At 44.3% G+C, this 72,089-nt stretch overlaps 1 long non-coding RNA gene across 1 annotated transcript; it reads left to right on the top strand.

Annotated features, from left to right (window-relative positions):
* The first annotated feature begins 22,028 nt into the window (after positions 1 to 22,028).
* Positions 22,029 to 45,942, top strand: LOC115086113. Its single transcript, XR_003855083.1, has 3 exons — positions 22,029 to 22,141; positions 31,526 to 31,622; positions 44,462 to 45,942. It is a non-coding gene; the product is annotated as an uncharacterized LOC115086113 (long non-coding RNA).
* Positions 45,943 to 72,089: the final 26,147 nt, after the last annotated feature.

Raw genomic sequence — 72,089 nt, 5'->3', positions numbered from 1 at the left:
CACCGCTTCTTGATTGACTCCGGCCCTGACTCCAGCTTGCTCTACGATGCCTCTGCTGTCTACATCCTGGACTTGGGCCTTTTCAGGCTTCGGTCTTTTCTTGCTCAGGCGCCCCCTGTCTGACTTTGATTCCTTTGGCGCCCGGATCTCCGGGACTCCACCTCATCCAGTACAGACTTTACACAATGTTAGGTTCCATATTAAGTGTTATATCTCAGGAAAAGATTCTGGGCGTCATCAAGATCAATACTTTGAAATCCTTGGCTCAGTCTGCAATGGTGGTCAAAAAAGCAAGCAGGTATTAGGAAGTAATTTATTAGGAAAGGAATGGAGAATAAAACAGTTTGTCATAATGCCTCTGTATTGTACCATGGTAAATCTACATCTAGAATACTTTGTGCAGTTCTAGTTACTACATCTCAAAAATCATAGCTGAATTAGAAAAGAGAAAGGCAACCAAAATAATAAAGGGGATGGAACAGCTACCCTATGAGGAAAAGCTAACGAGATTAGGGCTGTTTAGCTTGGAGAAGAGACAGTTGAAGGGGTATAGGATAAAGGTCTATAAAATCATGAGTGGAATAGAACCAGTAAATGTAAAATCGGTTATTTTCTCTTTCAAATAATCTAAAAAACTAGGGGACACTCCATGATGTTAATAAGTAGCACATATAAACAAATTCTTTTCCACTCAATGCACAATTAATTTCTGTAGAAAAGCCACTACTTATCCCTTGGCGTTAGCAGCTTGGGATCAATCTACCATGTGGGATCCTGACATGTATTTGTAACTATTGGAAACAAGATACTGATGGACCCTTGGTCTGACCTAGTATGGTAATTTTTAAGCTCTTGACAAAAAATAACCACAAAAAAAAAAAAAAAACTAAACTGAAAATTATGTGGTTGCATATCCCTAGTGTGAGGTATGCTAAACCAAGCATGTGAGAGAGAAGGTGTAAATTTGTCTATGAAAGGGAAGATAACCCACTCAAAGTAACTTTTACACAAGAAGCTTTAAGCAGTGCTTAAAATTAGGTGGTGTGCACATTTTTCTATGTGTGTTATGTGATAAAGCAAATGAAAAGTGTTTGTTTTGTTACCTTTACTAGATTTTTTTTTTTAAGTAACAGTTGTCAGAATTGATCTCACAAGAAGTAGCAGGAGCCGCAAAGGTGTGGCAGCACTCGGAGCTCTGACTTTCTCCAGCTTTGAGCAGGAATAATACATTTGGACTTGAAGGTTTCAAGTGATAAATAAAAGACATGCATTTTGTGGCCAGGTCTGAGACAAAATGTGGAGAGCATTAATAGAATATTGAGGTGTCTTCTTCTCCTCCTCCTGCATTCTTGGACTCTCTTAATTTGACGAGTACCATATAATTTATGTTATAGTCAGATATTTCTAAATATCTGCTTTCCAGGCCATTTCTATTCAAAGTTTTTCCCTGCTATTCAGCCTCCAGGGGCCAAAAAATGTATTGATTTGAATCAATCTCTCATTACTTAACTCAAAGTACAGAAACAAGATTATAGCTCATAAAAGGCAAATAAAAGTAGCAACAACATATTCTGAAATTGTAAATCTATTTGTAAGGTTTTGGGGTTTTTTTTATAATGTATCGTCATGGTGAAAAATTACAGCCTTGTACCTGGCAATTAAATAGCCTTTCCCTTCTTGTCTTATAGTAAATCTTTGCTGTGTGCCCTGCAGAAAGAAAGAATTGAATGTTCTGTTTTCATCAGGTGGAATGAAAGAAACTGCATATAAAATAATGAAGTATCACAATACAGCTGGCACAAATGAATCGTCAACTGATTTTCGCTTTTATAAAATGTATCATATTTTTGGCAACAGAGCTTACAATTTTACATGAACAAGTTATTTTAAACAGCGAAGTACCATCCACAGTGATTTCCATGCAGTCCTGACAGGTGATACATTTTAATAAATCCTATGTTGCGTCCGTCGGTCGCAGATGGCTGCGACTGCTCTGCCTCACCTGTATTCTACCCTTTTCCTCCTCCCTTGGAAGGATGGATGCCTCCGCTGCTGGGTGCCGAAACCCTCGGCGTTTCCGAGACAGCATGGGTGTCCCCGTCTGCCATGCTTCTTCCTGAGGTCTCCTAGGGCACAAGCGCGCATGCTGCCTACGTTTTTAAATACATCATGGCAGGAACCTCGGGGGTGGCCCCACCACATGACGTCATTACCTCTGGGTATTTAAACCTCCGCTCCGCTCCAATTCAATGAGTTAGCAAGGACTTCGGTTTTGCTACTCTGAACACTTCTAAGCTGCATGCTTGGATTCCTCACTACCCTCTGGGGTATCTCACTCCTACGGAAGCTCTGGGTACACGCTCCTCGGGGGCCTCTCGCTTCTACCTGCCCTTTGGGGTTCAACTGCCTAACCGAAGGAAGTTTATCAGCACTGTCGCTCTGTGAATATCACTACGCTCCGGCTCTTCCTATTCTACCCTTCAGATTCATGGCCTATCCCGCGCTGCGGAACACTACCGGACCTTTGCTACATCTGGGTGAGACCATCTACTACAGAGACTGTCTGAGCTTACTGTGATATCACTGGACTACAGTACTGTCCATTCCTTGGGCAAGATTCAACCTTATCAACAGCAGTATAATAAAGCTTTCTTTCCTCAGTGTCTGCTTACTAAGGGCCTGATTTTAAAAAGCATTTACTCGAGTAAAACAGGGTTTTACTCAAGTAAATGCACTTTACTTGAGTAAGTGGGCTTTTGAAAATTGCTATAATATATGCCATTGAATTGTCCATAGGATTTACTTGTGTAAGTGCACTTTACTCCAGTAAATGGCTTTTGAAAATTGCTACAATAGTAGTTACATTTACATGTGTAACTCCTTTTGAAAATTACCCCCTAAGAGTCTAGCCAATCGTTGTGGTTCCCCATGTGGCCCCTCCCCGTGGGAGGAGTCATTGCCACTTTGACCAAGAGTCCACAAATATGCCACAAACCCAACATCCTAAATCCTAAAAATATCAATTCTAAAATTATTGAGCAGAATTGGACCCCAAGACAAATCCGAGTCAACTCTATTTTCCACTACCTTCTGCTGACTGTCACGCAACTTGTTTCTAACCCAGTTTAACATTGTAGAAACCATCTTTCATTTGCTCAACTTATTTCTGAGTCTACTTTATGGAATAATGTCAAAATCCTTAATGAAGTCATTCACTCCAGATCTACAATTTAGTCACCCAGAAGTCGATGCAATAAAACGTGTGCAGAAAAGGTGCTGCAACTGAGTGCCCATTTTCCTAATGCACACGCAGCCATGTCCCCTATGCACCCAATGCAGTATTCAAATGATATTGCAATTGGAGTGGTGTAAAAAAGGGCATGCTGAGGGAGAAATGTGCATTTCTGGCACTCAAATTGCATTGGGTGTCTAAATTGTGTGCTTGTAACAAAAGTGTGCTTCTTTTTTGTTATATTGCTGAAGTTTGTAGTTTTGCGATTTTAATGTTGGAAAATGCATTATGAAAGCCATGCTTTCACCTCCACGTGGTGCTGGGAGCCTGCAGGCTGTATAAAGGGTGCAGAGAGGCAAAGCCTTAGTAAATCAGGCCCTTAGAATACCTTTTCCTCATGCTATACATTTAGAAATCCTTCAGGTTTGCTAAGACATTTTTAAAACCAGCCTGAAATCCAATTCATGGACCTTGATAAACAGGTAAAACGAAAACACCGTTCAGCCACATGGGAGCTGCCAGGTTCTAATCTAGAAAGTTCATTTTGTCGTGGGCATGTCGCCTTCAAGGGAAAAGTGGAATTTTCGTTTTTTATGAAATTCCCTCTCCAATGTATGAAGGAGTACATGAGAATTTGTTTCTATCAGCAAACAGCAGACCATTCTCTCATCTCTCTTTTCGTGTTTATTGTAAGAAATCTGACTGACTGCCTCTCAAAGGTTGCTAATTAGAACATGCACTACGGCCTGGCCACAATATTTTCTGAAATTTGCACTCTGCAAAAAATGTATCTCACAGTGTTTTTAACACTTTAAGTACTGGCTCTTGAAGTGCTTATTAAATTAGTTACAAGAAAACCAAAGTGAAGAAAAAATATATATTGTTTGCTGTAAAATATATATACATTGACTTGATCAGGAAATCCAGCAAAATGGTAAATTCAGTCTTTATTTTCTAGAATCAGGTTAGATTAAACCTAAGTTAATTTATTTGCTGTAAAATATGTTTATTTCCTGGAAGGGAAACAATGAATTAACATAGCAGTGGCAAGAAGCAGTTCTATGTTCCCATCATAAGTTTATACAATACTGGTATGCCAGGATGATACAAAGGAGGACAGATTTATCACAACACAGAGGACCAATTTTTTTTAAATTGTTTTATGAGCTCTTCACTGTGAGTAAACTTTATGCCACCTCCAGATCTGGAGTTAAATTTTCCGTGTTAAAAAATGTGCGTTGGGCACGCAGCCTTTGGACGAATTTCACTGCATCGCTAATAGCTAATGTCTTCATTTCTATGGAATTTACATGTGGGCACCATCAATATATGCTTGCTAGGACACAAATTGTAGTTTTATTAATCTCCTTGCTGCATTGGTAGTTATTATTGCACACATAAAACATGCCCTCAACCATGGGTAAAGCCATGCGCTCAGTCTTATGATTATTGGTGTTTGGGTGGATCCTTGGAAACTGTGGCAGCTGATCACGCCCATGGGTGGCAGTTCCATGAGGGCCATGGTGTCAGGCTAGACTCTGGACACATAAACACAGATTGAATCTTTATTTAAACAGTTTTGGAAACCACCAGAGGTGGCAGTAGTGAGTAGTAGATGTTGAGCCCGGCTGGGCGAGTATCCCACAGGACGCTGGAATAGCGGATCCTCTGCTCGGCTGTGCTGTAGTGGAAAGAGACTGAGAGTTATGAGTACACAGTGAGAAATACAAAGAATCCCAGGTAGAATAGGAGAAGCTCTGAGACAGGGAAAGCAGTAGGGATGTGAATCGTTTTTTGACGATTTAAAATATCGTCCGATATTTTTTAAATTGTCATTAATCATTAAAGAGTGCTATACAATAGAAATTCCACCGATTTATCGTGAAAAAATCGTTAATCGGGTTAGTGCACAATAACGGGAGTTAGGACACAACCTAAAAACCCACCCGACCCTTTAAAACTGCTCCCTTAGCCTCCACCACCCTCTCGACCCCCCCAAAAACGTTTTAAAATTACCTGGTGGTCCAGTGGGGGTCCTGGGAGCGTTCTCTCGTGCTCGGGCTGTCGGCCGATAAACAAAAAACCCACCCCGACCCTTTAAAACCGCTCCATTAGCCTCCACCACCCTCCCGACCCCTCCAAAAATGTTTTTAAATTACCTGGTGGTCCAGTGGGCCCCGGGAGCGATATCCTGCTCTCATTTCTTTTTTTATCGGCTGCGCCAGCTGTCCAATGCTTCTACCATGTGACAGGGGCCGGCCAATGGCACGGTTACCCTGCACATGGTAAGGACAAAAGGCCATCGGCGCCATTTTTATTAGTGGCAGCCGATGGCCCAAGAGCGGGAGATCGCTCCCGGGGCCCACTGGACCACCAGGTAATTTTAAAACATTTTTGGGGGGGTCAGGAGGGTGGTGGAGGCTAAGGGAGTGGTTTTAAAGGGTCGGGGTGGGTTTTTTGTTTATCGGATCAGGCGCAGCCGATAAAAAAAAAAACAATCGGGCCGGACAAAAAAAATGCATGATTTGAATCGGAACTGAAACCGAACCGATTCTGGTTCCGATTCACATCTCTAGAAAGCAGGCCCTCGAGGAGCGAGTACCTGATCCCTTAGAGCAGAGAGACTCAGTGGTATTGTACTCACAAAGCGGTTCCGCTAGATGAGAGGTCTGGCACTGGAACAGAGGGCAGGCTCTCGAAGAGTGAGTACCTGGTTCCAGGGAAGCAGTACTGTGGAATAGATGGTAGTTGTACTCACAGATGGAAACTGTTAGTGAAGCCTTCCAAGTAGAAATGATTTGTAGATGCAGGCAGTGACTCAGGGAACATGGGCCCTCGAGGAGCGAATACCGGTTTCCTGATAGCACCTGAAAGAAGCAGAAGAGGCCCCTGAGGTTAGGACTTTACAGCTTGGAGAAGAGATGGCTGAGGGGGGATATGATAGAGGTGTTTAAAATCATGAGAGGTCTAGAACGGGTAGATGTGAATCGGTTATTTACTCTTTCGGATAGTAGAAAGACTAGGGGGCACTCCATGAAGTTAGCATGTGGCACATTTAAAACTAATCGGAGAAAGTTCTTTTTCACTCAATGCACAATTAAACTCTGGAATTTGTTGCCAGAGGATGTGGTTAGTGCAGTTAGTATAGCTGTGTTTAAAAAAGGATTGGATAAGTTCTTGGAGGAGAAGTCCATTACCTGCTATTAATTAAGTTGACTTAGAAAATAGCCACTGCTATTACTAGCAACATGGAATAGACTTAGTTTTTGGGTACTTGCCAGTTTCTTGTGGCCTGGATTGGCTGCTGTTGGAAACAGGATGCTGGGCTTGATGGCTCTTGGTCTGACCCAGTATGGCATGTTCTTATGTTCTTACCCCATTAGCAGTAAGAGTTCCAGAAAACACTGGAATGGCAGAGTAGATTTGGTACAGAGAGCGAATCCCATCCGTTGTAATCTGAGTTGTTGCTAACTCGATTAGCTAGCAAAAGAGGTAGGCTTAAATATCCGGGCAGCATGATGTCATCTCAGGGGGACGTCCCTGAGGTTCACGCCAATGAGGAAATAAAGATGAGGGCGGCGTGTGCGCGTGCCCCTATGGTACCTTGGAGGAGCATGGAGTGAAGCAGCACCAAAGCCGGTCCAGGAACGCCAGAGAGGTCAGCAGACAGACGCCGTGGCAGCCAGTAGTCCGAGGTGAGCGGGAGGAGCCGCAAGAAGAGTGAGGTAGGCGGGGCGAAGCAGTCGCAGAGCGACGGTCACAACACTCAGCTGGATGCACCTTATTGCATCAGCCTCTCAATTAATAAAATTCATCAGATTTGTTTGCTTTCCTTTGCTTTAGTAGTGTTTTCACTAATTTAAATATCACGGAGGTCAGATTAATTGGCATATGATTTATCAACATCTTCTCTTTTTCCATTTTTATGAAGTGGGACAACATCTGCCTTTCCCAACTTCTCTCCCCTCCTATCTCCAATGAATCTTTAAACAGAACTGCCAGGTAAACAGCTGGAGCCTCTCTAAATTTAAGTAAAGCTTTTCTTTAGCTGGGATTGCTGTCCCTGCTACAAAAGAATCTTGGTTCACCTCAGACTCAGCGGGCTCTGACAAATTCCATCTCGGTGCTGATTTGTTCAGAATGAGTGGCACTTCAGACTTCTATTTTGAGCTTGGGTGACATCTTTCCACAGTCTTCAGACTATACTAAGCACGGTGATACAATAACAATAAATTACAACATCATTCTGAAACAAAAATGATCACATCATATACAGTATAATGATAATACAAAAAAATAATTATAATATAAGTAGCAAAAAAAACTGCTTGGCATTGCTCAGGTTGTCTGGTTCTTTTATTTTGTTAAGTAACTAAAAGAAAGCATATAGACACTTAGGGAATCTCTCTATAAACTACATTGACAGTATATTAAAAGCCTTTTGTTGCCAGACTGTACTAGAAAGCGCTAAATAGCAATTGTTAGAGAGGAAGATTAAAAAGCAGCAATTCCATTACGGATCTCTGGGGCACTGCACTATTTACCATCCTCCACTGACAGAACTGACCAGTTAGTCTTAATCTCTGTTTCCTGTCTTTAACCAGTTCACAATCCATAGCAGTGGAATAGCCACAGATGGGTAATGGTCCACCCACTTAGGACTCAAGCTCACGCAATCAGGGCTGCCTGAAACATGAGAAAGAAGCTTGCAGAATGGCCACAGTGGTTCCCATCCATCAGCAGCCAAAGAGAGAGAGGGCTGCCACAGGATCCCATTCCGTGGTGGCCAATGAAGGAGAGAGCCACCACTAACTCCATCCTGCAGCAGCTAAAGAAGTTGGCAGTGCCTGAAGAAGATGCCTTGTGTGTGTGTGTGTGTATCCATGAATGGGAGCCTATACGTGTGGGTATGTGAGTGTAGGAGCTTGTGTGGGGGAGGGATCCAGTGTGCATGGATGTGTGGGTGTGCCTTCCTATGCCTATGTGTGGGAGCCTGAGAGACAGGGCTTTGCAGACAGAGCATATTTGTGAAAAATACCTGACATTATTTGGGTTGTCTGGTTCACAACTGATGTACATTTTCAAAACCAAGCAAAAGTGGAAAAGATACATATTCTTTCAATGTATTAACAAATTAAGAGAAGAGCCTGAGTGTGTAAGAGAGAAAGAGAATGAGAGAACCTATGTGTGTGTATGTGTGTGTGTGTGTGTGTGTGTGTGTGCATGCCTGACAGACAGGGCTTAGCAAACAGAACATATTGTCTTTGCACACTGCACTGGAGACTAAGAAGAGGAACACTGAAACCAGGAATCAGGAATAGGAAGCAAAGCAGGAAAGCTGGAAGCAAGGCAGGGATCAGGAAAGCAGACAACTCTCACTCATGAATAATCAGGACCCATTGCTGAGGCGAAATGATGTTAGCAAGGCAAGGTATATATATCCACCATGGCTGATGTCATCATTGTGGGCCGTGGGGAACTTTCCCACCGTTGGCCCTTTAAATGTGCTGCAGAGGCCATGCGCACTTAGGGAGCCAGGCGTGGAGCTCAGTGGTGGTGGCTTGTGAGGACGCGGCATGAGTGAGCCTCTGCCACGGAGGGAGGCGTTGGTGGCGGGAGGCGACGGAGGAAGCAGGAACGGGCCTCCTGCCCGCCCAGGTGAGCAGACCCGGTCGCAGTCTCACACAAACTTTCAGCTAGGTATATTCTTTACCCTTATGCTTCATCATGATAAGAACATAAGAACTGCCATACTGAGGCAGACCAAGGGTCCATCAAGTCTAGTATCTTGTTTCCAACAGTAGCCAATAAAGGTCACAAGTGCCATGGTAATCCAAGGAAATATATTGTGAAAGTCCTAGTCCTGACACTTTCTACCTGTTCTAACTCCCTTTACATCCAATTAATTACTTGTTGTTTACCCTGGATTTTCAAAGCTATTCCACTGTAATGTGAACACCACTATAACTTACTCAATTGCAATTTATTTGTCTTTAGATTGATTGTAATCCACCTTGAAGCCATTCATTGTAAAAGGCAGAATATCAAATGTCTATAAATAAATTAATAGAATGGATATGCATATGTCAGAATGCTATCAGCTATCTTGCATCCTCTGGCCTGGAACCACCTTTAATATAAAAAAATGGACTGGGGTACTTTATCTTTTCCTGCATACTAGGAAATGGTCCTCAAGACCATGACAATATCTTGTTTTGTAAATAAGATGTTTCATTCTTGTGGGAAGCATGACTATGTATGGTCTTTTTTTAATGTTTAAATACCAACCACTTTCAAGACTCTTCTTCCTCTTAGTCATGGTCATTTGTCTTCATAGGAAGGACATCCATATTCTGTATGTGCCATATTGAAATTCCTGTTGAAGTTGAGTGGTTGGGATGGTGATGCTGAAGGTCTTGGAAATGGGTAGATGACAGTAGCATCAGATTGGGTTTATTCATTATTTATCATTAGAGCCTTTCCATTCTAAGCAAGGGTTGCTATTTAAGGCTGCTACTATTGCTACCTATTTTTCCAAAATTTGTCAATATACTACTACTGCTGTGCTCTCTATGTAACGAGTAAAGCAATATTACTGTCAGAGTATCAATATCTTACTCTGTGTCTTATAGCAATCTAAATATCTTTCTTGCCTTCATCCACAACAGATTAGAGAAAGAAAAAAAATCAACAAACTGTTTTGTGTGATTTGAGTTCTTTCTATGGTACACTGCTGACTTGAAGAAGGAAAGTTTATCCAAGTGAAACACGTTTTAGTACACGCAGTCATGATATGAGACTACAAAGCCATAGACAAAGGAGTAAGGAAGTATTTCTTTAAAAAAATAGTGTAAGATACACAGAAAAGCCTCCCAGTGGAAGTGATTGTGACACAAATGATAGTAAAATTCAAGAAGGAACAGATCAAACACAGAGAAACCTTGTCCTCACCAGTGTGAAAATGAGAGTAAAGTCAGAGACCAAGTATGGTCTGTGGTAGTGCAATAGGTAGGGAAAATGGACAGACATGAGCATGGTGGTATTTATTTGAAATATATGAAACCCCCCTCCCCCATGTGGAATGCACTGGATTAAAGGAGGTCACACAATTGCCAGGGCGGCTTCTCCTCTCACAGATTTTCCATACCAACCACTGGGAATGCTGGGGTTCATCTGGTAGCACAGTCTTATTCACGTAATCACACCCCAGCTCTCTCACTTTCACTGGTTGATCAATATTTAGAATAGAATAGTTATCTTTATTTATTTATGTATTTAAAAAGTTTTTATATACCGCGAAATGGTCAGGGTCTGACCGTCTAGGCAGTTTACAATAAAACATACATAATTAAACAGCATGCTTGAATAAATCATGAAGAATGGTGTTCAACTGTAATTCACTTTAACTTAAAAAGAAGAATTCAAGCTAGGACTGCAGAAATCATGAACAACAAAATAAAAATCATAACAGCAAAAGCAGCGGGCTTTTTGTCCATAGTACTTCCTTAATTCATTCTTCTTTCTCTAAACCAGTTTCCAAAATCCTTTCCCCATGGAGAGTGGAAAAGGTCTCTTCAGCAACCAGCATAAGACAAGTGGTGGGATGGAAAAATCTCCTTGCTCCAATAATTAGATGTCTCCAAATATTCTTCAAAATTTCTTACAAACTCAGCAGCCTTGATCCACTGTTTACTGGATGTGGGTTAAAACAGCCAACTTCTAATTCTTACACAAAGTGATACAACTCTTACTACAAAACTGGTCTCAAAAATCTCCACATTACTATTTTGACTCCCAGGGTCTATGTTTTGCTGTTTACTGGATGCAATGTGGTTTTTGTACGGAGGTTTCTTGTAAGGATAACCGATTTGCAGTTATCCTTTTTCCCCCTCCGTCTATTATTCTTTTATTATTTTTAAAGATATTTCTGAAAATAATCACTTTTTTACTTTTCTTTTTTTTATTTTTCTTAAAAAATGGACAAGCAAGGAAGGCGTCGCTCACTTGATACATGGCACACTAAAAAGCAATATGGATACTGTGAACCCAGTATAGGACACAGTAAATTCTCCCGCAGTCCCTGAAGCAGGCACGAAGTGCCAAAACATGGCCTATGTCGGACGAGCAGCTCCGTACCCATAAGCATCAATAAAGGCGGCGACCTTGATAAGTATAAAACACAAATTAAAGTGGGTCGGTGAAGCAGCCGGGGAGAAGGGATTTTAAGAAAAATAAAAAAAAGAAAAGTAAAAAAGTGATTATTTTCAGAAATATCTTTAAAAATAATAAAAGAATAATAGACGGAGGGGGAAAAAAGGATAACTGCAAATCGGTTATCCTTACAAGAAACCTCCGTACAAAAACCACCAGGCAAGGTTTCCCTTGAAAAAGTGGAAGTTGGCGAATTGATTAAAAAGGGAAAGAGGTTGGTTAGTGATCAGTGTTTACTGGATGCAGGCAAAAAAAACCAAAACAAAAAACACCAGATCGCATCCAGTTTTTCTAGAGAGGGGGTAACTAGCCCTCCTAGCAGAGTCCTTGGGAAAACACATCTCCAAATTTTTTCAACAAACTTCTTCCAAAAACTCCCAACTCCTAGATACCTCTGGATCAATCCAGAGAGCAGAAAGACCCTTTGCACATGCTCAGGGGGCAATTTATACCCCTAAAAACTAATCCCCAAAATAAGAACGACAAAGGGAGTTCAGAGGACCCCAAAACTGCAAAATCCCTTCTATAGAGGGGAAAACATGAATGAAATTAGTGGCAGAGGCAATTCCCTGCTACATAGGAAGGGCAATATTCAATGTCCTTATGGTGGATTTAAATAAGCATTTTACTCATGGAAATGGTGGGTTCAGAATTTTGCCTCCTCTCCCCTCTGCGAGTAAAAGCATGTGTGTTTTTTCAGATCGAGTAAATTTTATTAGTCAAACTTGCACATATTTCTGAATAAAAAAAAATTACCCACAAAGAATATGAGTGCAAATCTTTGTGGGTAATTTTTTGTTGAGCAGTGATGAAAACAAAAGCACTTGTATGTAGTGGGGCGGATTTTAAAAGGGTTACTTGCGTAAATCCTCTGGATTTACGTGCGCAACTGCTCCTGCGCGCGCCGAGCCTATTTTGCACAGGCCCGGCGACGCGCACAATGCCACGGGATTGAGGGGGGGGATTGAGGTAGGGCTGGGGGACAGTTAGATAGGGGAAAGGAGGAGAAGGTGGGGGGAGGGGGGCAAAGGAAAGTTCCCTCCGAGGCCGCTCTGATTTCGGAGCGGCCTCAGAGGGAACGGGGAAAGCCATCGGGGCTCCCCTAGGGCTCGGCACGCACAAGGTGCACTAGTGTGCACCCCCTTGCACGCGCTGACCCCGGATTTTATAACATGCTCGTGGCTGCACGCACATGTTATAAAATCGGGCGTACATTTGTGCGCACCGGGTAGCGTGCACAAATGTAGGCCGCGCGCATAGGTTTAAAAATCCGGCCCAGTGTACTTTGGCTGTGATTCTGGTGCAAAACCGGTGGGTAAAAAGTACCCGCAGTGTGTTTGCACCGAGATGCCCAGTTTTCATTATTTACTTGTGAATGTTTGTGCATTTGATTAGTTTTCATTTCTTCTAATACTTCTGCCTTAAGTTTTTCTTTTAAAAGTTATTTTGTCAGTAAGCATTACAAGAATAAAATGAAGCTGTTAATTTGAATCGTTATACTTTCTACTTTGCTTCTATATTATCTAATATCCACTAATGTGTCTTGACATTTTATAATCTAAAGTAAACTAGCTATAGCCAGACAGCACAGCAAAAATATTTGTTTGAGTCTGGCTCTTACTTGTAATATTTATCAATTCCTTTAATATCCAGATAGACATCTTGCTGAGATGAAAGAATATTTTAGCAGCTGAGTGTCTCATATTTATTACTTCATTAACTATGCGACTATTGTTTTTAACTAAATAGTGCAGAGGTGGCCTATTCTGGTCCTCAAGAGTCACAAACAGGCCTGGTGTTCAGGATATCCATTGTGAATATGTATGAGATAGATTTGCATGCACTGCCTCCATTGTATGCCAATCTGTTTCATGTATATTCATTGTGGATATCCTGAAAACCAGACCCGTTTGTGTCTCCTAAGAGCTGGAGATGACCACCACTGAACTAGTATAATATGATATTCAGTAAAATCATGCTGTATTTATATTCATATATATATATATATATATATATATATATGTTTCTCTAATATTTCCTTCAGGAGTGATGAATCCTGCCGTCTCTAGATTTTATACATTAGAACTTGGGGACTACCTGCTATTTTAATCTGCACGGTGAAGTAGCCTAGCAGTTAGAGCAGCAGGTTAAGAAGAGGGAAAACCTGTGTTCAAATCCTACCGATGCTCTTTGTGATCTTGGGCAAGTCACTTCATCCTCCATTGCTTTAGGTAATAAACTTAGAAGGAAATTTTCAAAAGGAATTATACGTGTAAATGTAACATACTATCATAGCAAAAGCCATTTACCTGCATTATGTGCACTTATATGAGTAAATCCTATGGACAATTCAATGGCATATGGTATAAGAATTTTAAAAAGCCCACTTAGTTGAGTAAAGTGCATTTACATGTGTAAAACCCAATTTTAACTGTGTAAATGCTTTTTAAAATCAGGCCCATAGTTTATAAGCCCTCTGAGGACAGAGAAAATACCTACAGTACCTGAATATAATTCATTTTCAAGAATCATGAAAGGTGGAATATAAACAAAATGTAATGATGGGATTGAGGGCCAGGTCAACAGCTGTTTATGCAACTCACATTTTGATGCACCTTATTTGTCATAAAAACAAAAGTGGCACACTTACATAAATTACAATATAAAGAGATACAGATAAATATTAAATAATAAATACATGAATAAAAATGATAATAGTATAAATCTATATAAATACAAATGTTAAATAGTTTGGACAAAATCGCTAATCTCAGAAACAACTGAACCGATTGCTTTCAAATTTGGACACAACCTTCATTTCGCATACGAAAGGTTCTTCTGTTCTTACCTTACAGATATGTCACACCTGTGACAGGTAAAATAGGTTTAAAGATTTTTTCCAGAAAACAGCGACATCTGCTGGACGTAAGCGCCATCTGTTACAACTTACACTAACACACGCTACACTAATCATTTCGCCAGTCCAGGTCCACGTTTCACTTCCATTTTAACACATTCATGCACTTTTTTCGCCGGAAGATAACTATTTCCTTTACAGATAAAATACACCCACCACCCTCCTCACACCCCCCACACACATGCCAAATTGATTTACTTCCCACAGCCTCCCAACACACAAAAAACCACCCTCCTCACACCCCCCACACACATGCCAAATTGATTTACTTCCCACAGCCTCCCAACACATACAAAACCACCCTCCTCACACCCCCCACACAAATGCCAAATTTATTTACTTCCCAGGCCCTCACAACACACACAAAACCTGACAGAAGTCCAGGAGGCTCCAGCGGGGGGCCAGGACTGGTCCGGGACACATCTCCTGCACTACAGTTGTCGGCTGCCAGCAATCAACATGGCGCCGACGGCCCTTTCCCTTACTATGCCACTCAGGGACACCAATGGCGGCAGTAGCCCATGTGACATAGTAAGGGCGAGGGCCCCTCGGCGCCATTTTCAGGACTGGCAGCCGGCGGCCCTTTGCGCTTACTATGTCAGAGGACCTACCGCTGCCATTGCTCCACCCCACTGACATAGTAAGGGCAAAGGACCGTCTGAACCCGTTTCAGTGCTCGCAGCCGACGGACCAACGCCAATACATCGCTCCCGGGCTGCTCCTGAACGTCCCGCTCCACCGACTGACATTTTTATCAGGTCTCGGGGGGTCTGGAGGGTGGGGGGTGGTAATGAATTTATTGCGAACATCTTGGGGAGGGGTCACGAGGGGGGGGGAGGTTTCATTCATTCAGCAACTCTGGGGGGGGCAGGGGGGGGCTACTGGTTTTCGCAGGGCTGGGGGAGGGGGGGCAGGAGAGTGTGGGGTGGTTAGTTTAAGAGAACATTTCTCATAGGGTTGTTTTTTAGGGGACGGGGGAGGTTCACACACAAATACATACACTAAACTTGTACGATCTCGGGAACACACCAAAATAGCCCTCCCCAGACCACAAAACAAATTTGGAAGTGCAAATTTGGTTAGGCACCCCCCTATTTGGCTACATAACGCACACAGATGCCCAGGGACAGACCACATGTAGCACCAACAATTTTAATTTCCCAGGTCTTGGGAGGGGGCAGGAGGGTGGGGGGTTATTATTTGATTTAAAGGGTTGGGATTGGTTTGGGGTTTTTTTGTGTGTGTGTGTGTGGGGGGGTTCCCACAGAAATAGAAAGACAAAGGTTTTCTGATGTGAAGGGTAGGCAGTAGGAGGGGGGAGGTGACAGTGAGGGGAGGGAGAATGAGGGGGGAGGTGAGTGTCAGGGGAGGGAGAATGAGGGGAGAGGTGAGTGTGAGGGGAGAGAGTTGGAGTGGGGACAGGGGAGGGAAGGGGGGTGAGTGACCAAGGGGGAGGAGGATGAGTGACTGAGATAAATGAGCAAGGGTAATGGGGAGAGAGGGTAAAGAACCTGACTCTGCCACTGCAACACGTGGCCGGGTACCGCTAGTATAAATATAAGAGTTGATTAAAAAAAGTACAGACAGCAAATAAAAGGAAAAAAGATAAATGTAATACAGACAAGGTCATATCACAAAGTAAATTACAATAAATAAAAACAAAAGCTGTATTTATAACAAAAATATGTTTCAAAAAATCACTAATGGCATAAGTATATATTTATATATATATAAATAACAAAATAAATAAATATAAATAGAACAAACTCAGTAATAACTATCTCAAATCAATATCCCAATATAATCATGTTTCAGGCTTTGCCTGCTTCAGGGATACATACATTAGAAAACAGACACACTTGTGGCGAGCTGTCAAATGCCTCTAATAGAAACAGAAAAAACTAAGTAAACAAAGTGAAGCTTGAAAAACAGTGGCAAGATAAATGGAAAAAAATAATATATATATATATAAACCATCACAAGAACGATATTCCATATACTGGAAATAAACAAGGGAAACATCAAAAATATAAATGATCCAAATAAAAAGAAACCCCAGAATCTAGAAATCTCTTTGTACCACTTGAATACTGTTTCTAGCTAGTTCATTTGTTCTCAGATGGATGATAACATTGATTTTACAGTCGTTACTTTCTTCTTTGATTAAACTGACAATCTGGTTTGCGTTACTGCCAGCTGAGCATCCTGGAAAGCATTTAACTAATGCGTGTCCCTCAACATGGATCCCCAAGTTAGTACCTTTAATGTTTTCTATTTTGATGGTTGGTAGTATTTTGGAGTTTGGATGTACAAAGTGTGGCATTTTTATTTTTAATACCACTTCAGTTTCCATGTCCAGTGTATTATCAGTTTCCAGTGCAGAAAAGGAATTTTGAATGGTTATTGGGGGTGTCTTAGTGTCACAAGTCTTAGCATACCAGAGCCCACAGTGACCCATTTATTTCTTGGCTTTAAAATCCTCTGAGGGAGTGGTGGAAGACTTGCTGGATTCTGTATGATGAGGGAAAATCTAATAGTATTTTGTTTCCTCTTCAGCCCCCTTAATTTTCATTAGTTTTGCTGTAAATTAACTTAACTCTTTTTCTATTATAGAGAGCTTCAGAGTGGGCAATCTCCGAACTTCCATATGGTCTGCCTTAGGACCAAAGTATAACACCTATTAAATCGTAAAATAGTCATTTTGATTGTGTTACTTTCTTTGTCAATTCTCAAAATAAATGTTCTATAACCAAACACCTTGTGACCACTTAATGTGATTGAAGATCTTTTTGTTTATCTGCCTTAGGGAAGCTGCATAAGAAAAACAACCTCTGGGGTGGGTGGAAGAAGGGTAGGGAGGAAGGGCTAAATAACAGTTGAGATTAGCAGCAGGAAAAAGTTTTAAAAGAACACCAAAGATAGGGAGAAAAATCTATAACTAAATATATTTAGAAAAAAGACTTAGCAGTTGGGGTGCTGGAATTTCCTATATCAAGCTGCATACCAAAATGTGTTCCCAGCTCTGCTTTTGACTGGGTTTCTTTCCAGTACCTTCAATTCAATGGCTCCTTCATGTAGAGGCAAGTTTGCATAATACGGTCAGCGAGGAAAAGCAACTCTAATCTTTGTTTCAAAGAGCAGATTTATCGAGAAAAGTCCATCTATGCAGCCCCTAAAAATGTATTATTTCCAAAAACAGATTCTACAGCCAAACTATAAGGAGCAGCTATTTTAAAGGAAAAATTAGCAAATATGTAAAGAAATTTAAATAGATCCAACAATGAAGACATAAAAAGCTATTAAAAGGGAGAATAAAAGGCCCTGTAAGGATCCAAGATGTCCCACTAGTACTTACAGTGTTGGGTCTCCTTCTCAGCTTGGATTTTATTTTTACATTTCCTGTGTTAAAATGCCTCATACCTGCTGCAAGAGGAGGGCAAAAGAGAAGACTTATTCTGCGGTCACTCCTGAGCAACCTCATGTTGGCCTGATGGATTCCCATGTTGTCCACGGCACTTTATCCTCTGGAGTAGAGCTGATGGGGGACATAAAGAGGAAGTAGGACTTGTTTCTCTCCCAGACTCATTGATTTCTCCATCCCCAGTGGAGAGAATCACACTGTCGAATCCTGTTATAGCTCGGGATTCAACTACATGGCTGGAACTGATGCAGGCTGATGACACCGGTGTTTCAGACATCCAGGTAGGGAGTGCATTGCTGCAGGAAGAGGCTGCTGCTGTTACGATCCTGCTCGTGGACCCACCCCCATCCCACGAGCAGGCCCTCACTCACCGCCATTGCTGCTGACACCGCCGGACTCTGGTACAGCCTGGACGACCGCATTGCTCCTGTCACAGCTCGATGCTCCCCGGGGCATTGCTTGTGCTGACACCATCTGCGTGACCTGGTGCTGCTGCTGCGGATGCTGCTGGGGCCTTTTTCGTGGCCTGGAGGTCAGCGCCATTCCTCGTGGCCTGGTGCCGCCGGGCCCTGCTTCCTCCTTTGTGGCCTGGAGTGCCGCCGCCGCTGCCTTCTGTCTTCACGGCAAGGAGAGCCGCCACCAACTTCCTTCTTCGTGGCAGGGGAAGCCGCTGCCGATGCCATCCTGCTTCTTCGTTCTTCATGGCCTGGAGGCCGCCGCTGTCCATGGTCCTGCTGCACTCCCTGGGCCCTCCTCTAGGTGCCGGCGCATGCCTCTTCACTATATTTAAAGGGCCAGCAGAAGGAAAAGCCCGCAGCCCCACCGGAAGTCATAATCAGTCCACTTCCTGGTTCAGCCCTATAAAGGGGCTCAGTTCCTGTTCCTTGGGGCCTTCAATCCAGTATTCACAGCATCTGTGGTCTTCTTTGGATCCAGGTCCTCTGTGGTCTTCCTGTGCCTTGATGGATCTTCTTTCCTTGTTCTTTGTGCTCCTGAACTTCATTTCCTTGATGCTCCTGATCTCGTCCCTCGTCAGAGCTCCCTCGTCACCTGTCTCGTGTTCCTGATGTTCCAGATGTCCAGTTCTCCAGATGTCCTGATGTTCCATGTTCCTGATATCCGATGTTCCTATCCTGACTCCATTCGTCTCTTCTTCAGCTCTTCATCCAGTCCCCAGGTCCCTCGCCTGTCCACCTCTCCTGGCATGCCACTGTCGTGGTCCGTGACCAGCCCATGTGGGGCTGTGTAGGACACCTAGTGGTAAAAGGCCTTCTTGTCTGCAGCACAAGCCTCCGGAAGACTCCTGTTTTTAATGCCTTGCTTCTGAGAATCCTGTATCGAATCCTGCCCCGGTTTTCGGAGTCCCTTGTGCCTGCTTCTGTACATGCCCAAGACTGTGCCAGAACCTGCTTCGCTTCAGCATGGTCTGTGACCAGCCACAGGCGGCTGTGTAGGACGTGCCTCAGTGCAGGTCTCTACTGAATCTTCAACATGATCAGTCTCAAGTTCCACTCCTTCACCTGAAGTCTGCTTTGCGTTCAGCGTGGTCCGCAACCAGCCATGGGCGGCTGTGTAGGTGTGCTGCCATACAGTTCTCACCCAGAACTTTTGCCTGAGTCCTGAATCCTTGCCCGAGACCTCCAAGAAATCTGAATCCTTGTCCGAGTCTTCTGAGTAACCTGAGTCTCGTCTGAGTCTTCTGAGTAACCTGAATCCATGTCCGAGTCTTCAGAGTATCCTGAGTCTTCGTCTGAGTCTTCAAAGTTCCTGAGTTCCTGTCTTGTCTTGTTCCTGCCCTCAGCCTCCGTCTGGCCTCATACACTCGTCTTTACCAAGCGGCAGATCCAGAAGGGCTACCGAGTGGCCGGAGGGCTACTCTTGTGACCAGCATTGCATTGCTGGGTCACACTGGTGCGTGTAGGTCCAGTGGAGGGCTGACCCTGCCTTGTTCCTGCTCTGAAGTTCCTTGCCTAAGTTCCAGTCCTGCTTGTTTCTGCTCTGCCCGTGCTTGCATGCTCTCACCTCCCACGGTGTGCCTTGGGGTTCCTCCCTGAGTCATGCCGAGGTCCAGGGCTCATGAGCTACCAACTGTGCTTCCGCACTCTCAACACCAGCCTTAGGCCGCGCCCGCATCAGGATCCGCAGGCCTCGCGGTCGTAACAGTTGCCACTGGGTCTGATCTCTCAGGGGATTTTGGTGGTTCTCCAGCCTTCAGAAGGCAGCAAATAGTATCAAAAGGCTCTCCCATTTTGCTAATTTCTTCTATGGATGTCTCGTTTACGTCAATGTGATCATTTTGGAGTCAATTTGGGATGCTATTGAAAGTTTCTGCTTCAGTTACGATGCAGATAAACTCTTTAGTTTTGAAATGCTCAGACAATGAAAACTGGATAACAACTTTGGAATTTTCTAAGATAAATATAGTTCAACAAATGGAGGTAATTAAACAGGTCATTGCATTAAACCTGTACAAGATTTTCTCATTAAGGGAAACTTAGTACTGTCAAATAAGCTTGAAAATTTAGAGAATTTGCTGCTAGGAAGAATCTTTTGTTTTGTTAATTTTCCCAAAGTATTTCACATTTCACCAAAGGAAATGTTTAAAAAATATATGGTCAAGATGTTGAAAATACAGAATCAGGCAATTCTTCCGGTGTCAAAGGTGTACTATTTATCTCCATTTAAAGAAAGGAAATAAAATATAAGTGGATTCTCAAACTATGTTAACAATAGAGCCTACCAATTTGGACATTTCCAATATTTGTGAGACTTCTGATTGTGATCAGGCTCATCTAGCAACTATGATGGTCTCCTTTGTCTTGGAACTGGATACAGATTGGGTATTTAGATTGGTTATTTTAGACATCACACAGAGGCCTTTTTATAACTTAAGGTCAGAATATTCCCTGACGTGATGAAACAAACCCAAAAGGAAACAATTTCTGTTATTGAGACTTAGGGGCGGATTTTAAACCCCCTGCTCGCGTAAATCCGGCCGGATTTACACGAGCAGGGCCCTCCCGCGCCGGCGCACCTATTTTGCATAGGCCGCCGGCGCGCGCAGAGCCCCGGGACTCGCGTAAGTCCCAGGGTTTTTGAAAAGGGGTGTGTCGGGGGGCGGGGCCTAACGATGCGCTGTTTCGGGGCGGGACGCGGCGTTTTGGGGGCGGAGCCTGGGGCGTGCGCTGGCCCGGGGGCGTGGTCGAGGCCTCCGGACCAGCCCCCGGGTCGGATGATGGCGTGCCAGCAGTCTGCTGACACGTGTTGATTTACGTCTGCTTTGGGCAGGCGTAAATCATGAAATAAAGGTAAGGGGGGGGGTTTAGATAGGGCCGGGGGGGTGGGGCAGGCGAAAAGAAAGTTCCCTCCGAGGCCGCTCCGATTTTGGAGCGGCCTCGGAGGGAACGGAGGCAAGCTGTGCGGCTCGGCGCGCGCAGGCTGTCCAAAATCGGCAGCCTTGCGCGCGCCGATCCTGGATTTTATAGGATACGTGCGGCTACACGCGTATCTTATAAAATCCAGCGTACTTTTGTTTGTGCCTGGTGCGCCAACAAAAGTACGCGATCGCGTATTGTTTAAAGATCTACCTCTTAGGCCTGGATTCATCATTCATCACTGAATGATGAATCCAGCAAAAACGGGGGGCGGGCCTGCGAAAACCCACAGCCTTCGAACCACCACAGTGTCTTCGCTGCCGGCTTTCGCACCGAATAGCACCACCATGAAAGGTGGTGTTATTTGGTGCGCTACTGCCGACGATAACATTGGTAACGTTTTCACCGGCAGCGAAGACACTGCCGACCCCTACCTCCTCCCACCCCGACTCCTCCCCTTCCCACCCTGACTCCTCCCCTCCCCCAATTAGCATTATATCACATGTGAAAAGTCCTTTTTTGCATGCGATAAAGCTTTAGTGAATGACCCTATTAGGGTGTTACAGCTTGCAGCTCTTTATCTGTTGAAGTTCACTTGTGTGATGGGATCTATGTACCAGCCTGGGGAGGTAGGTCAAAACCCCAGAAACAAAAACTCCCCGAAATCAAAAACCCCAGGGAAAGGGGAAGAAAAACCAGGTGACACAGAGTCAGAGAGTCACACTGGTTCCTCCCCCCTGTAGTATCAGAGAAACCAGAGACCCAGGTGTGGGAAAAGGAGCGTGGAGCCCCAGCAACCAATCCCTGGTTACCAAGGGAGGAGTCTCCATCCTATAAAAAAGAGCCAGAGCCAGAGCAGTTTCAGTCTCCTTCCGGGGACTGAGGAGGATGGATTGGGACCTTGCTACCTGTTGCTTTGGAGGACTTTGTTACTGGAAGCTGCCTCTGCAGGAGAAAGAAGGACAGCAACTGTGGTGCCAGGGAAGGTGAGCGTGCAGATTCAAAACCTTTCCTTTGTTTTTTAATTTGTTTTTCCTTTTTGCTGAGAACTCTTTGCTAAAACTGCCAAGCGGGTGGAGTTATCTCTGGGGAAAAATTGCGAGAACCCAGAGGTAAGAGGGAGGTGGCAATTAGGCCCGTAGGGCCAGACTTAAGTTTCTTGGGGACTTATTTTTGGATAATTTTGTTGTCAGGGCTATTCTTTTTAGATACAGAGGACTAGGATATAGAGACTGAGCTTCAAGGGCTGAAGACAAGCTCAGCATCTGCTGGCTGGGCCTGCACCTGCCTCTCAGCCAGCCCCGGGTTTGAGTCAAACTAGTGGAGAAATTTTATAATTGAATGCCTTTGGACTTTTGACGTGCCTGGGAGTGCTCCTAGCCAGACATCCAGTCCGTAAAAAGAGCAATGGAGTCCATCAGCCGGTCAACAGCTGACACCTTGTAAATGCAATATCAAATATAAAGCTATATCATATATTTTCTTTCAGCCCTCTCAGTTATCTCATCTGCTAAGTGACAAGTTTCCTCAAAAAGATGACATTTAATTCCTGAGATAGTTTGTGTAAAGGTTCTCCAATTGAAATAGTAGTCCCTTTTTTTGAAGTGCTGATATATTCTCCTTATATATTTATTTCTTAGAACTGTGGATTGGATCCTTGTATTGAGGACTTGGATTGGAATGTGGATTTCTATTATCCACAATTTATTTTGCCTATTTGAATTGTTATTGCTATATCCACTTTTTTTTTTCTGTATCAAATTTATTCTTGAATATTCTTTTTGAAAATACATAAATAAAAAGTTTAAAAAATGGTAAATAAAACAGGGCAAAATTTTATTCTAAACAGAGAGCTATATTTAAATGCAAGTAAGATCAGCTGGAGAATTTTTTTTATCTATATGCAAAGTTTGCTGTTAAACGATATGGGGTAAATTTTCAAAGCCATGTGTGCCTGCCAGGAACCACGCACATGTTATAAAATCCAATAGCCACATGAACATGCGCACCTGATTTTGTATCGGTGCACATATGTGTGAGTGGGTGCCAACTCAAGTGCACGGGGGGGAGGGGGATTTTTTTAACAAACACACATCCATGGGACAGGGCCTTTCCCCAGTTCCTTCCCAGTCTGCTCCAATAAAGGAGCAGACTGGGAGGGAACTTCCCTAACCCCCTACCTATATTTCCTCCTTTGTCCCCTCTCCTCTCCTCCCTGACCCCTAAACCTCACCTACCTACCCTCATTTTTTTTTCTTTTACAATTTACCTGCTCCTCCGAGAAGAAGTAAGCTGTGTGCGCCGGCTGGCTGCCTCACACACTTCACCGGGACAGCGAATGGGTCTGTCCCGGCCAGACCCGCCCGCCACTTTTTATTTTATTTATTTATTTTTTTGTAATTTAAATTTTTATTACTAATCACCACAGAAAGATACAGAACAAGTGGTTGCAGATAGTATCCAAATATAACAACAAGACATACAACAGCCTCAGTAATTATTGAATAAAATGTTGATATCACATTTCTGTGTGTGCAGTTTCTCATTATTTACCTCCCCCCTTGCCACCCTCCCCACCCCACATGCTGGTTATCTGAACAAAAGTACCCGCCCCTTTTTAACTGCCTGGCACTTCCGTGCATACTGGGAGATACGCATGTGGCCGGGCCACTCTGAAAATGCACTCAGTGCACACGCAGCGTATCTCCCGGGATTTCCACGTGCTGGGGATTTAAAATCCCCCCCAATAGTTGGGATAGCCCTGGTTAAGATTACTGGGTGAGTTAAAGCAAGAAATCAATCATGCAAGAGGAAAGGATTTAATAACAGTTGATCAGCAGCAGAGAAACATTTAAAAAGTACACATATATATTAAACTGTTCTTAGCAGTTGGATTGCTGAAATCTCCTGTATCAAGCTGCACAAAAAACTGTGCTCCCAGATTTGGTTTTATATCTTCATCTTTCAAACCTTGGAGTATGTATTCAAATTTGTAAATGTAACATATTATAGCAATTTTCATAAAAATGCACATAATGCATGTAAAACCTTTTCACAATTCAATGGCTATATATTATATCAATTTTTTAAAGCAAACTTACACAGATAAAGGGCATTTACATGTGTAAAACCCAGATTTTAGCATGTAAATGTTTTTGAAAATCAGGCCCATGCTTTCTATTTTTGAAAGTATATGTGTAGATGTACACATACACATTTACACATGCTCCATAGCTGGTGCAAATGTGTGCACTTATGCCACACTGCATTCTGCATGAACTCACTAATTTTCCAAGAGACTCATGGGCTTAAGCCCACTGTGAAAATTCGAGCTAAAGTCTGCCTGTACTTTCTACATGGAGACTTTATCCCTAAGAGGATAACTTTCAAACCTATTAGCTTTACAGGATTTGTTTGTATGCAAGTGGAAGCACAGAGATTTATCCTAGTATTTTATAAACTGTGCAATGAGTTGCTGAACATTTTTTTATAAAATGCTGTGCATGTCAGCTCTGAATACACCTATAATGCACTAAAAGCACTTACTTTCTCTTCTTATTTTATAAACCTATGCAAGTGTATTATACACATAAAAAAAATAACATACTGTATAGGGATGTGAATCATTTTTCAACGATTTAAAATCGTCGTCCGATACTTATAATATTGTCTTAAATCGTTAAGAAACAGAATTCAATAGAAATTCTAACGATTTATCGTTAAAAATCGTTAAATCGTATTAGTGCGCACTAACTGGGAATTAGTGCGCACTAACTCCCGTCAGTGCGCACTAACAGAAAATGATACAAATTGACACTTTCCAGGTCAGTAAAGGTCAGTTAGGAATGAATATGTATTCCTATTGGCTGGCTGCCCTCTTATCTATTGATGTTACCAAGGTTCCCACTGAGGTGATGGTTGGGGGGATGGGAAATGGAAATGGAAACTCAGGAACACTAACAGAAAATGATACAAATTATTGACACTTTCCAGGTCAGTAAAGGTCAGTTAGGAATGAATATGTATTCCTATTGGCTGGCTGCCCTCTTATCTATTGATGTTACCAAGGTTCCAACTGAGGTGATGGTTGGGGGGATGGGAAATGGAAACTGTTGGTAGTTGACAAAAAAAGTAATGTGATCAGTCAATATGACTAGAACTTGTGCCCTATTCCTGATACCAGGGGTGTTGTGATCTTCCTGCACTCAGTGCCCTATCCCTGACACCAGGGGTGTTGTGATCTTCCTGCACACAGTGCCCTAACCCTGACACCAGGGGTGTTGTGATCTTCCTGCACACAGTGCCCTAACCCTGATACCAGGGGTGTTGTGATCTTCCTGCACTCAGTGCCCTATCCCTGATACCAGGGGTGTTGTGATCTTCCTGCACACAGTGCCCTAACCCTGACACCAGGGGTGTTGTGATCTTCCTGCACACAGTGCCCTATCCCTGATACCAGGGGTGTTGTGATCTTCCTGCATGTAGTGCCCTATCCCTGATACCGGGAGTGTTGTGATCTTCCTGCATGCAGTGCCCTATCCCTGATACCAGGAGTGGTGTGATCTTCCTGCACACAGTGCCCTAACCCTGATACCAGGGGTGTTGTGATCTTCCTGCACACAGTGCCCTATCCCTGATACCAGGAGTGTTGTGATCTTCCTGCACGCAGTGCCCTATCCCTGATACCGGGATGTGTGCAAGAAGATCACAACACCCCCGGTAACCGGGATAGGGCACTGCATGCAGGAAGATCACAACACCCCCGGTATCAGGAATAGGGCACTGTGTGCAGGAAGATCACAACACTCCTGGTATTAATAGGGATAGGGCACTGTGTGCAGGAAGATCACAACACTCCTGGTATTAATAGAGATATGGCACTGTGTGCAGGAAGATCACAACACCCCTGGTGTCAGGGTTAGGGCACTGTGTGCAGGAAGATCACAACACCCCTGGTATCAGGGTTAGGGCACTGTGTGCAGGAAGATCACAACACCCCTGGTATCAGGGTTAGGACACAAGTTCTAGTCACATTGACTGATCACATTACTTTTTTTGTCAAGCTACCAACTGTTTCCATTTCCCATCCCCCATATATTGTCAGTGGGAACCTTGGTAACATGAATAAATAAGAGGGCAGCCAATAGGAATACATATTCATTCCTAAACTGACCTTAACTGACCTGAAAAGTGTCAAATTGTATCATATTCTGTTAGTGAATCGGAAAAACAATTTTTTTTACCTAAAAAATCGTGACAAACACGATTTTCTTCTCCTGCCAGACGATTTCGATCGTTAAGACGATAGGGCACACGATTCACACCTCTAATACTGTATGCGTAAAACTCTAATTTATATTTGGAGACAGATCTGTGCGTGCACTTGAAATCACCAGTTTGCTGATATCTTTGCCAGTTCACCCAGTCCATCGAGGTCCTCCTAGTATTTCATACTGAATTCCCTCAAGTATACTCAGACCACCCACCCAAAAATAGCAAACAGGAATCCTCTATCCTTTGCACTATATAATTAGCAGGTCTAAAATTGTGTGAATAAGTTGCCTAATGTATTCATGTAAATCTCTTATAAAATAGCAGCTTCTGCATGTTCCTCTTGGACCTGCCCTGGAACACTCCTACTCCATCCTCGTTTTGTGCACATGAATTAAAAATTGCATGCATACTTTTAATGTTTATAAAATAGCATATACACAAATACAGGTTAATTTTCTGTGCAGAACCACTTTGAAAATTTACTCATAAGCATTCTGTTATAAAATTGTCCTTCCTAACTTCAAATATTTTAAAATCTATGGTCTAGACCTCATTTTTAGTAAACTTTCAAAGGAATAACGCATGCAAATGTAACATACTATCATAGCAATTTTCAAAAGCCATTTACCCACATTATGGGGCAGATTTTCAAAGGGGTACGTGCGTAGGATATGCACGTAACCCCCGAAAAGCTGCCCCTTCCACCCCCTGCATGTGCCGAACCAATGTTGCATAGGCGCAGCGGCGCGCACAAGCCCCGGGACGCGCGTAAGTCCCGGGCTTTCCTGGGGGGGGCGTGTCGGGGGCGTGTTGCAGTGGCGCGTCATCCGGGGGCGGGGCCATGGGCATCATTCCAGCCCGGGGGCATTTTGGGGGCGTGGCCGAGGCCTCCGAAACTGCTCCCGGGCCGGGGAATCACGAGCCGGCAGCTGGCCGGTGCGCACAAGTTACGCCTGCAGGCATAACTTTTATAATAAAGGTGGGGGGGTTAGATAGGGCTGGGGGGCGGGTTAGGTAGGGGAAGCGAGGCTACGCGCGTATCTATTAAAATCCAGCGTACTCTTGTTTGCGCCAGGTGCGCAAACAAAAGTACACGCTCGCGTATTTTTTTAAAATCTGCTCCCCTGTGCACTTAAAGTGGGTAAAACCTATTGACAATTCAATGGCATATATTGCAGCAAATTACAAAAGCCCATTTAGATGGGTAAAGTATATTTAGACATGTAAAGCACAGCTTTAAGTGAGTAAATGCTTTTCAAAATCAGGCCCTATGAATACAGATAAATAGAATAATAAATCTGAAGAATAAAATATATAGCATATAATCTGACTAAAGCAAATATATTAAAATTACATCTATCCAGAAACCATCCTAAAAATGCTTTAATTTGTTGTATATATATTAGGTACTCCATTTTTCTATGTGCTTGTCTTATAAAATTATTTCAGAGCTTAGTCACAACAGGAGAAGGCACACATTTGAGACCTGGCTAATTTCCAATCTTTCAATGAAGAAATGACTAGAAACATCTCATTTTTAGATCTGAGAGACCGACTATCTTCCCAGCAGGCGCAAAAGAGTGCATAGTTGTTCTCTCAAGCTTTCTTCCCCTTGCCAGTAGGAATTCTAGAGGCATCTGATTATTCCCTGCTGCTTTCCCAGGTGGAATCTCTTTAATTGCTATCTCTACATCTTTGACAATTGGTGTTTTGTCAATTCCTGAATCATTGGAAGCTGAGGAATGGCAGCTAAATCAGAGTCACAAATAATGACATCCTTTGAGTAGCGAAATCTTTGTAATGCACTATTTAATCAGTTAAGTTGTTCTTATCTGTTAGTCAAGATGATACTATCTTTCACTTTAAGGTTTGCAGTCCTATATGAGGTGGGCCAAGGACCTCCTTGATTCCATTATATGTATCATGAAGGTCCTCTGTTTCAAAGCAGATCTAAATCTTTTTGCACAGGTCTTGCTAATACATTTAGGTGCATTCTCAGATATCTGTCTGACCATAGGCTTGACTTCTTTAAACTTATGGCCTCATTTGCTAAGCTTTTTCCTCATAGATATAAAATGAGAGAAAAGCCTTATTTATTTAAAAATAGTCCTTACTTCCCCTCCAATAAGAAAAGGGCAAGTTAGTAAATCAGGTCCTCTGGAACAGCACATGCAAACTGTGGCTTTTTTCTGGAGGACAGATTCACAATGGAATCTAGCTTCTCTGGTACAGATTATTCTTCACAGTAATTAATATAAATCCAAACTGCTTACCTTGTAGTATTTCCCCAAAACATCATCAGTAGGTCAGTGAAACCCACCTCCCAAGGGAGCTGGAGGTTAAAGAGCATACTACCATTTAAGTAAACTGCAGCAGAGAAAGAGGACAATGAAGCTATGTAACTTGAGCTGCTAGCCCAGGAAACTCAGAATGAGATTGAAAACATTGCCAGTAGGGATGTGCAGCCAAAATGTTTTCGTTGCATTCGTGATTCGGATTCGTCGGGGCGCAAATGCGTTACATTTGGCCGTATGGCGCCCCGATGTGTTAATACGGTGAGTTAAATTCGTGTCCCAGCTAAAATTAAAATTAACTACAACCCCCCACCCTCCTGACCCCCCAAAACTTACCAAAACTCCCTGGTGGTTCAGCGTGGAGTCCAGAAGCCATCCCTGCACTCGTTTGCTGGTTTCATCATGGCGCCGATAGCCTGTGTCACAGGGGCTACCGGTGCCATTGGTCAGCCCCTGTCACATGGTCACCGGCGCCATCTTGTGCTCCTACCATGTGACAGGGGCTGACCAATGGCACCGGTAGCCCCTGTGACATAGTATGGGCAAAGGCTATTGGCGCCATTTTGAGTCCTGGCATCTTACGGCCGGCATGCAGGAGGTCACTCCGGGACCCCCGTTGGACCCACAGGGACTTTTGGCCAGCTTGGGGGGGCCTCCTTGCCAAAAGTCCAGCGGGGGTCCGAGAGCGACCACCTGCATGCCGGCCGGCCGATGCCAATACTCAAAATGGCGCCGATCGCCTTTGCCCTCACTATGTGTGACATAGTGAGGGCAAAGGCGATCGGCACCATTTTGAGTATTGGCATCTGCGATCGGCGCCATTTTAAGACCCGGACCCTCAAAATGGTGCCGATCGCCTTTTTGAGTATTGGCATCGGACGGCCGGCATGCAGGAGGTCGCTCCTGGACCCCTGCTGGACTTTTGACAAGTCTTGTGGGGGTCAGTAGGCCCCCCCCCAAGCTGGCTAAAGGTCCCTGTGGGTCCAATGGGGGTCCCGGAGTGACCTCCTGCATGCTGGCCATCTGATGCCAGGACTCAAAATGGCACCGATAGCCTTTGCCCATACTATGTCACAGGGGCTACCGGTGCCATTGGTCAGCCCCTGTCACATGGTAGGAGCACAAGATGGTGCCGGTGACCATGTGACAGGGGCTGACCAATGGCACTGGTAGCCCCTGTGACACAGGCTATCGGCGCAATGATGAAACCGGCAAACGAGTGCAGGGATGGCTTCTGGACTCCACGCTGGACCACCAGGGAGTTTTGGTAAGTCTTGGGGGGGGTCAGGAGGGTGGGGGGTTTAAATTTTTATTTAGGAGGCCGAATAAAACAGAAATCTGTTAAATACGTGGGGAGTCGCGATGCGTTTCGCCTCCCCACGTATTTAACAGATAGGACAAAATAAGTTGCGGATTACAAATACGTGGAAAACGGATGCACATCCCTAATTGCCAGACCCCTTACGTGAAGGTGCTTAAATGAAAATTGAATAGATGAGTCAGTCTCAGGTAGGGGATTTGCATGTCACAGCCCCCTGAACTACTGTTGGTAACTTGCAGCGCAATATCACTTTAAATGAAAGGATAACAAAATCCTAAATTACAGAACTATGACTGGAAAAGTCCTACATTGGAGAATTCTGAATGAGAGAGGAATTTGAGAGAAATGTACTGACAAAACAGTCCTAGGAAGCAAACAGATTCTCACCCTGACCAAAAGAGGAGTCAGACCCTTGGGTACTTAGTTCTCAGACAACAGAAAGAAATGTCATGCAGGATAGAAGGGTGTGTACACATTTTCTTTCTATGGTCCTGCATGGGTCTTGGCCTTTTGGCTGAGAGATGGTGACCCATCCAGAATTGGTAACAGTGAATAAGTGACCGTGAGTTTAGTGGAGCTAAAATCACTGAAAGCTGCGACTGTGGATGGCCTGAATCACTGAACACTAAACTATAAACCCAAGCCAGGAAAAATTCTACTACCAAGAGAGAAGAACCGAAGGGTGGTGGCAGATCTGGAGGTGGAGCAGTCCCCCAGAAGGTTTTGGACCCCAATGGCGGATTGAGTGCTCCCATAGGAGGAAGGATACCCCAGTGGCAGATCAAGTGGTCCCCCAGGAGGTTATGGATCCAAAGGGCATATTGAGCGGTATCCTGGGAAGAAGACTCCAGTGGCAGGTCCAGAGGTACAGTTGGGTTCCCTAGAAGGGTGTGAACCCCAGCAGCATTCCAGGAGGTGGAGTTGGGTCCTCCAAGAGGGGGTAGTTCCCAGAAACAGACAGGGAGGTAGGGTCAGGTCCACAGGAGGGCAAGGACCCCAGTGTTGGCATACAACTTTCAGAAGCATGGAAGCAGAACCAAGGAGATGGCATCAGTTTAGATACAATGGACGCCCAGGCCAACACTGCCCACCAGCCCAGTTGCATCTTTTCATATGGGTGAGACTTGGAAAAAAGGGGGAGGATAAAAACACTTGATTAAGTGGGAACTCAAGAGGTCCCTTCTATTATATATGGTGGTATACTGTTGGGGCCAACAACCCCAAATTGCCAACTATTACATGTTCTTGCTACCTTGTAGAAATGTATATAGTTGTGTGGCCTAAGATTATTAACCACAAGTAGATAAGTGTGCCATTTGATATCCTATTTGCGATGTTAATAGTCATGTAGAAATGTATATACTTATATAGACTAATAAATCTGTATATATTTGTACATACTGCCAGCCTTGTTCACAGTCCCATTTGTTTTCCTGTGGTGAAGAGAGGGAAATCCCACCCATTAACATCTTCTTCCCCAGGTGGAGACACCAGGCACCAAAAAGATGAAGACCGATGGAGGCTATCCTAGGGAGAACTCCTGCCTGGTCAGTCCTGGACCCAGGGATGCCCCATGAGGTAAGCGTTCAAGCGGATATTATATCAGTTTTAATCTTAGAAGCTGCCTTCTCCTTTTTCCCAGGGCTCCCTCTGCTCTCCTCTGATCCTAAGCTATATTTCTGCTCAGGGGAGCTGCCCCGCACTCAGAATGCCTTGCCTTAAGGTGGACCAGGACAAGAGAGTTGGTCCCAGTCCTTTAAGGTGTACAAAGTGTTTCTCTGGTGCACTCTGTCACAGATCCTTAGCTGACTGTGGAAGTTAAAGAAAAAACAAGCTTGCTTAACTTAATTATAAGTAGGAGCAGCAGATGTTCAAAAACTACAAACCAGACAGTATGTTTTTTCTTTGTTGATCCAAAAATATTTGTGGCAATAATCGGTGTCAAACTTTAAATCTTCCCATAAGGTATCAGAATTAAAAGAATCAGACTAATCATTTTTGGAAAAACAATCAAATGCATTTAGATACTTTGCACAAATATCTGAGTTCTTCCTGTTAGTGATGCTAATGCAAAGTTTGCTTTTGACTTTGCATGTTAGATCCTATTAGGATACAATTAGAGCTTGGCCCATGAAGGGCATGGCCAGTTTTGCAATCAGCACTTTGTGTTGATCAAGTATGAAATATGTCACAAACATTTCAATGACAAATCAGGATGAGGTCAAGTTGGTACCAAAGACATGAGCAGGGGAGCTTCCATATAACCCTGATGCAGCTCCTGCCAGAAAAGTAGCACACAGTGACCAATATCATTAAAGCTGTTCCATTGTTGCCAATAATGTACCCCCATTTGTTGTGTCAGAGGTGGACCCTTGGGCCGAGGTGGGGTTGATGCAACCTGTAGGTAGGGGACCTACGGGTCCCCACCATCAGCAGGCAGAGTGAGCTGATAGACAGAGGCCACTGGAGCTTCATCTATACCAGCCCTCATTCCCTACAGGTTGAGCCTTTGGGTGCCGGGGCCGGCAGGACTTAGGTGGGCCTCAAAAGAAGAGTTGGTTTAGCCCAGAGACAGCAGGTGAGAGATGGTACAGTCTTACTCTGGATGAAGTAGCATCCTGGAAACTCGAGCACCAATGGAACTGAAGCAGACAGGGGACGCTCAAGCAAGAGCAGGCCAAAGCCTGAATAAACCACGTCCAGGGGGTAAGCTGAAGAGGCGTCAAAGAACAGGCTTGAGTCAGGGCAGGCAGCAATCCGAAGGCAATGGCAAGCAAGGCTGAGTTCTGATCACAGAGATGGTCAAAGACGTAGGCGAAGCAGACGTCTGAGTCTGGAGAGAGGCAATGGTGAAGTCGGGCGAAGCAGACATCTGGGCTTGGAGAGAGGCAATGGTGATGTCGGGCGATGCAGATGTCCGGGCTTGGAAAGAAGCAATGGCGGTCGGGCGATGCAGATGTCCGGGCTTGGAGATAGGCAATGGCGAAGTCGGGTAATGCAGAGGTCCGGGCTTGGAGAGAGGCAATGGCAAAGCAAGGGTAGAAGCAATGAGACTGGAACCAGGAACAACGAGGAACAGGAACACAGGAAGTGAGACGAATCTCTGAAGGCAACGAGTACTCGAACAGCGAGGAGACCTGTTGCAAAGGCGACGCTAGGGAGCGAAGCTTGAACTTATATGCTGTAATAGTAGTGACATCATCATCTGGGGCTGCGGCCAGGTTCCTGCCATGGTCCCTACTTAAACCTTAGTAGCGCCTAAGGAGGGGCATGGTGCATGTGGCAACGTCTCTCTGCGAGCCACACGGAGAGGCCCAACGAGCAAAAGCAGCAGGACCAGGGACACCGGGAGTCACAGTAGGGCCGGAGGCACCAGGGGACGCCCAAGGACAGAGCCGGTGGCCCACTGCCGGCAATGAGGAGGAACCAGAAGCTGGATTTGCAGAAGAAAGGTGAGGGGGCCGTGCCGTGGGTCTGTTGTGGACGGCACGCGTAATACCATTGCTCCTAATCCATGCCCACAAGAGTATTAAAATCAATAAGAACAATGAGTCTATGTTTGTGAAGACATTCTTGACGATTTGTTACAGTTGAAAATCAAACTTGTCATTTTGCTGTTAATATATACACTCTAACAAGCAATGGTTAGTTTACAGCCAGGAAAGAAGAAATTTGAAAGAAGCATTTTTTAGTCCTTTTTCTCTAGAACATTTTCCAGATAGTAGCATGAAGGCAATCCCTAAATAGGAATTTTTGAACATCTTGAGTTAATGTTGAATGCCTGAGCTCTTCCTCACCAGGACAAACAGCCATCAATAGTAAGATGAAAGTCAAAGTAATTTGTGTGAGCCTTCTGCAACTGCTAGATAAAATATCACTCTAAATTAGGAAAAGCACCAACCTTGCTGCATCTGCAACTGTACCTTTTCTACATGGGCATTGTATCAGTAGTGTGGATAACAGTGGTCACCTAAAACTGATTCATCTGTTTTTCTGGAGAAATTTACTTACCAAATTATTCTACCCTTGGGCATTCCCAAGAAGGGACAAGTTTAGGATCCTGTCACTCATTGCTATATCACTGACTACACTATCTACACATTCAGTGGTGAATCCTTGAAAAGGTCATCCGGGTAAACATCAAATTCTGATATAAAGGTCAACAAGAAAACAACCTTTTCTACAAAATGCTAGTGCATGGCCAATACAGATGGCCCTAAAAGGAAAAAAGACATGAAACACCATTATTGTAAAATATCTCAATTAATTACAAAATAGAAGACATTATGATTACAGCATGAATGACACAGCAAAAGGCAATCAGATTTTGTACACCAAAAGTAGCATATTCAGACAAAGAAATGGTTCATAGTACTCATGATTATACACTAATAAGTCATACAATACTTACAACATGGAAATAAAGCAGAGTTTACTGTAACAGGTGTTCTCCAATGACAGCAGAATGTTAGTCCTCACACATGGGTGACATCATCAGATGGAGCCCGGCACATAACTTTGATCTCAAAGAATCTAGAACTTTCAAACATGCCCTACTTAGCATGTACAGCTGTAGTCATCACCCTGCCCCCTAGGCAGAGTCGCTCAGTCCATAATATAGCTAATACATGGAGAAACCAACTCCCATGGGAGGCAAGTGGGTTTCGTGAGATTAACATCCTGATGTCCTCAGAAAACACTCGTTACAGGTAAGCAACTCTGCTTTCTCTGAGGACAAGCAGGGTAGTAGTCCTCACACTTGGGTTAATCCCAAGCAATAAGCTATCCAAGCAGGACAAATTGGGAAACCACATCATGCTGAAAGTTCCACTTCTCTCCCTTTTGCCTGTGAGGCACCTAACCCACAAAGGGGTCTAGGTGGGAAAAGAGTTGGGTTCTATAAAGAAAAAAACCATAGAAAAACTTGAGACATAAAACCATGATGCATAGCAGTGGCACCTAAAGCAGGAGAGTGATGGGAGTGGCAGCAAGAAACATACTTCGAATCTCAGAAAAAATTAGAAGCAGAGTTTTGGATCAGTAAACCCTGACAATGACAGTAGGTCCAGAACCTCTTGGATACAGCAAAAAGTCTAGAGATGTAAAAAAGAGAAGGACTCTTGGATGAAGACTGTACAGTTTCCTTTGTTATAAGACAACTGAAAAAATGAACTCCCCAGAAAGAAACTGCGGTCCACTGACATCCGAAGGACAGAATGTCTCTGCAGAAGTGTGCCCATGTTTGGCTAATAGGCATAATGAGCAGAAAACCCAAGCAACACTTTGGAAGAATAATCAGTAGCAATGGCAGGGTCTGTTACAGACCCTATGTGCCAAAGCACCAGACATAGCTGACCAGCAGGACAAAATCAAGAGTTTCAGGGGATGAAAGGCAATCCCTAAACAGTATTGCTAGCCCAAACTCCAGAACAGGGAGATGTTAGACCTAAAGCTTACCCACACTGCAGCCTGTCAAGGACAGGGCTATCCATCCTGTCTACAGGATAGTTCAGGTGAGCAGGAAGACACATTGGGTAACCTAGTGAAGTGAGAAAAGCCAAAGACAGTATTGGCCAGAGCTTGGAAAAAATATAGGGAATGTGGTGTATCTTTCTCTGCAGGTATACACTAAGATATACCACAAATGCCTTAGCTTTTCCTCCTCTCCCCCTGACATTTCAATTGGAAGTTAGAAGGAGTGAAGAACACACGGAGGCAGACCGCTGAACTGCTAGGGTAAGCACAAGTTGCTAGGTTGCATAACTCAATCCCAAGCAAATAGCTCACTGCCAAATCCAGTAAGAAGTTACCCACCGAGATAGAGCCCTCAGCCTGCTTGGAACAGCTGAAACTGAGAGCAAATTCCACAAGGAAGAAATCTAGAAACACTCCACTAAGAGAAAGGAAGCTGGGGTGCCACAAGTGCAGACCCTATCGAACAGGATTTCTTCACCGGCAAGGAAACCCTAAGGGTACCAGGGCAGGGTAAGGGTGATCTCAGAACAGATTGTCCCGAGCCTGGCTTAGGTATTAATACCTCAGCCATGATAGCATATACTTCCCCTAAGGAAGTACGCAGTCCAGTAAATGGAGCAATCGTTGCATGAACCAGGACTCCCCTGTCCGCAGACAGGGTTATCCCTAAAATGAGGAAGTATAGCTTGCAAGCAACTGCAACCAAACAGCAGCACCTCTGTTGTGGGATCCCTTGTCCCCCAAATCTCTCAGCCATGGACATGGTGATAGTTTGAAAGGCATTCTCACCAATTAGCTAGGTTAGAACCCTTCTCACTGAGATAGGGTCCCTCAGGCGAGAATGGCTGACAATAGTGGTCCTTATCAAAAAATGCTCATTGAGCTCAGCAGGTATCAAAGGTGAATCCTGGATGGGAGAAACCCCTAATCTTCACTGGGGAGCTACTGTGGAAAATAGGAGAACACTACCGCTAGCCTGGCTCTCAGATCCCATGAGGAACCTAGAGCAACCACCAGACAAGAACAGTGACATGCCTTCTCCAGGAAATGGAGAATGAAGGACACCCTTTGCAGGGGTGGACAACCAGGCATCTAGAAGGGAATCCATAAGAGTTTCCCTGGAACCCAGTCAAATCTCTCCCTTCCTGAAGAGAGAGGAAAACAACAGGAATCTGGGCCTCCCAATCCCGAAAAACTTGTCATCTCTCCAGTTGAGATTTCATACACAATAATTGATTGCTGAGGTTCAGAAGTGACCAATCTGCCACTGGAAACTACCCTCAGATGGGGAAGGACCCCATGGTAATCAATGAAGGGGCCCCAGCAAAAATGGTCAGATAACCACTGCAGCCTTGGCCTACAAGGAGATGCACCAATGCAAAGAACCGAGGCTCCAGTTCTTTGCTAAATCTGCCAAGGATGGAGCCTCAGGGGCTTCCCCACAAAGGGGATTTGTGACATGGAAGGGGTTGAACGACATATTCTTCTTCTTGTATTGTACAACTTGTTGTGCTTGCCATGAGGGAAACACACTCACACATACCCATACAGTACAGGGCAACTGGAGAATTGAGCCCTCTGCTTAAAAAGCACACTGACATGTACTCATACATTGGTGTCCCATCCTATGGATAGTGACACACCTATGACCCCCGCTCGCCATGCTTGTAAGTAGAATCCCATGGCACAGCATGGACTGAGCACCAAATGCTAGAGTTGAAGGATGCATGTTGCCAAAAGGCAAATCACTCAGTGTGTGATGACTCCTTCCTTGCCAGTGCTCCCCAATGCTTTGTGATGCAGAACTGACAAGGAGGCTGAGACCTTGAAATGACAATGGCAGAACCCTAGCATGGCTGAGAACTGCACAGACAGGGAGAATGCCTGCTGCCATCACCCAAGGCGCTTGGAGTAGATGCCTTGCCATACCCGACCAAGCATGCTGCGCTCCACTGTCACAGTAACTCCCAGTGGAGTGCATTGGAACAGTGTGATGACAGTATCCCCAGTATCACTGGGGATCAGGCTATAGCATCGTGGTGGGTGGAATTCTATGGTGTCACCCCTTCAGCAGCTGATAATGCTTCAAGAGGTTGAACACAGTCCTTGAACTGTGTCAGAAATGATTCACTGCCATTTCCTTCATGAAACGACAACAGCGAAGCCCATGGTGAACAACGGTATCCATGGTGCTCTGCAGTCATGTCTTGTGGCATCTGACAGTGTCCACTGGTGCTCACAGTAGTGGTGGTGCCTGCTGCATCTAGGGCTTTGACAGTGCTTGACAAAATATTGATCAGTTTGGCATACAGCGTCATCCTCTAGTCATCATTAAACTGAACCACTAGTCATCATTAACTAATCGCTTAGACTATGCCTTAATATGGTAATTAATAACTCTACACCAACAGAGTAATTCACTAATGCTACAAATGCCACTATGTACATATATGTTCGCTCTGTTAAAACCCTATCTTCTTTTCTCTGTTCCAAGTTGTATAACTCCCTTGTTTTATTGTTACTGCAATCCTTAGCCTTCACTTGTTTAATATTTACTATTATTACTATTATTATCACTATTATTTATTATCTTTTTGTTCCCTATCCACGTTAATTGTAAACCGACATGATGCGATATTCATCGCGAATGCCGGTATAGAAAAACTTAAAATAAATAAATAAAAATCCTCACAGCCGCAGATGCCTGTGGACCTCAATAGCCCAGCGACAACAATAGAGACCCTGGTGTTCGAAGGCATCGATGAACTGGTGGTACCATTGATGCCAGGGGCACATGAAGGCAGAGGCTCTGCAGCCCCGACACACCCCATCAATGCCCAGAGGAACCATCTATCAGTCAGATGATGTCTATGCTGCAAGCTAAATGGAATCCCTCTCCAGAGGCTATGGCTGACGATAGCCTTGCTAGCACTCATTAACACCGATGGTGCACAAATCCAGTTGGCCTCTGATGCCCCCAATCCCAGCAGCTCAGGGCCCCCATGATTATCAGCTTCCATGGTGCCCGATAGACATAGGCCAGTGAGGGGACAGCAGGACACCGTCAAGGAGCCTCAAGGGCACTAGCCCACTGTGCCTAGATGCCTCAGCATACCAGAGTGCCTTGAGTAAATGGCAACCCTGGCACTCGATCCATTCAAAGCCAAAACCCCTGTTGCTTGAGGGCTTCATTGACACTCAAGGGCTCTCAAAAGCCCTAGCAATTGATGGCCTCAAGGATGACCAGGGCACTGAATGTGATTCCAGTGCCTTGCTGGTGATGCTCGAAATTGTTGAGAGTGGCAATCAAATGCATTGATGGCTAACATGCTTGATGGCCTTCATGGTGGCCCCACACCTCGATAACATCGATGGTGTGAATGGTATTGGGGTAGCTCTGCACCATGATGGCATTGAGGTCACTCACCACGATGACCCCGAGGGTGGTCATGACATTGAGGCCATGCAACTCGAGAGCATCAAGACAGCATCAAGGACTTCTGCAGCTTCAAGGCCACATACCTTGACAGCATTGAGGGTGACCACTCACACCTTGATGGGATTGAGGGCATCAATGGCACCGAGGGCATTGTTGGCATCGATGACATTGAGAGCATCAACATTGTGGGTGGCTCCGGTGGCATCAAAGGGGACCATGGCACTTGATGGAAGACCTGGTCCCCGAAACTAGAGGTCAGTTCTGCTACTCCACCACATCGAGGCTCAAGACGCTTGATGACTCGGGTGCATTGAGACTCTATGTCCACAAATGCCTATGGCACAGAAGGCCCTGATGGCATCAAGGGCAGTCACGCACCCTGATGGCATTGAGGGCAGCCTGGCACCTCATCGGCATCAAAAGGTGACCATGGCACTCAGTAGCAGTCCTAGTCCCTGACAGTCCTGACATTGATGCATCAGATCAACGCTGTGCTGGTCACAGATGTGCATGGCAGCCATTACTGTGCATGGCACTGATGGTGTGGCAGCAAGCTGCTTGCCCAGGCTCCTGCTCACCCTCTCTCACAAGGAGACGCACTGCCATCATCGACAAGCAGGAGGGGAGGCTATGTCATCCAAGGCTCCTACCCATGAAGGCTCCTACCCTATTCCTTTGAATGTGTGGAGAATGAGCTCTCCACCCCCACACAGGAACAGTATAGTCCTCGATCTCTGCACTGTCTGAACCTCCATTGATGCCGATCGATCGGTGAAATGGCATGGAACTCAGGTGAGTCCCCAGGCTCTGCAGCCCACATCGGATCACCCACAGACTGCATTCAGTCAGTCCTGCCAGCATCTGACAAAGGTACTAAAACAGACAGAGCAAGAAGAGGGCACAGATACTAAACTGCAGGTGCAGTATTTATTTAATAAGAGATAGTAATAGGCTCTGCCAGACTGCACAATGACTAAGGCCCACCATGCAGCTAGCAGACGATGGTAACAAGAAGAAAAAGGAAAATAAAAAAAAAAAAAACTACTGTAAGGGAAAGGAAAACAAATCAGCTGCAGCTCTAGAAAAAAAAAATTACAAAAACTGTGAGGAGAGAGTAAAGCTGAATAGGGATGTTCATTCATTTGAAATGAAATAGGAAATAAAGATGATATTACCTATTTCATTGCATTTTGGGGGGCTAACAAAATGAAAGGAAAACCCACAAAATGTTGTGTGCTTTTCCTATCTTTTTTTTGTGGGGGGGGGGGGGGGGGGGAGAAAGGGCACATAAAAAAAAACAACCCACCCCAACCCTTCAAATTTAATTAATTAAACGATTCACATCCCTATCTCACTGTGACCGGTCCAAATCACAAGTACCCAGGAGACCCCAAAGTAGATTTATTCCTTGTCACTCACTCCTAGGGATAGCAATAGATTTCTTTAGTCTTCCTGGCTAATAATGTGTTATGGACTTTTCCTCCATAAACTTGTTCAAACCTCTTTTAAATCCCACTATGCTAGTCACCTTGACCATGTCTTCTAGCAATGGATTCTACAGGTTGATTCTGTGCCGAGTGAAAAAGTGCTGTGATTTGTTTTAAATCTGTTGATTGTTAGTTTCATGGAGTGTCCCTTTGTTTCAGTATTAACTGAAAGGGTAAATAACCATCCTTTATGTACCCATTCTACTCCATCACACAAAAAATGCCCCCAAAATGTTTTTGTTGCAGAACCTCCAAAATTGTACAACACACATCCAAATTTTCAAGGTAACTGGTATCATTGAATCATTAATCACACTGTGGAACCACATGTACAAATTCTCATTAATCAAACATAGCGATACCCATTCTACTCCAGTCATGATTTTATAAACTTCTATCATGTTCCCTTCAGCCATCTCTTTTCCAAGCTGAAGAGCACTATTCTGTGTAGCCTTTCATCATAGGGGGAGCCATTCTATCCCCTTCAACATTTTTGTTGCCCTCCTCTGCATCTTTTCCTGTTCCTCTATGTCTTTTTTCAAGATGAGATGACCGGAACTGCACACAATACTCAAGGTTCCGTTGCACCATATATAATTTCTTCCCCAATACAAAGAAAATTGCCATGCTGAAAAGGTATAACAATCAACATGCATATTTGCAGGAACTCTTCATCTCTACTTCAAAGAAATTTACCTTAGTAAAAGGTAAATGTATTCTCTAACACAGAGAATGTTACAGTATGGTGTGTGCGATTAGTGATTTTTGCCAGTAGGTGGCAGATCAGAGACCTTAGAGGTAAAGTTTTAATCCGTGGCGCTGCCTGTTAGAAAAAAGGAAGCAGTTTAGCAGGTCTTCAGCTTTAAAAGGTGGAGAAAGGAAGTAAAATCTGAAGCTGCCCCTGGATGTTGAAGTAAGAATTTTAGAGTTTTTCATACAGAAAGTAGAGAGAAAAGGGCAGAAGGTGAAGGAAGGAGTCTTGATACTGGAATGAAGGGAGTTAGTCCAAAGCCTTGATAATTTCTAGTCTGAAATGTCAAGTTCTTTTAAAACCAGAAAGAAAGTAACTTTCAATGACCAGTAAAGTGAAAAGTAAGGAGCTGACACAACCAGGTGTTGCATCTGTGGACCCTTGGGTCGAGGCAAGATTAGCTCTACCTGCAGGGAGGAGCCTTGTAGGATCTCACCCAGGCAAAGCAGAGACCGGAGGACCATTATCTATACCAGCTCACGTTCCCCTCAGGTTGAGGGTTTGGGTTCTGAGACTGGAAGGACTTAGGTGGGGTCTCTACTGGAGGCAGAAGAGGAGATCCATAGTAAGCTAGGGTTGTAGGCAGGTGGCGGTCTGACGTATCCGGTGTCAGGCAGTGGTCAGGCATATCCGAGGTTCAGATAATGGTCAGAGGCAGGCAGTGGTCAGCATATCCGAGGTCCGAACCAGGTATCTCTCTGAAGGAGAAGAGGGATGGGTAGGCAGGGCAGGTAGGCAAGAGCAAGTACAAGCGGGCAACGAAGATGGAAACAAGCTGGATGAGGACTGAGGACAAGCTGGAACCCAGGGAAGCAACAAGCACTACTAGAGAGCAGCTGGATCTGTTGCTGAGGCAAGTTGTGTCTGGAATGCTGCCTTCTTATAGATCCCTGAGGCTGACGTCGTCATTAAGAGCCACAGGGTTTTTCTCGCTGTGGTTCCTTTAAAAGTGCCGGTGAGAGGTGCCTGCATGTGCCTAAGGAGGCGCGGCATGTCGGTGACAGCATCGTTCAGCCACTTGCATGGCTGATGGCGTTCTATGCACCAGGAGGTGGCATGGCATGCTGAAGATGCTTCTCCATGTCGGGACGTGGCGCAGCCGGCCCGGGGCTGGAGGTATGAGCGGTGGTTTGTGGGGGCAGCTTGTGGACCATCGAGTGTAACATCAGGCAAGAGGTTTCCAACATCCAAAGCTCCCTTCAGCAGAGGGCATTGGGGAAGTGTGAGTAAATCCATGGATCTGTCTGACAGCAATTCAGTGATTAAAAATCATGAAGATAAATAGTACCTTCTGTTGTGTTCGTATGTGATCCTGTCCTGCCCTATCTCTCTAAAGGAGGAGTATATGCATCCTGGACATTGTGCTGTAACTATTCTCTTTGCTAAAGATTTCTTCAGTATAGAGACTGTTTTCTTTGGGTCTCACACTCCTGATGCCTGGCAAGATATTTCAGAGCATGAGTAAACAGAACAAAGCAATTACAATTACTAGAAGTCATTACAGAGTTTCTTTATAAACTATTTTATATTGTGTTTAACTGAGATAGACAGGTGATTACATTTAAATATGGAGGAGAAAGAAAAACTAGAAAGATTATAAAGTCAGAAAGAAAAAATATATATTTGTGTTGAAAACTTATAAACCTTCTTGGCACCACAGCCAGGAGATTAACTGTCATACACGCTTACAGGTGAATTTTCAAAGACGTTATGCATGTAAATGTAACATACTATCTCAGCAATTTTCAAAAGCCATTTACCCACGTTACATGCACTTAACATGGGTAAAAACCTGTTGCATATGTTGTAGCAATTGTCAAAAGCCCACTTACACATGTAGAACCCAGTTTTAAGGATGTAAATGCTTTTGAAAGTCAGGCCCATAGAGACTTAGTGTCATATCTACTAACAGGTGTTAACAATAATGTTTAATGTGCACTAAAACACATTAACATAGGCATTAGCTAAGGTCTATGTACTACAGCCATTAACATATGCTTTGCCATTTCACAATGGCAACACCTAGTGCCCAGAATCATAATAGAAGAATGTGCAACGTGCAGCCTCTGAGCAGGGACTGTGTTGGCTGGGCTAGATGGAAAGGTATTAAGCTGGTAAAAACCTGGGCAGTTGCAAATGAAGACTCCTGGCACTGTAGCACAGTAGAGGATGGTTTTGATTGAGCTGAAACAACAAAAAAAAAAAAAAGAGATAACTGATTTTGGTAAAACTCTCACAATACCTCCCTAAAAAAGGCAATTGCACATGTAAGAAGAATTATACTACATGTATGTAATGCTGCAAAAACAATTCATAAATGTAATATATTACATAATCAGTATCAGTGCATGTAGCTATTTATTCCAATAGCATTGTACAACAATTTTTCTTTAAAACAATAAAATAACCACAATTGGAATTAGACTATATAAAAGTCCTTATAAATGTCTTTCAAGGAAGAAAAATGACATTGTAAAGACAAATGTATTCTGCACTGCTTCTGACAATAACATGAGCAACTATGTGGCATTGTCTTATGCACTCTATTTTGAAACCAAAAATTACTTTCATGAACATGTTATCATCATCTACCTTTTCTCTGCCTCCTTGTTAACAGTGAAAATGCAAACCACAAATTAGAAAGCAGCTGCAATATGCATCCATCAATCATAAACACTTACTGAAACATAAGAACTAGAATTATAGAATATAAAAACCATATAAGGAGGAATAACTCTTTCTGCACCACTGGTCAACTATTTTGTGGATTTTGGATATATCACAAATAATTTACCTTTTCTTGTCAATGAAGTAATCAAGCTACATTAGAGGGAAGGCAAGACTGATTGCAAACTGTATCAACATGAGCAGCTTTCAATGTTTGAATTAGTCAATAACAAAAGATATGTGAATCAGCAGATAAATACCATATGGCCCATTTAGTCTGCCCATCCATTTCTCCTCCTTGAATGCTGAAGTGGATTGTTCAAAGGAATATTTTGGGAACAATGGAACTCCACATACAAATGTGAAATAAAGTCCACTAAAATGTTATATGTCTAAAAAATATAACATAACATGCAAATACATTGGAGAAAAAGAGCTCAGAATCACAACCACTAATATTAAAAACTAATGGCAGATCCTTCTCATCAATCATTGGTCAAAAAAAAATCCATATTTATAATGAGAATTTGAATGTGAGAGACTCTTTTTATGAAATAAGTAATTTATTTATAAAAATACATTTTTTATCTTGTTACAGCTTTGAAAATTGCTAGGACGACTTGTAAAAATGAAAATTCCTTCCACCAGAGGATCTACTGAAAGATGCTGAGACTGTTAGAAATGCCAAGGTGGCCAACTTTTCATGTAGCTGCATAAGGGCTTAGTTAAATTTCTTCAAACTGCATCTTAGCATAATTAAACTACATGTTAACATTAATTTTCTCCAGCCACTATCACTTGGTATTATTCAAATGACATGACATTCACAACTCTGGTAGATCTTAACTATTATACTACGTCTAAACATCAGGTTTTACAAAATTCAAACGGAGAAATTCCTTTTCTCTAACTTTAGGGGCCATTTATCAAAGGCTTATCGCATGCTTTTAGAATGTTTTCCAAGAACAATGAACATTTTTATTTAAAAAATCAAATAAGTGAAAACCATTCAACACATACGTTCAGTCCATAAAAATTTTGTACCTGAATATAATCTAGTCTGAAGCGCCAAAAAGTAGAATATAAATTCATTTTTGCTCTTGCAGAAATAGAGCATGTTCCCGATTTACTCCCTTCAAATGAATTGGAATGAAATACGTAGCAAAACATCTAAAAGATTCAAAACTATGATTCAATTCCACTAAATATTCAACTGAGGGTGCATGCTTTCTTCTGTTTAACTGGACATCAATGTTTCATAATCTAGTACGTAAGGCTTGTGTGGTCTTCCCCCATGAAAAATCTTATTGCACGAACATAATGTGATATAAACAATGTGTCGATGAGCATGTGGTAAAGTTATTTAGCAGATAGATATAGCCAGTAGTGGGATGCTAGAATCCCTTTAACTGGATCATATTTTTGCATGCCAAATACTGGCCACATTTAAAGTGACCCACAGATTTTTCATTTAAAGTGGCCTGAAGAAAACGGTAGCCGTGAAGGAGAAAGATGCTCCCCTAACTTCTTTGCAAGAGAGAATGCTATTCTCAACTTTAGGTCTTAAAAAAAATGCAACATTTTTACTGTTTCCCAACTATGATGAAGAGAGGCAATATTTTTTGACAATGGTGAAAATTTAATCGTGCAGGTAATGCTATCTTTGAAGAATGACTACTATATGGCCAGAGCAAATTGTCCTTATCACTATACGATGCTCCTTTATGTGCACTTTTAAACTAGGATAGGGGAAACGCTGATCAAATAATGTTTTACTGAAAATTTTAGATTCCACCTTATATTCTTGTATTTTAAAACAATTTATCCTGTAACTTAAAATTTGTGACACTGGTAAACATTTCTTCAAAGAAAGAGGATAAGAACTATTGGAATGCAAAAAACTATTTCTAACAGTACCCTTATGCTACACTGATTCAAATTTTCTTTCTTGGGTCTGAATAATGACGAGATCCAAAAATGTATTTGTGAAAAATCATAATGTAAAGCAAAATGAGTGTGATCATTACAACTGTTTAACCATTTGTGACAACTCAAAAATTGATCCTCTGTTCCAGACAATAAAACAAAAGCATCATCAATGAATCTTTTCCATAATTTTTCCAACTAAAAAACGGAGAATATGAAATACACTGGGGCCGATGCAATATTAAATGTGGAAAGCAGACACTGACTTCAGCACCCGCTTTCTTAACATGTGCATGGCACCTGCAAGGGGGGCGCCATGCAATAAACAAATTAGGGGGTCATGCTAGCTAACGCGACCCTGCGATTACTGTCGGTCTGCCGGTTATGAACACCGATACCGAGTTTATCGGCGTTGGTTTTCATAATGCAGCTGGCCAGTTATGAAAACCAATGCCGAGCATATCGGCGTCATTCTTCAAAGCGGCCAGAAGTTGGTTATTTTTTCGTTTTTTTTTAACTTTTAAAAAAGTACAGAAAAGCAGGTTTTTTCTGCTTTTCTGTACGTTTTCAATGCGCTCAGCTATTAATGCCTGCTCCAGCAGGCTTTATTAGCTGAGCGATAAATGTATGTCTGAGTGACACATTTATTTTTTTGCATTTGGAGTGAATGAGTAATAGCCTCATTCACATGCATTTGCATGTGATGAGCACTAACTCATTCACTCTGGGGCGGATTTTAAAACCCCTGCGCGCGCCTATTTTGCATAGGCCGCCGGCACGCGTAAAGCCCCGGGACGCGTGTAAGTCCCGGGGCTTTCAAAACGGGGAGGGAGGGGGCATGTCCGGGGGCGTGGCGCCAGCCTGGGGGCGTGGTCGAGGCCTCCGGACCACGCCCCCGGGACCGGAGGACGGAGCGGGGCTGCCGGCGACGCGTGCAAAGTTACGCCTGCTTTCAGCAGGCGTAACTTTGCCGACAAAGGTAGGGGGGGGTTTAGATAGGGCCAGGGGGGTGGGTTAGGTAGGGGAAGGTGGGGGGAGGGCGAAGAAAAGTTCCCTCCGAGGCCGCTCCGAAATCGAAGCGGCCTCGGAAGGAACAGGCAGGCTGCTCTGGGCTCGGCGCGCGCAGGTTGCACAAATGTGCACCCCCTTGCGTGCGCCGACCCCGGATTTTATAAGATACGCGCGGCTACGCACGTATCTTATAAAATCTGGTGTACTTTTGTTCGCGCCGGTGGCGCGAACAAAAGTACCCACGCGCGTAGTGTTTGAAAATCCACCCCTCTGCATCAGACGCGTGTTAAAAAGGTGCTAATCCCCCTATTGCATTAGGGGGTGGATTAGCGCCTATTTAACATGCGTCCGACTGCAGGTTATACAGTGTGCTCGGCTGAGCGCCCTGTATTGCATCGGCCCCACTGTGTTTCAAATTTAAAAATGAATAGATTAGCCTATGATGAGGCCATTGTGACTCCCAAGGCTATGCCAAATATTGTTGAAAAACACTTCTCCAAAACTAAAAATAATTGTTTTTCAATGCAATGGAAGCAAACTGTATAATAAAACATGTGGGTAATTTTCTTGCCAAATTAATGATTTTCTTGTGCAGCACTTACCTGCCCGAAGGTGTGGGCTTATGCTTTCAAACTGGGAGGCATACCCCCAATACCTATGCAATCCCATGTGGCTTTACAGGAGACCAAGATAAGGGACAACAGAACTTTTGCAAGGGAATTTAAAAAAATAGCCTCATGACCATTCCTGAAAGGTGCACTCCTTTTTCATAGAGCTTGGCACAAGTGATAGCTACATAGTCATGGCGAACATGCTGGCCATTCAAAAGGACAGCCACTTGCCCACCTGGCAGTTGATCCTGGCCACCCAGGTTTTCCAAAGTCTCAAATTCACAAATTTAAATTGAGGGATAATTTTAGACCAGACAATGTGGGAGCGAGGCACCCAGGATGAAATAAGCACCAGGTCACAGATCATACTTTTCAACAGCTGTCGGCAGTTAGAATGCTTGCCCATGTCGTTACCTCTGAGGTGTATAACTAAGATCTCCAGGTTGTCCTCTGGGTGAGGCTATTCCACCAGCTGTTGATGAAGAATGGGAACCAGCTCAGTCCAGCACATGTCAGGCTTGCCGAACTAATGCACTCTCAGGTGCTGTTTGCTGTTCACCCTGAGGCCTGTCATGATGTTGAACTGAGCCCTCTGTGCCCTGGAAATAAAGGAATCACTCCAAACCCAGACCACCCCTACTTTCTCATTCTGGTAAGATAAAGAAACAAAATAAATTAGTCATAATGCTGGTTAACACTGCCGGGGGTACCATCCTCTCTCCTTATATATGATATATAACCTGTGGAGTGCCATCTCCCCAGGCACTGAATAACCCACACTAGGACCCCTGAAGCTGCTATGCTACTGGCCACCATGATCCTGAGGGAATGTGACTGTGTTGGGAAACCTACAGGCCCGCAACCACTTGAAAACAGCAGAAATCTGAATGTAACTCAGCAGGCAGATACTCTCCTGAATGAGAAAATGATGGCCAAACTGCTACATAGGAGGCCGAACTTCTAGATAGATGGGCAAGTAAAGAGATTGGACACAGCCCTCGGTGAGAGATGCTGATCCCTAACATTCTGGTCAGTCTTGGAAAGCAAAATCAACAGGTTCAACTGGCTTTCAGAAACTGTGATCGAGGAGAGGGCCAAACTGCTGGGGGTCAGAAACTTGAGAGGTGCTTGCCACAATTTCACCCACCTAGAGTACCGCAAAGAAAGCTATTGTGAAGGCTGCACAAAAAAGCTTCTTTTCATATGGCAAGGCCACTATACCTAGGAAGGCTTGCCATACAAGAGTAAGTTATTCATGGGAAACAGGTCAACACCCATCTAAATGCGGACCTTTATCACAGGCCCATTCCATTATTACCCGTCTCAACATAAAGGCAGATGTAGGATTTGGCCAGTTCCTTGCTTTGGCTAAAAAGGCCAAACCTGCTAGCTAAGATCTAACACTGCCCCTAGGGATGCCAGCCTTCCTGGCATCCAATAGGTAATCCATCACCAAGGACAATGGGACTGCTCCTCTGTGCCAACCCTTGCCTGGTAAAAAGGATATCACACTTTAAAGCCTGTGGTGTATGCTTTCCAGGTAGTGGTGGCAATAGAGCATTACAGCATGTTGTATGCATCTTTTCAAAGGACCACAGGCATCTTGGTATGAGTAGCCTTATCAGGTCTGCTTCTGGTGAAAACTCTCGGACTTGGGACCACTTACAATGGAAAAGAGAATCGGCCATCTGATTGAAGGAACCCGGAACATGTTAAGCCCTAGCCCTTGCTTTCAACCTCAGTCACACTAACACAAATTCCTAGAGAAGCTCCACCACCAGAGGGCACTTAGCTGACTGAGTATTTATTGCCTCAACCATAGCTGTGGTGTCTCAACAGAATACCACCCTCCTGTAGCACAATCTACTGCCCTAAATGTGCAGAACCACTACAATGAGGAATTTTGTGGCACACTCTGCTAGAGGCTTTACGATTAGTTGATAGCCTAAAAATCTTCAAATCTTTGCTCTAAACATAGCTATTCAAGCAAGCGTATGATTTGATCTAAGAAGTTTCTAACCAAATTATTAACTGAATTACTGACAGTAACTGAGCTTGTCTCATGTATGTGTTTATATGTTGCATTTGTGCTAATTATTTTATGATTGTATTACTTATACAGGACCTAGTTTCCTGCTTTAGTCTGTTTATAAATACAATAAAGATAAAGAATGCTCCAGGAAGGTAATGATTCATGTGATACCACGCTGAACACAGTTTGGTGGCCACAGAGATGCGCACCAGTCCCCCTGAAAATAAACCCTAAAACCAATTGCTCCTGAAGTGTCAGAGAAGAGCTTTAGGACATCTCTAGAGACTGGAAGGGGGAGCCAAACCGTCACACCATTGGAACTCTTCAAGAAGCAAGACCAGAGCTTAAGAGCTCTGCTAATACAGAAACAGTGGTAAACATGTAGCGCATCCTTAGTTGACAGAATAAGGTGCTGGAGAAAAATACAACTCATGGATATGACCCTGGTAGTGAAAGCCAGGCTGCCAATCAGGGAACACGTGCACTTGAGGGAGACTTTAGACTAACAGGCCACCTCACACACCAGGACAACTAAAGACTCAAGCTTGTCAAGTGGTAACCTGGATATCATGCATTCCAAGTCTTGCTCAATGCCCAAGAAGATAATAATGGTAGCAGGGGGGCTGCAATTAGTCCACAGCCAGTGGAATGCCATAGTCATGCATGACATTGTGGAACAGCTGAAACAGCTGCGGGCATACAACAGCATCAGCCGGGCCAACAAAGAGGAAGTCGTCCAGTTAGTGGACAATATTGTTGACCCCTGCCCACTGAGTGACCACCCAATGCAATAATCTACTGAACATTTTGAAATAGATACATGACATGAAACACCCATCTGCATCTGTCAAAATAATAAGCTGCTTCAAAGAAGACCCTAGAAGTAAAAAGCAATCAAGTTGGACAGGCAGCAGGGGGAAGGCCAACTCATTATCCACATTGGCCATAAGGGCGCCATGGCCACAGTCCCTCAAAAGCCTCAGAGTGCAACCAGAAGAGGTATAGGGGTAGATTTTAAGAACCACACACACACATCCATGTGCATGTGGTTCCCAGTGCCCGCACATGGATGCACCAGTTTTATAACATGCATGCATCACCATGCGCATGTTATAAAATAACATCCGCATGCACATGTGTGGGTGGCCCGCAGCCCGCAACTCGTGTGTGCAGGGGGAGCTGCTCAAGAAATTATAAGAGTGCCTCCATGATCGATGACTGGAATTGCCATAATCTGGAGGCGCATTGTTACCTTAAGACAGTACTGGCTGGTGCTGTGACACCTGCACATCGAAGTCGCTGAGTGAGGGCGTATCTGCTGCCTGGCTAGAGCCCTCCACTGATGATACTTAAACATGTCTAGCTGATGTCTCAGAAGAAGAAACAACTGTGGTCCTGCTGCATCCCTTTACTGCCCCACGTGACCATTCACAGGTCCCAGTCAAGGGAGGAATCTGATCAGTAAAAGAAGGAGAAGAAACCGGAATGTGAGTAACCCCATTGTCTGGACCCAGAGCATTCTCACCAGGGGCGGATTGACCTATTGGGGGATCGGGCTTCCCCCAGTGGGACGGTCACTCCTGTCATGTGATTTATTTTTTTTTTGTATTATAAAGTTTCCAACCAAAGTATTAGGGGCCGCCGCGAGCAGTGGTATCCCGAGGGGAGCCAATGCCCCCGGTGCAAGGAAGCTCATGCGGCCACTGAACAGCGACAGACAGATGGGCAGGGCCGTGGTGAGGCTCATGTCACCACGGCCCGAAGAAAAAGATCGCATTTAAACGCGCCGATGCTCCTCCTTCTTCCTGCTTGTGCGGCCCCAGAAGTAAACGTTGCCGGAGCCACGTGGGCAGGAAGGAGGAGGAGCATCAGCACGTGCAGAAAAGGAGCAGCGGCCCGAGAAGAGGAAGAGGTCCGGTAGCAGGGCTGCCGCGGCCCGAGAAGAGGAAGAGGCCCGGTAGCAGGACCGCCGTGGCCCGAGACGATAAGGGCCGTTGCAGAGCCCATCCTTCGGCGATCTGCGAAGAGGAGGCACAGAGGTGAGAGAGAGGCTAAGGGTCTGTAGAGTGTGTGTGTGCATGTATGAGATTAGTTGAGAGATTGTGTGTGGGAGTGAGGATCTGAATGTTTGCAGAGACAGCATGTGAGAGCCTCATGTGTGTGAGAGAGACAGCATGTGAGAATGAGAGCCTGTGTGTATGAATGATTGTATGAGAGAGAGCATGTGACAGTGAGAGCCTGTGCTTGAGCAAGACAGCATGTGGGAGTGAGAGAGAGCCTGTGTGTGTGAGAGTCAGACAACATGTGCCAGTGAGAGACTGTGTGTATGAATGATTGTATGAGAGACAGCATGTGATAGTGAGAGCCTGTGTGTATGAATGATTGTATGAGACATGTGACAGTGAGAGACTGTGTGTGTGTGTGAGTGAGAGAGAGAAAGCAAATGAGAATGAGAACCTGAGTGTGTGTTTGAGGGAAGAAGATGTAGAGAAAAGAAATAGAAAAAAAGACTATAAAAGGAATTGGCAAAAAAATAAGAAAGGGAAGGTGGTAAAAAAAAAAGCCTGTGACCAACCGATTAGAAAACTAAGATCAGCCAGCAAAGGTAAAAAAAAAAAATTACTTTTTAGTGATTGGGACATGTAATCTTTGGGAATGTGCAAGAATAGCACTTTCTCTATGCGGATCTCACAATGTACGAGATCAGCATGGAGAAAGTGGAAGCCCACGGGGCCTGCACAGAGGAGGCAGCAGAATGGGCTTCAGTGTCAGTAGCAGCAATCGGCACCTCCCCAATAGCCACGCGGCATCAGTGACAGTGGCAGCAGAGGAATGAGAGAGGTTCCGAGGTTGCTGGCAAAAGAAAGAGAGGGGGGGGGGGGGGTCTGCCTTTAGTGTGTGCATGCGTATGAATGGGACTCTGCATGGGGGTGTATGTGTGTGAATGCATAGGTGCCTGCCTGGGGGTCTGTGTGTGAGAATGAATGTGTGCATGCCTGGGGGATGGGGAGGGAGTGGTGTGAAAATGAATGGGAGCCTGCCTGGGGGTCAGTGTGTGTGTGTGTGTGTGTGTGTGTGTATGTGAGTGTGAGAGCATGAGTGTGTATGAGAAAATCCAAGGGAGTAAGAGTTTGTGTGTGGGGGTGTGGAGGGGGAGTGTCTTAGAGCCTGAGAGTGTGTCAGTGTCAGAGACAGCGAGAAGTTATGGTGGGTATAAGAGCATGAATGTGTATGTGTGTGACAGTGTATGTGTGAGAGAGAATGGACATGTGAGTATGTGTCAGAGAGAGAGGATAACCTCCTAATCCTCGACAATATCAGGGTGACTGGAAATAAAGAGATCCCACAGAAGGGAACAGCAGGGGCTTTTTAAAATCCTTATTAGTTTTAATTATTGAATGTTATTTGATATATGTGCTGTTTTGAAATATTTTATTAGTGTTTGAGACATTGTAAAAAATGTATATGATTTTAATGAATAGAAATTCTATTTATCAGTAGTTTTAAAATATTCTTTTATTATGGTTTTACTATTAACACTGATGCTTTATGTTTCTTGATTTTATTTGTTTTATGAGGAATGGTGGTTCTATTTTTCTATTGTTAATACATGGAGTCTGGCTTCTTGGAGTTTCCATTTCAGTTTTTGTCATTTGTGCTACTTCATTTTGTATTCTGTATTTGGTGAGAGTTTGTGTTCTGCATGTAAAAACTGAGATGAAGCATTCTTTTAGCATGTGGTTTTTCTGTAGGGATCTGTAGTAGCTTGGCCTGTCCTGTTTTCCTGATAGGAGGTGTATTGATAGTTCAGATTCTGGTGTAATATTTGTGGTATTCTTTTTCATAGGTGGGGTTGTTATTCTTTGAGTGTTGGCAATTAGTACCTGCACAACATGGATTCCTCAAACATTACAGTACTGAGACACTACTACTAGCCCTATCAGACAATATCTTAAGATGCTTTGATACAGGAACACATTAGATTCTTGTGCTATTAGATCTCTCTGCAGCTTTTGACATTGTAAAACATAAAATACTAATCAATAGACTAAAAGAAATAGGACTCAATAACAAAACAATAAACTGGTTCAAGTCATACTTAAGCAATAGATGTTTCCAAGTACAAATCAAAAACAGACTATCAGACAAAGTCAAACTACAAACAGGAGTCCCACAGGAATCAGCCCTGTCCGCAACTCTCTTCAACATTTACCTCCTCCCAGTATGTCACCTACTCGCAGGACTTGGAATCATACATTACATATATGCAGATGACATACAACTACCGCTACCCATCGTAAACACTATTGAAGAAACAATGAAACTAGCCAATATGTATCTTGATATAATCAAACAGCCCCTAAATCAAATGGAACTCGTAATAAACATTGATAAAAGTGAATTCTTACACCTAGAACAAAAAAACATACAACCTACAATAGCAATAAAAGTACGGAATCTAGGGGTAATAATGGACCCTGAGCTAAACATGAAACAACACATTTCACAGAAATTAAAAGACGGTTACGCCAAACTAATGGTCCTTAGAAGACTAAACCCCTACTAATGCTGAACAATTTTCGCACAGTTCTGCAGGCAATGATATTCGCGAGCACAGGCTACTGTAACTCTCTACTATTAGAGCTACCTCAAGTTACCATTAGACCACTCCAAATATTGCAAAATTCCACTGCTAGAATTTTAACATGCAAAAAGAAAAGATACCACATCACAGGAACACTTGCTGAACTACACTGGCTTCCAAATGAACAAAGAATACAATACAAGGCACTGTGTATAATTCATAAACTAATCCATAATGAAAAATCCAACTGGCTTAACATAGCTCTGCGCGTACATGTTCCACACAGAAACCTGAGATCTGCTAATAAGGCCCTACTAACTGTCCCTTCTGTTAAATCAGCACGCCTCACTCAAGTAAGGGAGAGAGCACTGTTGCTGGTTGGACCTGACCTATGGAACTCCATGCCACTTGAAATAAGGCTGCAGACAAATTTGAAACTATTTTAAACTAATCTGAAAACATGGCTTTATAAACAAGCTTTCTTGAAAGACAAAGAGAAGGAGGCAAACAGTCGATAGAAAAGGACGCACCAAGCAATCAGATTTTTCTCTTATATCTCCAAATACATATTGACATAGATTTGAACCTCTTTACAGTTTCCTAACCGACATATAAGCTTTATTCAACACATAGTTTATATTATTAAAATATGTTACCGTTCTATGTTGGCACATGTTTAATTTGTAATCTATACCAATTATAGTTTTTCTTTTTGTGCCTTTCTGTGAACCGTTGTGATGGTGAATTAAGGATGGTATAGAAGAGTTTTAAAATAAATAAATAAATAACCATATACTCCAACTTTCTTTTGTACAAGGAGTCCCCTCATTTATTAGCTGCATGAACTGATCACCTGCTGTGAGTATATCCCTTAGGAAATTGACAAGTAGTACTACAGGTCGAGTTTCCCCCGCAAAATAGCAAACTTGGCCATGCTTTGTGTTAAATCATCTATTGCTAATTTGTGCATACATGTCAAATCAACTTCTGAATGCCCTTCTGTACTCAGGCCTTGCATCTCTTTTTTTCTATGGTATGATGGTGGTATAATACTACTTTGACAGCAACCCCTTCCTACAAAATATATTATGACATCTATGCTGGTTTTATTCACCATGAATAACTCACAACAAACTAGTTTTCCTGACAAGTTTCTTCTTTTATGTCTACAGCTGAGCTACCATTCCTTTCTCTCATAGTCTGACTCAACTGAAGGTGGTAAACTAAATCTTCCTTCCCATTTTCAAATTGTGTCTCCACAAGTTTTATCCTTCCTGAATAAGCTGCCAATCACTCCCTCACCTGAACCCCGAAGGAACAAACTCAATCTGCCCCCTATCAAAATATTTTACAACCCTATTTATGCCTCTTGTAGTCATCCCCTCCCCCATATACACACACCCGTTTCACCCTTTTCTACCACAGGCAGTGACAGATTGTTAGGAAGCATGGCCCAAGAATGTGTGTTCTTGGGCCACGGCTCAACCCTAGAGGAACTCCGAAGAGGTGCCGAGGCAGGCGAGGCATGCCCGAGCATAAGTAGGACAGGAGTGAGACTGGATTGAAGACAAACGAGGAATCCGGGACTGGAACAAGGCTGAGCCCGACCTCCGCTGGACCTGCACGCACCAGTGAGACCCAGCAAAGCAATGATGGTCACGAGAATAGCCCTCCAGCCAATTGGAAGCCCTTTCAGGCCCGCCGCTTGGGAAATATGAGTGCATGAGGCCAAATGGAGGCTGAGGGCAGGAACATGAAGACATCGACAAAGACTTGGGAACTCAGAGGTTTCAGACAAAGACTCAGATAGTAGACGAGGACTTGGATACTCAGATGAAGACTCAGGCGAGGACTCAGGCTAGGTTCAAGGTTACCCCGAAGACTCGGACAAGGATTCAAGGAATTCAGATCATTCAGAGGTTCAAGCAGGGATGCAGGAGTCTGGCAAAGTACTAGGTGAGCACTGCATCACAGCGCGCCCTACACAGCCATCCCATGGGCTGGTCGCAGACCCACACTGTACTCGAAGCAGATTCCAGATGAGATAAATGGAAGCTGAGACTAGAACATGGCGGAGATACTGAAGAGGCCTACACCGGGGTGCGCCCTACACAGCCGCCTGTGGCTGGTCACAGACCACGCTGAAGTGGGGCAGGTTCTGGCAGAGTCCCAGACATGGACAGAGCAGAAGCAAGGGGACTCCATAGACCGGGAACAAGAGACACAGGAACAAGGCTTCAGAATAGAAGTCTCCCGGAGGCTTGCACTGCAGGAGATAAGGAGGCCTTATACCAAGAAGTGCCCTACACAGCCATCCCATGGGCTGGTCACGGACCATGACGTGGAACGCCAGGAAAGGTGGGCACCAGGAACCTGGGAACGAGATGCAGAAGTGAAGACTGGGGCGTCAGGATCAAGGCAACTAACACGGAGTGTCTGGAACATCAGGATGAGGAACAGGACTTTCAGGAACGGAACCACAAACAACAGGACAACTGGAACATCAAGGCTTTCAGGAACAAACTTACAGGACGACGGAACCTCTGGACATGGAACATCAGGAACGAAGGCTTAGACGAAGACAGAGGAGCTCCAACAGGTAACACAGGACCTTGAAGAAGCAATGGACCTCAGAAGACTCCAGGAGCGACGGACCGGAATATCCAGGAGCGAACTGGCTCCTTGCGAAGGCAAAGATGGACTGACACAGGGCCCCTTTTATAGGGCTGAAGCGAGACTGGTTGATGACATCATCTTTGAGGGTCGCAGGGCTTTTCCCGCCGCTGGCCCTTTAAGAAGCGAGCGGAGGCGCATGCCCATGCCTAGGGAAAAGCAGGAGAAGGCAGACACGCTGGTGGCGTCTGCTGCGTGGAAGGCCCGAGATGGAGCGGCTCCATGCCGCAAAGATGGAAGAAGGACCACAGGCACTGTCAGGGACGGCTTCCTTGCCGTCTGAAGGCCACGGCAGCGGCTCCGGCCGTGAAGTCAGAGCAAGAGCGACAGCGGAAGCCCTGCTGCGAAGATGGCAGAGAAGGCAGGCTACAGGAGCAGCTTCGTGCTGTGAAGCAGGATGCAGGCAGCAGCGGAGGTGGCCTCCCTGCTGCTGAGACAGAGGGCCTTGCAGCGGCTCCAGCTGCGAAGAGGCAGGAGCGGTAGCGGAAGCTTCGACCGCGAAGGAGGACTCCCAGCGAGGGCTCAGCCCTGCCGCGCAGGGCAGAAGATGACCGTGGCCTCCAGACCGTGGAGGACAATGGAGTGGCGGTCAGCTGCGTTTAGGTAGGTGGGGGGACTGCCCGCTCACGGGCAGGACCGCAACGCAGATTTAGGATTTTGCTGCCCCTAGGTATTAGTAGTCTAAGGCAGAGCCTTCTTTGCTCTGCTCTATCTGCTCCATGCTTGCCTCCTCCCATTGTGTATCTGAATGACAGGGAGGGGAGGGGCTGGATTAGGAAATAGAAAGGCTTTTCTTTTCTCCCTGAATGGAGCAGGGGCAGGAGCAGGGCAGTGGAGGCTGAAACAGGGAGTAGAGCAGTTTTTTCTTTGCTCTGTCTCTTCCAGCCTCACCCTTCCCCTTCTATTCTCTGCTGAGTGAGATTCAGCACAGCTGGGAGGCAGAAAATCTTCAGCTGTCCTGCTGCCCTGCAGGTATTTGTTGCCCTAGGCACATGCCTAGTGAGCCTATTGGCAAATCCAGTCCTGACCGCAGGTCCATCAGCAGAGTGCCAGGCTTAAGTGTCCATGGGGCTCAAGGCAACACAAGTTCTTTCTTAAGAGGGTTTTAGACCAGTTCATGCTTTATATCACCTAATGCATTCTCTGCTTCATTGAAATATGAATGTTCCTTGTTATCTCTTTCCTGATAGTCATACTCCTAAAGTCACCAACATCTGGAATGAGGCAAAAGAATTGCAATGAGTATACTTACACTATGTTATCAGTCTGAGCAAAAGGTAAGATGTTAAGAATACTTGTTCATGCCTCAGTTACTTCACTGTTTCAATTAAATATGTTCCATACCATTTATGTTGTTCAACTGTATTGGAAGCAATGGGAAAAGTGAAGCATTCTCAAGCTACTACTATAAAATCCTAAAGAGTCCACCAGGACCAAAATCAAGTCTGTTATATCTGCAGACATGAAGAGCAATAGAACTTAATTAGAGAAAAGAAAAGCAACTGGGAAAAGAACATCTTTATTTGATAAGTGCTTTCAGAGCCATAGAAACTATTTATATGTCTCTCAAGGCTAACTAATAAAAGCTCTACAAAAAGAAGAAACATTTCATCCTCTAAAACGTCTTCAATGTAGGCTTGATTTAAAATCAGTTGAATCTTATCAATGATATAACATATTCGATTATTTAATAAGATGCCAATAAACCTTTACAAATTACCTGTACCTGCCACAACCCTTTACCTAGTGCAGAACAGATACATCAGAAGATAGAGATGATGACAACCAAGATTTCCCTTCCAGTGAGAGAGAGAAGCTTGTGGGAACCTTGATGTACCAAGAATTACCCATAGCTTACAATGATCAGGAAATTGACTATCTCTTCAAGGTCTACTGACCAGAAGAATTCAGAAACTTAACTGATTACTAAATATAGAGGAGTAAGAAAAGACAAAACGTAACACAAGGTCAATTTTCACCGTAGGGAAGTGAAGATTTTGATCTCTATGGTAGCCTAATACTTTCCACAGTGCGAGAGGGAACATTTTGAATACTAGGAAGCAGGATAAGAACATATAAATGCAAGAACATAAGATTTGCCATACAGGGTCAGATCAAAGGTCCACCAAGTACAGTATTTTGTTACTAACATTAGCCAATCCAGATTGCAAATACCTGGTTGAATTTCAAATGATCAAGAGTTTCCATGCTGCTTATCATAGGGATAAGCAGTGGATTTCCCCAAGTCCACCTTAATAATGGTTTATGGGCTTTTCTTCCAGAAACTTGTACAAGCCTTTTTGAAACCCAGATACACTAACATCTTTCACCACATCCTCCAGCAATGAATTCCAGAGTATAAGTATGTGTTGAATAAAAAAATGTTTTCTTCTGTTTGTCTTAAATGTATTACCTAGTAACTTCATTGAATATCCAGTAGTTTTTGTACTTTTTGAAAAAGTAAACTACTGATTTGCATTTACCCATTCCACACCACTCATGATTGTATAGACCTTTATCATATATATCCCCCTCAGCTATCTCTTTTCCAAACTGAAGGATCCTAACCTCTTTTGCCTTGTCTCATAGGGGACTTGTTCCATCCCTTTACTTTTTTTGTTGCCCTTCTTTGTACCTTTCTAATTCTGCTATATCTTTTTTGAGATGAGGTGACCAGAACTCCACACAAACCTTAAGGTGAGGTCACACCATGGAGAGATATAGAGGCATTATGATATTCTCTGTTTTATTCTCCATTCCTTTCCTAATAATTCCTAGCATTCTATATGGTTTCTTGGATACTGCTATACACTGAGCAGAGGATTTCATGTCAACATATTATCCACGATGACTCCTAGATCCTTTTCCTGGAACCTTATATTGTATAGCTATAATTTGGGTTACTCTTCCCTACATGCATCACTTTGCACTTGTCCAAATTAAATAAATGTCATTAGCCATTTGGATGCCCAGTCTTTCAGTCTTGCAAGATCCTCTTGCAAGTTTTCACAATCCTCTTGTGATTTAACAAATCTGAATAATTTTGTATTATCAGCAAATCTGATCACCTCACTCATTATTTCCATCTATAGGTCATTTATAAATATGTTAAAAAGCAGTGGTCCTAGTACAGATCCCTGTGCACTCCACTAGCCACCTTTCTCCATTGAGAAAACTGACCATTTAGTCCCACTCTCTGAATCGTTTCTCAATCCACAATAGAACTTTGTCTCCTATCCCATGTCTTTTTAATTTTTTCAAGGTTCTCTTATGAAGTACATTGTTAAATACTTTCTGAAAATCCAGGTACACTATATAGTATTGACTGGCTCACCTTTATCCACATGTTTATTCACACCTTCAAAAAATGTGGCAAATTGGTGATGCATGATTTCCCTTGGTTGAATCCATGCTGACTTTGTCTCATTAAACTATGTCTATCTATATGTCCAGTTATTGTTTTCTTTAGAATAGTTTCAACCATGTTTCCCTGCACTGATGTCAAGCTCACTGGTCTGTACTTTTCCAGATCGCCCCTGGAACCTTTTTAAAAATGTAATTACATTGGCTAACCTCCAATCTTCAGGTAACTTAGCTGATTCTAATGATAGTTGACAGATTACTAACAGTAGGTCTGCAATTTCATTTTGTCTATCCTTTCAGCACTCTGAGACGTATACCATCTGGTCCAGTTGATCTGCTACTCTTTGTCAATTTGCCTAGTACATCTTCCAGGCTCACTGAAATAATTTTCAGTTCCTCTGAACCATCACCTTTAAATATCACTTCTGGCATGGGTATCTGCCTTACATCTTTCTCAGTAAATACCAAAGCACACAATTCATTTAATCTCTTCACTATGGCATTAACTTTCCTTAACACCCCTTTTACCACTCAATCATCTAATGATTCAACTGACCCCCTTACAGGCTTTTTGCTTTGAATGTACCTGAAAAGTTTTTACTATGAGTTTTTGCTTCCAAGGCATGCTTCTTTTCAAATTCTGTCTTTGCCTTCCTCAATACTTTGCATCATACTTGCCAGTGCTTATGCTATTTCCTGGCTTCGTTTTTTTTTCATCCAGACACCTTTTCCATTTCTTGAAAGATGTTCTCTTGGCTAGAATAGCCTCTCTCGCTTCACTTTTTAACCATGTTGGCAGTTGTTTGGACTTCCTTCCATCTTTATTAATACATGGGATACATCTGGTCTAGGCTTCCAAGATTGTTTAAAAATACTATGTTCATGCCTGATATAAACTCTTGACTTTTGCAGCTGCTTCTTTCAGTTTTTTCTTAACCATTTTTCTCATTATATCAGCATCTCTCTGTGACAGAGTGCACCAAAGAAATACTCTGTACACCATAATGGACTGGGCCTAGCTGTCTTGTCCTGGTCCATCTTAAGGCAAGGCATTCTGGTTGTAAGGTATGTCCCTGAGAAGGAATATAGCTTAGGTTCAGAGGAGAGCAAAGGGAGGCCCTAGGAAGAATGAGAAGGCAACTCCTAAAAATAAAACTGACCTACTGATGTTGTTTTGGGAAAATAGTACAAGGTAAGCAGTTTGGATTTATGTTAATTGCTGTGAAGAATAAGCTTGTGCCAGAGAAATGTTGTGACCGTTGCTGCCCGATGGCTCCACTCCGCCTACCTTTCCTTTTCTGCGACTTCTCCTGCTCTTTGCCTGGCTGCCGCGGTGTCCGCCTGCCGTCCTCTCCGGCGTCCCTGGACCGGTTTGGGTGCTGCCTCCCGCCATGCTCTCCAGGTACCTTAGGGCGCGTGTGCCGCGTGGCCCTCATTCTTATTTCCTCATTGGCGCGTTCCTCAGGGGCGTACCCCTGTGATGACGTCACGTTGCCCGGATATTTAAGCCTATTGTTTATTGCTAGCCGTTGAGTTAGCAAGGGTGATCTTATGGATGAGATTCGCTCTCCTTACCCAGCTACTCTGCCTTCCAACTTACATTGGACTCTTTCTGCTAACGGGGTACCCGCTCCTCGGGGGCCTCTTTGCTTCTTTCAGGTCACTGTCAGGTAACTGGTACTCGCTCCTCGAGGGCCCATGTTCCCTGACCCGCTGCCTGCATCTATCTTCTTTTCTACTTGGAGGAATTCACTACAGACACCATCAGTGAGTACTACTATCATCTACTCCTCAGAGCTGTCTCCCTGGAACCAGGTACTCGCTCCTCGAGGGCCTGCCTCCATTCCAGCTCCAGTGCCATCTCTTATATGGAACCGCTGTGTGAGTACTTTGCCAACAAGACTCTCTACCTCCAGGGATCTGGTACTTGCTCCTCAAGGGCCAGCTCTCCCTATCTCGGGGTTTTTCCATACTTGGGACTCTGTGAATGTTCTATTGTACTCACTTTCTCAATTCTCTCCACTGCAGCACTGCTACCAGAGAAACCACTTTTCCAGTATCCTGGGGAATACTAGCCCAGCCGGACTACATCTTCTACTCACTACTGCTACCTCTGGTGGCTTCTCAAACTGTCTAAATAAAGAACTATCTGTGTTTGTGTGTCCAGAGCTGAGCCTGACCTGTGGCCCCTGACGGGACTTCCCCCCATGGGCATGGTCAGCTGCCACAGTGTCCAAGGGTCTACCCAAAACCTCATTAACAATAACAAGAAACTAGACTCCAGCATGAATCTGTCATCTAGAAAAGCCACAGACCACTTGTGCTGTGCCACATATGTTGGACGCGGTGGGATTTCTGCACTAAGCAACTGCACAGGTAGAAACCCAAGTCTCGAAAGAGGGAAAGAGAGATACATTTTTAATTTCTTCACTGTTTTAAAACCTGTTGCTCTAAAATAGTTCTACAGAGCATAACTTGAACAAGGGAAGCACTCTGAGAAAACACATACAGAGAGAAGAGAAGTTCCCTTGGACTTGGCGTCTTGACCGCACTAACTTTCATACGTGACCCAAGCTATGATAATCCTATCCGTTGACCATTGCAATGTGTTGTTCCTCAGTCTACCCATTTTCACTTAAAAGTATTACAACTCTATGACGGGATCCAAGATGGCACCTTAGCAAATTTGAACATGGGTGTTTTTTTTTCCTGCTTGCTTATTTCCTGAGCTAATGCTGCATTCGGCCTGCAAGCAAAGGGCCAGGGACTGCCTGGCTCCAGAAGCTTTCCCTCCCTTTCCAATAGCAGGGCCAATGGACGCCCATGTTCAACGGGGTTCAGCAATTCTGGGATCCAGCTCGCTGGATGTCGTTTGGGGGAAGAAGTGCCCGAACCTGCCCCAGAGCTCTCAACAACTCTATCCCTGGAAGAGAGGACTTAGCCCACTAACTCTGCTGAGGCTTGATTCCACCCGCCTTGGCAGGACTCAGAGGTGTCTGAGGAAGGCACCCACAGTGAGTACCTGATGGAGCCTGCATCTGTGGAGGGAGAAGCCTCAGCTTTTCATTTGAGCTTACTGCTTGCGGGATTGGTACCTGCTGGAGCTGCTTCCCAGCAGATCGGCGAGGGCATTGCTAAATACCCACCTATTCAGTTAACAGAGCTGGTAAGACCTCAATCATGTAGTCTGGAATCGATATGGGATGCTATCCATATTTTTAATTTAAATATCTCAGTACAAGTAAATCTTATTTCTAATACAGCTCATGATTTAGATGAACGGTTGAAAACTGTTGAGAGAGAAGTTGGTGAACATAAAGTGAAATGGGAATCTCTTAAAGCTCATGTTGAGAGTTCTACTGATACTCAGTAGAGCTGTGAATCGTGTGATCGATCGTCTTAACGATCGATTTTGGCTGGGGGGGAGGAAAATCTTATCGTCGTGTTTTTTTTTTTTTAATCGTTAAAAATCGTAAATCTGGGGAGGGCGGGAAAACCGGCATACCAAAAAAACCCTAAAACCCACCCCGAACCTTTAAAAGAAATCCCCCACCCTCCCGAACCCCCCCAAAATGTTTTAATTACCTGGGGTCCAGTGGGGGGGGTCCAGACGCGATCTCCCTCTCTCTCTCTGGCCACGGCTGCGTTGAGAAATGGCGCTGGTGGCCCTTTGCCCTTATCATGTGACAGGGCAAAGGTAGCGCTGGCGCCATTTTGTTTCCTGGCTCCCGACGTCACACCTGCTGGAGATCGCCCCCGGACCCGCGCTGGACCCCCAGGGACTTTTGGCCAGCTTGGGGGGGGGCCTCCTGACCCCCACAAGACTTGCCAAAAGTCCAGCGGGGGTCCGGGAGCGACCTCCTGCATGCGGGCCATATGGCCAATCTTCAAAATGGCGCCGGCGCTACCTTTGCCCTCACTATGTCATACAGGCGACCTTTGCCCTCACTATGTCATACGGGCAACCGTCGCCAGTATGACATAGTGAGGGCAAAGGTAGCACCGGCGCCATTTTGAAGATTGGCAATACGGCCCGGGTGCAGGAGGTCGCTCCCGGACCCCCGCTGGACTTTTGGCAAGTCTTGTGGGGGTCAGGAGGCCCCCCCAAGCTGGCCAAAAGTCCCTGGGGGTCCAGCGGGGGTCCGGGGGCGATCTCCAGCAGGCATGACGTCGGGAGCCAGGAAACAAAATGGCGCCAGCGCTACCTTTGCCCTGTCACATGATAAGGGCATAGGGCCACCGGTGCCATTTCTCAACGCATCCGTGGCCAGAGAGAGAGAGGGAGATCGCGTCGGGACCCCCCCCCCCCCCCCACTGGACCCCAGGTAATTTAAAACATTTGGGGGGGTTCGGGAGGGTGGGGGATTTCTTTTAAAGGTTCGGGGTGGGTTTTAGGGTTTTTTTGGGGTGCCGGTTTTCTCGCGCCCTATTTAACAATACAATACAAATGCCCCTGACGATAAATCGGGGGCATTTGTATTGTATCGTGCACTCTAACAATTTTGGACGATTTTAAAATTATCTGACGATAATTTTAATCGTTCAAAAACGATTCACATCCCTAATACTCAGCAAGTGCTAATCAAGGAAAATCAATCCCTAAAATTTAAATTGGAGATCCTACTTTAGGAAGTTTCCTTTGATGTTTTATGGCCAGCCGGTAAAGTTATTTCCTGATTTGGCCCAGGCCACTCAAATCAGGAGAAAAGAATTCCTTACTATGCGTCAGAAAGTTATTGACTGAGGGGTAGATTTTCAAAGGGGTACGCGCATACGATATGCGCGTACCCCACGAAAACCTACCCTAAATCCCCCCTCTGCGCGCCGAGCCTATTTTGCATAGGCTCGGTGGCGCGCGCAAGCCCCGGGACGCGCGTAAGTCCCAGGGCTTGCATGGAGGGGCGTGTCGGGGGTGTGTTGGGGGTGTGCCGGGAATGACGTGGCATTTCGGGGGCATGTCTCGAGTGACGCGGCGTTTCGGGGGCGGCACTGCGGGAGTGGTTTCGGCCCAGGGGCGTTCCGGGGGCGTGGCTGCGGCCTCCGGACCAGCCCCTGGACCGGAACACAGAGCGGGGCAGCCGTTCCGTGTTTTTTATCTTTTATAAGATACGGCTACACGCGTATCTTATAAAATCCAGCATACTTTTGTTCGTGCCTGGTGCGCTAACAAAAGTACGCCCTCGCACAATTTTATAAAATCCGGCCCTTAGGGTTTTCCTATGTGTTACGTTACCCATGTAAATGTATTTTAAAAAGAGGCACAGAAGTATTTATATTCTTTCTGTTTGATCAGCTAAAAAAATTTGTGGAATCCAGACAGCCCACCACTTCTTCCCCAATAACTCCTAATGAGTAGAGGGTTTAAATCTGAAAATGCTGGAGTGTATTCTATGTTAATGCCCTGTTAGTGGATTGTTGAGTTTACCTTTTTTTGAAATCTCCTCAGAATTTCACTTGCCTCTAGGTTAAAGTTTCTATATTTAAAAAAATGCTGTTGTCCAAATACAAATTGAATGATAATAATATGACGGTGATCATTTACTTGGATGTTTTCTTTTAAATTATTTACTGTATAATTCTTTACATGCACCAAAAATGTTAACTTAAACTTAATGTTTGCTTAATTTGTATAAGAAAATCTCAATAAATAAAGAATTAAAAAAAACCATTTAAATTGGAGAACACTGAAAACCAAACATACGTAAAACATTTGCGTTTATTAACTTTCCAAAAATTCCTCTTACATCACCTAAAGATATCTGGAGGAGGTATCTATTAGAAATACTAAAAATCCCAGAAGCTGCACTTCCAATAATTTCTAAGATTTACTATATACCTCAGTTAAAGAAGAAGCCACTACAGAATAGCAATATACAAGTTTTATTAACCACCGAGTCACCAAAGATGGATATTTCTGCAGTTTCCGAGCAGTCAGATGAAAATTTGCCTACACCTTCTACACTTATTGTTACATTCTTGCTTGACTCTGATAGGGAATGGATATTCAAAAAATATTTTGCACACCCATCTGAGCCTTTCCTGAACTGTAAAGTTCAAATGTTTCCTGATCTTTCGAGACAAACCCAGAGGAGAAGACGCCAGTTTTTGTTATTAAAACCTAAAGTTCTTGAGATAGGATCGCTATTTGTGCTAAAAATTTCCATGTAAATGCCTGATTAAACACCAGGGTGTTTCCTATTTGTTTTTCCATCCGTCTCAACTAACAACTTTTCTTACTAACAAAGGTGGAGTTCAGTTTAGCTCCTCTCCAGCTTCTGGTATATGAGCTCCATATAGCTGTAACCTTGACCTCTAATATTATACTGACCCATTATCGCTAATACTTCATGTTGTTATATTTTGATTTCCTCTTGGATTGTGTAATCTTGGATCACTTATTATGGGCCTGTATATGTGGTATTAGAAATGGGAAATTGTATTTTCTTTTGATTATCTGATAAATAGTGTTCTACCACTTGTATTTCCCTTCAAGTTTTAATACTTGATATAATATTGTAAAATTCATAAATAAAAAATAAGTATTACAACTCATCCAAAATTCTGCTGCATGTTTAATCTCTAGAGATGTGAATCGTGTGATCGATCGTCTTAATGATCGATTTTGGCTGGGGGGGGAGGGAATCTGATTGTCGCGGTTTTGTTTTTTTAAAAATCGTTTAAATCGTGAATCGGGGGAGGGCGGGAAAACCGGCACACTAAAACAACCCTAAAACCCACCCCGACCCTTTAAAATAAATCCCCCACCCTCCCAAACCCCCCCAAAATGTTTTAAATTACCTGGGGTCCAGTGGGGGGGTCCCGGTGTGATCTTCCACTCTAGGGCCACGGCTGCGTTAATAGAAATGGCGCCGGCGCTACCTTTGCCCTGTCATATGACAGGGCAAAGGTAGCGCCGGCGCCATTTTGGTTCCTGTCCCCCGACGGCACGAGCGCAGGAGATCGCTCCCGGACCCCCGCTGGGCCCCCAGGGACTTTTGGCCAGCTTGGGGGGGTCTCCTGACCCCCACAAGACTTGCCAAAAGTCCAGCGGGGGTCCGTGAGCGACCTCCTGCACTCGGGCCGTATTGCAAAATGGCGCCGGCCGTATGGCCGTATTGCAAAATGGCGCCGGCGCCATTTTGTTTCCTGGCTCCCGACGTCATGCCTGCTAGAGATCGCCCCCGGACCCCCGCTGGACCCCCAGGGACTTTTGGCCAGCTTGGGGGAGGCCCCCCCAAGCTGGCCAAAAGTCCCTGGGGGTCCAGCGGGGGTCCAGGAGTGATCTCCTGCACTTGTGACGTCGGGTGACAGGAACCAAAATGGCGCCAGCGCTACCTTTGCCCTGTCATATGGTAAGGGCAAAGGGCCACCGGCGCCATTTCTATTAATGCAGCCGTGGCCCGAGAGCGGGAGATCGCGCCGGGACCCCCTCCCTGGACCCCAGGTAATTTAAAACATTTGGGGGGTTTCGGGAGGGTGGGGGATTTGTTTTAAAGGGTCGGAGTGGGTTTTAGGGTTGTTTTGGTGGGCCGGTTTTCCCGCCCTCCCCCGATTTACGATTTTTTAACAAAAAAACCATGACGATCAGATTTCCCTCCCCCCCCAGCCAAAATCGATCGTTAAGACGATCGATCACATGATTCACATCCCTAGTAAGTATGTTTCAATTCTGCCCCTTCCTTGGGAGTTTTGTTCATATGCTCTACTATAATCTTTGAAACATCTACAGGAATGGAAATTGATGGAATAGAATATTGAGGAGAACTGTCTGGCACAGAATTTTGAGTTAGTGTAGTATCCTGCCAGCTGGGAACTTCCTGCTGGCCTTGAGCTGAAATCCACAGCATACCCTGAGGTGACTGATTCACATCAATTGCTCTTTCCACTTGTGACCCCAAACCCTCAGTCATAAGAGCAGATATTCTCTTTCTCAGATCTTTCATATCAATTTTATGGCTCTCAGCTATATGAACTAACTCTTCTTTAAATCAGTCTATTATGTCTAGGAGTTTGTCATTCACTAGTGAGTCAGTGCATGACTTAGGGACCTTAGGCTTAATATTCTTTTCTGAGAGTATCTCATTCAGAACAGGGTTAACTGTCCACTGTCTGTCCAATTCCCCACAATGCACGGCCCTTTTAAAACGAATACAGAAAGGGGGTCTTCAGACTCACGCAAAATCTGATTAGATGACTCAGCCCTTAAATGTTGTAGTCTTGTAACTGTACCTGCTGAGCTTAAAACATTTTGAACAATTGCCATAGGCATTGCAGGGCTTACAGAGCCCAAAATGACAGATCTATCAGGAATGCATACATAATGGGGTAGATTTTAAGAGGCGCGCGAACAGCCTACTTTTGCTTGCGCATCAGACTCAAGCAAAAGTACGCTGGATTTTAGTAGATACGCGCGGAGCCGCGCGTATCCACTAAAATCCTGGATCGGCGCGCGCAAGGCTATCGATTTTGTATAGCCTGCGCGCGCCGAGCCGCGCTGCCTCCCCCCGTTCCCTCCGAGACCGCTCCGAAATCGGAGCGGCCTCGGAGGGAACTTTCCTTTGCCCTCCCCTCACCTTACCCTCCCTTCCCCTACCTAACCCACCCACCCGGCCCTGTCTACACCCCCCCCTTACCTTTGTCGGGGGATTTACGCCTCCCGGAGGGAGACGTAAATCCCCGCGCGCCAGCGGGCCTGCTGCGCGCCGGGCCGCGACCTGGGGGCGGGTACGGAGGGCGCGGCCACGCCCCCGGGCCGTAGCCACGCCCCGTACCCGCCCCCAAAACGCTGCCGACACGCCCCCGCAACGCCGCGCGCTCCGGCCCCGCCCCCCGACACGCCCCCCTCCGAGAACCCCGGGACGTACGCGAGTCCCGGGGCTCTGCGCGCGCCGGGAGGCCTATGTAAAATAGGCTTCCCGGCGCGCAGGGCCCTGCTCGCGTAAATCCGCCCGGTTTTGGGCGGATTTACGCGAGCAGGGCTCTGAAAATCCGCCCCAATATGTACAATAGTCCATTTTCACTATTGCATTAAAAAAATTCTGTATTCAGTTCACTAATGATGCTGAGTTACTCAGTCACAGGTCAAAAAGGGCTACAGCCCCACACTGAATCACCAATTTTATTTGTAACCTTGCAATATATATATGACATGGGGTTCTTGTTGTAGATTACTACTCCAGGGTTAACCAACTTCAGACTATGCAAGGTTAAGGCTGTGAAGACCTGCAGTTCAACTGATAGCTCAGCACCAATAATGAAACAGCACGTCTCATTAGCATGTAACAGCATTAAACGTTACTGAATGATTAGCAAACTTGATTAATCTGCTTACTCCACAAACCCGTGAATACTGTAGAGGCTTAGACATGAAATCCTGCTCAAAGATTGCAAACTGGTATTAAATCAGCAGTTAACTCCAATCTTTACACACTTTGCACTGATAAAACAAAAGTCCCAGCTTGAGTCCCACTGTGGAGCCCTTTGAATGCTGCAGAGCGGGAGATGACATCAGCATTTTTTCCACTGCTAATGTCTGAACCAGCAGCCTCCAGCCAAGGGAACCCTCAGTCTCCGGCAAATCAAATGACCCTAAGTCCTTCACAACATGGATCCTTAATTATAAACAGACAATTTCTTTATTTTCGGGGCAGAGCCGGGAACTTCCTCTGTCTTGCTGAGGAAACAGTGATCAGCCTGCACATGCCCCTTTCACATGCACATCTCTTTTTGTTATCACATAATCAACATTTAAATGTAATATTGTTTTTCAAGGGCAAATAACATTGCTTGTAGTAATTCAGCTAATAGCAATGGTTTGCACATTTTTCAAATCCTATCAACTTGAACTATTATACAGGCAAAATTATAATGAAACTCCAGCACAAGGCTCCTGAATAATCATAGATAACTCCAGCATAATTCACATTAATGCAGATATGAATGGTTTCTTATCTTATTATAAATGTCAGTTCATGTCCTAGCTGCTCCATGAAACAGTTATTTTATTTATTTCCTCTAGAAACTTCACCTCCTTATCATGTCTTGATATAACATTTACCGAGTCAATATTGAGGTAATTGAAGTCACTCATTATTACTGTGTTCTATTTTTGTTTACTTTAGTTTCAGGGCATAGCTCTAGTAGGAGCAGATACTCGATTTGACAAGACTGAGCTGAAGGGGAGGGTATGTGACAGAGTGCACCAGAGAAACACTTTGTATACCTTAAAAGACTTGACCCAGCTGTCTGGCCCCAGTGCACTTTAAGAAAAGTCATTCTGGGTACAGGGCAGCTCCCCTGAAAAGGAATATAGTTTAGAGGAGAGCAAAGGGGAAGCCTGGGAAGAAGGAGAAGATGGCTCCTAAGAATAAAACTGATGTACTGATATTGTTTTGGGGAAGTCCTGCAAGGTAAGCAGTTTGGATTTATGTTAATTGCTGTGAAGAATAAACTTGTGCCAGAGAAGCTAGAGTCCAGCATGAATCTGTCCTCTAGAAAAGTCACAGTCCACTTGTGCTGTGCCGTACTCCCTTTTGAAAGTTAAATGCCATCGCCGTAGAATTCCTTAATGTGCTGCCTCCAGTTATCAAATCAAATGTGATCATTTTTATGATCACTATTGCCAAATGGCCCTAATGACCATTACCACTTTCACCAAATCATGTGCTCCACTGAAAATAAAGTCTAAAGTAGCTCCCCCTGTCAGTTCGTGTCCTAGCTGCTCCATGAAACAGTTATTTATTTCCTCCAGGAACTTCACCTCCTTATCATGTCTTGATAAAACATTCACCGAGTCAATATTGAGGTAATTGAAATCACTCATTATTACTGTGTTCTGTTTTTGTTTACTTACCTAAATTCTGTTAGCATTTCATTATATCTGTTCATTCTGGCCAGGTGGAAACCCCCACTGTTATTCTAAGAACATAAGAACATAAGAACTTGCCATGCTGGGTCAGACCAAGGGTCCATCAAGCCCAGCATCCTGTTTCCAACAGAGGCCAAACCAGGCCACAAGAACCTGGCAATTATCCAAACACCAAGAAGATCCCATGCTACTGATGCAATTAATAGCAGTGGCTATTCCCTAAGTATAATTGATTAATAGCCATTAATGGACTTCTCCTCCAAGAACTTATCCAAACCTTTCTTCAACCCAGCTCCACTAACTGCACTAACCACATCCTCTGGCAACAAATTCCAGAGCTATTCTATTCCCCTTCTCACATGGGATTTCTAACCATAAAGATTCTATAGTGCAGCATAGAGATGTGCAGAAAAGATAATGTTGTTTAGGTGCATTCATTTGTTTCATTGGGACCCAAATTTGATTCATTAGTTTCAATATAAAAAAATATATTTATTTAATCATTTCATTAATTTATTCATTTGCCATTAAAATCTATGGAAGAAGCATTGCAGTCTGTTCTGGGCTCCAGAATAATGATTTTCTTATCAGTTCTAATGAAACTTGTGAGAAGAAATCAATGGATAACTGTGACTAGAACAAGAGATGGCAAGAAGATGAGTACCATAGATGAAAATAAGAATGGTGTTAAATAGGAGTGGGAAGAGGTAAAAGTTTTGTTTCTTTTTTGTTCTTTTTTGGGGGGGGGGGGGAGGACCCTGAATTAACCCTCCCAAAAAAACAGAAGAAAAAGAAACAAGGTCTCCCAAGGCCTCCCGTCCCAACCCATAAAAATGCCAGGGCCAGGATCCTCACTGGAGTTCCTGTCTCTATGCTTCCCCGCTCCACGGGGTAGCCTCAGCATGACCACACCGGAGTTCCTATCTCTTATCTCCCCCATGCCTCGGGGCAGCCTCACATCGGACATTCTCTCTCTATACCTCCCCGCTTCTCGGGGTGGCCTCAGTACTACTTCTCCTGAGATCCAGTCTCTATGCTTCCCTGCTCCTCAGGGCGGTCGCAGCCTTACAACACAAGAGAGACAATCTCCACGCTTGCCCGCTCCTCGGGCCTGCCCTGGACATCCCTGCCTTGGAGATCCATCCTGTGGCCTATCCT

Source organism: Rhinatrema bivittatum, chromosome 2 (genome assembly GCF_901001135.1).
Source record: "Rhinatrema bivittatum chromosome 2, aRhiBiv1.1, whole genome shotgun sequence".
NCBI lineage: Eukaryota > Metazoa > Chordata > Amphibia > Gymnophiona > Rhinatrematidae > Rhinatrema > Rhinatrema bivittatum.
Note: the sequence above shows the minus strand (reverse complement) of the source record. Positions and strands in the feature narration are given on the sequence as shown.